Source organism: Gigantopelta aegis, chromosome 4, assembly GCF_016097555.1.
Source record: "Gigantopelta aegis isolate Gae_Host chromosome 4, Gae_host_genome, whole genome shotgun sequence".
Classification (NCBI taxonomy): domain Eukaryota; kingdom Metazoa; phylum Mollusca; class Gastropoda; order Neomphalida; family Peltospiridae; genus Gigantopelta; species Gigantopelta aegis.
Window position 1 is genome coordinate 46514199 of NC_054702.1, and position 72089 is coordinate 46586287.

The 72089-nt window shown below is 38.7% G+C and overlaps 2 protein-coding genes across 3 annotated transcripts; both read left to right on the forward strand.

Annotated features, from left to right (window-relative positions):
- Positions 1-3370: 3370 nt before the first annotated feature.
- Positions 3371-28695, forward strand: LOC121369857 (organic cation transporter protein-like). The gene is made up of 6 exons (XM_041494934.1): positions 3371-3513; positions 15572-15785; positions 21013-21116; positions 25024-25178; positions 26258-26426; positions 28692-28695. Exons 1-6 carry the CDS (start codon positions 3371-3373, stop codon positions 28693-28695), a joined length of 789 nt encoding a protein of 262 aa, XP_041350868.1.
- A 526-nt stretch (positions 28696-29221) lies between these two features.
- On the forward strand, positions 29222-41398 carry LOC121372332 (organic cation transporter protein-like). 2 transcript variants are annotated; one of them, XM_041498629.1, is made up of 5 exons: positions 29222-29515; positions 32623-32849; positions 34673-34854; positions 38034-38185; positions 40933-41398. In XM_041498629.1, the coding sequence occupies exons 1-5, from the start codon at positions 29247-29249 to the stop codon at positions 41033-41035; spliced, it is 933 nt and encodes a 310-aa protein (XP_041354563.1). In that variant the 5' UTR covers positions 29222-29246; the 3' UTR covers positions 41036-41398. The 2 variants fall into 2 exon arrangements, with proteins under 2 accessions (XP_041354563.1, XP_041354562.1); XM_041498628.1 differs by lacking the exon at positions 40933-41398 and adding an exon at positions 39130-39564.
- The last annotated feature ends 30691 nt before the right edge of the window (positions 41399-72089 follow it).

The window sequence follows — 72089 nt, forward strand, 5'->3', positions numbered from 1 at the left end:
AGTATAGTTGAACCAGTTTAAGTTGTGTAAGTATGAACACAGCTATAGTGTGGAACTTGGATCTACGACTTTAAAGGGAGATTCCTGAGTTGCTGCAATTTTTAAGATGTTATCGACTAATAGAGACTTTAACGATTGTAATTGCATATCAAATAATATTTTTCTGCATAAAAAAATTAGTGGTGTATATTAAACGTGTTTCTGATCGTTGTAATATTTGTATTAAGTTAAATTTCATTTTATTTCCTAAAATATGTTTTGAAAACAAAATCCAGTTTGGGCTTCTTACAAATATTAAGACGACCAGAAACACATTGACACTGATATTCTAAACAAGAAAATATATTTAATGCAGCAAACTCAGGAATGTCCCTTTAAGCAAAACCTTGTATGCAATGTGTAGTTTTACTGTTAAAAAAGCTGTGATAATGAAAAATATCTTACACTATCTTACAACTAGGACTGTTTGATAAAAAAAATATTGTATTCCAAAAAATGTGAGACGGTGCTCGTAAACAAACATACCATTCGTTTTCTTTCCTTTCTTAACAGGTGTGCTATTCCAGGTGTGTCTAACGACACCTACGCAATGCCTCAAGACAATGAGCAGGACTTGTGTGTATAGCTTTATCATATAGAGTTACAGATCAAGGTTGATTTACACTGATTGAGAGAGAGAGAGAGAGAGAGAGAGAGAGAGAGAGAGAGAGAGAGAGAGAGAGAGAGAGAGAGAGCGAGAGAGAGGGGGGGGGGGTGGGATATGATCATGGTGTATCGGGTGTATATTATAGCACGTATTGATATCCAAGATAATAAATCATGTCGGAGTGACAAATCGCGTCGCAGAATATGACATTCCTCACGACTTGTCGCCAAATGTTGCCCGATTTGTCACCCAGTGAGCACCTTGACGTTTCTTGTCTCCAATCCAGTCAGGAGATTTGTCAGTTAGTGTATCTATTGCTCCCATCACAGGAGAGAAAGAGAGTGAGAAAGAAAGTGTGTGTGTGTGTGAGAGAGAGAGAGAGAGACATACGGAGACAGAGATAGGATAGAGATAGATAGAGAGGGAGAGACATAGCGAGTGTGTGTGCGCGTGCGTGCGTGTGTTCGCGCGCGCGCGCGCGTGTGTGTGTGTGTGTTACAACACTACTTTATTACATCGTGGTTTTGGCACAACTAATAGATAAGAATGCATTTATGCATAAGCGCACCGGGGGGGGGGGGGGGGGGGGGTATGTATTTTTATCATTCTACCCGCAGTTGGTAGTAATGCTTAATAATGAAAACATATGAAACCGGTCTACTCTCCTACACAAATTGGAGACCGTTCGCCTATGTATGTATGATGTATATAAGTCGGTCACACAGTAACACATTTATTTCTGACACTGTAGAAGTGTACATTTTGGTGTTACCTCAACTAGCCGTGTCGCCATCAGCCCGAGTCTCTACACGTTTGCTCTGGAGAAAAGATAAGGACATGATACCATAAAGGAAGATGTTATATAATACTACTCAAAAGAATTTAAGGGTCAAAAATTTATAACCAAATAAGTTTCAGAGTGTATTAGATTGATGATGTAAACTATACAAATTTTTTATTTATTGTTCCATATTTACAAAAAAAAACAAATAAACGTCACTGTATACAAGAAAGTCACATGACATGCTGTCAAAGTTGAAGGTTGTCAAACATGGATTTGACACATTAGAACATTCGTTTAATAGTAAGTGAATCCACCCCTGGCGCGAATACACTCGACACATCGTTGCCTCATGCTGTTGATCAGACGTCTGAAGAACTCTTGGGGAATGGCCTGCCACTCTGCCATAAGAAGTTGACCCAGATCATGAAGGTTGGCCGGAGGGGCATGGTTATCCCGAACTCTCCTGCCTAATTCGTCCCAGGCGTGCTCTATTGGGGCCAAGTCAGGCGAATATGCTGGCCAATCCATCCTGGCGATACCTTGTTGTCTGTGAAAGTCCGTTACCACCCTGGCGCGGTGGGGTCTGGCATTGTCATCCTGCAGAACTGCCCCGCCGCCAATCTGCTGAAGGCCTGGGAGAACCAACGGCCGGATAATCTCATTCAGATAGCGGATTCCATTCAGATTGCCATCCACCACATAGAGGGGGGTCCTGTGGTGGATAAAGATTCCGCCCCACACCATGACGCTGCCACCACCGAACCGGTGACGTTGTCTAACGTTAACGTCAGCGAAGCGCTCCCCAGGACGTCTGTAGACACGAACCCGACCGTCGTTGAACTGGAGACTAAACCTGGACTCATCAGTGAACATCACTCGACCCCACTGAACACGTTGCCACCGCAGATGAAGCGTGCACCAGTGACGTCTGGCCGTTCTGTGACGTGGTAGGAGTGGTGGTCGAACAGCCTGGCGACGGCAGCGTTGATTATTGGCTCTCAGACGATTGCGTATGGTTTGATCAGACACTCGAGTTCCAGTCGCAGTCCGCAGATTGTCAGGTAATCGGCGTGCAGTGGTTGTGCGTTGACGTAGAGCCATATTGGTGATGTAGCGGTCCTCTCTATTTGTAGTGCTTCGGGGTCTTCCCGAATGTGGACGATTTCGAACAGAATTCGTTGCTTGGTACCGTTGCCACAGTCGGCCAACGACACTCTGACTGACACCAACTCTCAGAGCAACATTTCTTTGCGTATTGCCATCCTGAAGCCAAGCAATAGCCCTTCCTCGATCTTCGATAGTCCGTTGAAGTCGTACCATTGTCGAATTTGGAGTGTGCACCGTACACGAACGCAAGCTCCAATTATACGGAAATTCAGCATTGGGAACATGGAATACACGTGCAAAGCGTGCAAATGAGGCGCTTTGTGAAAAAGCAAGTTATGGGCACTTAGCAGACCTTTCGCTTTCGCCCTAATTTACGTGCAAATGTAAGCATGTTTTCGCCATTAGAACTAGTCGACAGTGTCAATGACAGTGGATTTTAATTCATTTATGGGTTGCTTAGACCCACTTTCGTCAAAATGGAACAATACCATGCGTGACATTATGGTCTAGCTAATATAACTGACATTCAGAAAATAATGTCGAAAATATCGTCTGACCCTTAAATTCTTTTGAGTAGTATATTTAACATCACAAAAACTCGTTTGACCAAACAACCTGAACCGCGGCTAGACAGCGGCCATCGGTAAACATCGCATTTGGCACGAAAACACGTAGGGTAAACTCCACCCATGGCAAGCTTACAAAAGCCTTTTCACTAATGAAGGCTATATAGCAAGAGACTTGCAACATCGATGAAAGTAGTTTAAAAATATAGTATTTATTTTTATTTTAGGGCAAACCACCTTTTTTTTCGTTTCGTTGTAAACATCGATATGAAATTTAACGATCTGTTTCAATATATCGGCGACTTTGGGACCTATCAGAAACGGATCTACTTCGTGGCTGCGTCCATCGCCATCGCCAATGCATTCCAACAGATGGTCGTGGTTTTCTCTCTCACAGAGCCAAAAGCACGGTATTATGATTTATTCTTGTACACATCATACAAGTGTTAGATTGCTGGAATGGCCTCGATGGCGTAGTTGTTAAAACTGGAAGGTACCGGCTGCCACCAAGCGGAGTTTTAACGGTTCAGCTCTGTCTGTCTGTCTGTCTCTCTATCTCTCTCTCTCTCTCTCTCTCTCTCTCTCTCTCTCTCTCTCTCTCTCTCTCTAACCATCTTTAACCATTAACAACTAACAATTAACCCCTGTCGTGGACCGATATAAAAAATAAGTCTATAAAATTTGCCATTTTAATTCTAAAAATGAAAATGGTAAAAAAAAAAAAAGGAAAAATGAAATCATTATATCAAATATAATAATATTAGATAAATAAATTTTAAATTGAATCCAAGGAGAAATTACTTTGTGTCAGGCCTAAATAAGAAAACAAATAGTAGCAGACATGTCCGTCGGGCAGCCAAAAAAAACAAACAATTAGACTGCAGCCCTTCGAACAGTTGGGGGAGGGGGGGGGGAGGGCGGGACGTAACCCAATGAAAACTCTTGATTGACGCGCGGTCGGTTTGGGATCGATCCCCGTCGGTGGGCCCATTGGGCTATTTCTCGTTCCAGACAGTGCACCATGACTAATACATCAAAGGCCGTGGTATGTGTTATCCTGTCTGTGGGAAAGTGCATTTACAACATCCCTTCCTGCATTAGGAAAAATGTAGCGGGTTTTCTCTCTAAGATAATATGTCAAAATTACCCAATGTTTGATATCCAGTAGCCGAAGATTAATAAATCAATGTAATTCTAGAAAATTTTGAAAAATATAGCCTTGTCGATTCATTTCGTGAACTTTATCCTAATTTAAATAAATATACTTGGACCAAAAAAAAATCCAGTTAAACAAGCTAGATTAGATTTTTTCCTTTTATCTGAAAATTTGATGCCACTCGTAAATAAAGTCTTGTTTGAAAGTCGCTACAGGTCTGACCATGCAGGTGTAGTTTTGCATTTAAAGGTAAGTCATTTTGAAAACATATTTTTCATGTGCAATGTTTTACAAACAATAAAATTATTCCAATATAAAATTAGATCCTTTGTGGATATATCTGTAACTGATTTAAATAGGGTTATCCAATTTGAGTTTTCTGAAAACAATCTTCGAACTCATACACATTTTAAAGCTATAAGAAAATTATCTATATTTATTAATGTGTTATTAATGTTCGTTTTATCTTTTCTGGTTTATTCTCCCAAATAAATTTTTAAAATAATGTATTGAGATGTTTTATTACATTTTCGTTTGGGTTTGGTAATACCATTAAAATGTGTTTTGACTTCGGTATTACTAAGGCTTTTAGAACCGTGACTCGCCCTAAAACAGTTAATTTTTTCACTGAGCATATTTTTATTAACTTTTGCATTTCCAATATTTTAGGGTCATAGTTGAATTCACCGATATGTTCTAACATGACTGGGAATTTAGTTCCAAGTAGTTTAAATGCAGTTGCACTCAGTCTAGTTTCCATCTAGAATGGTGAAAAACATCTTTAGAAAACCTTTTACTGCCTATCCAGATAGCGCTTGATTTTGAATAATTTATTTTTAAGCCTGAAGTATGAGCATAGTTATCTAGAACTCTTAGTGTACTATGAAGGGACCCTGGTGATCTATCAAGAATGAAACTGGTATCATCCGCATATTGGGATATTAAATATTCTTCTCCGTCTATAGTTATACCTTTAATTGATGTACAATTTCTGACAAGAATTGCTAGAATTTCAGCGCATATAATAAACATATATGGTGACAATGGGTCCCCTTGTCTGCATCCCCTTTCTAAATGAAATGGTTCAGACAAACACCCATTTTGCATTACCCGAGATAAAGAATTATTATATAAAGTTTTGATCCAATCTTTAATAGAAGTTTTAAAGTTAAATATGTCTAGTGCTTTATTTATAAAATACCATGATACTGAGTCGAATGCATTTTCAAAATCTTCTAGTAACAGCAAGCCCGGTATGTTATGTGTTTCAATGTAATACATAATGTCTTATATTTTCCTCAATATATCTTCCTTTAATGAAGCCAGTTTGGTCTTTGTTTATAATTTTATCTAGGCTTCATTCTGTTAGCTATACACCACGAAGTCATTTTATAAGTACAGTTTAACAAAGTTAAAGGTCTCCGATTTTAAGAAATTCCTTACGTTTATTTTCTTTGGGGATGCAAGTAATTATGCCTAATTTTTGGACATGAGACATTCATTTGACAGAATAGCTATAATTAATGGATCTAACTATAAAATATCCAATGTCAATCCAAAAACATTTGAAGAACTCTGCGGAAAAACCATCAGACCCAGGACTTTTGTCGTTTTTCATTCCCTTTAAAAAAAAAAAAAATACTTCAGACTATTTTATTTCTCCTTCTAATTCTTCTGCTTCTTTATCATTTAATTTATTAAATTGATAATTACCAATTTTTTTCATTAGATTATCATTATTTTGCCCAACAGGTGCAGAATAAAGCTTTTGGTAAAATGATTTGGTTTCTTTTAATATTTTTTGTTGGTCATCGATTACCTCTCCATTATCTAATCTTATAGTTGATATTAATTTACTAAAGTAATTTCTAGATTCTAAGTTACAAAAGAACTTTGATGGTTTTTCCCCTTCTTCTATCCATTTTGCCCTTGATCTGATATAGCTACCCTTCAATTTGTCTTTTCTTAGTTCTGTTAGTTCATATTTCTTTTTTTCAATCGCTTCTACGTCAATATTTTCACTTTCTTCTAATGTTTTAATTTCAGCACAAAGTGGTTTTTCTAATTCATTATTTTTTTTTCTTTTTGAACAAGGAAAAAGCTATTGTCTTGCCCCTTATTTCCATCAGTAATGTTTCTAAAACCAGCTGGTATTTCTTCTATTGGAATCTATTTTAAATTTTAATTATTATATACAGGTACAGCATATTGATGTTTGATATGTTCTATTAATTCTTTTATCGTTTTAACATACTCTTTATTTGTTAGAAGTGAATTGTTAAACTTCCACAGTCCAGTACCCTTGATCTGAACGATAACTATTCTCGATTATTACTTTCTTTACAGCAGGCATTAAATTATTTGCTATAAGAAAAAATCTAGTCTAGCTTGATTGAGCGGTGGGGTTTTTCGCCATGTGTATCTTCGTAGATTTGGATATAATTCTCTAAATGTTTTTTAAAAATCAAACAGTTCCATATTTTCAATGATATTTTTTGTTGTTATTGAGCTTTTGGGTGATTAGCATGTAAATAGTATTTTGTATCTAAATGTTGATTTAATACTAAATTAAAATCACCACATATAATATATTTATCATTGTCAAAATCTACAATGCCATCCAATATAAACTGAAAGAAATCGGGATTGTCTGAATTCAGACCATATAAATTTATTAATGTCTGTTCTATCGTCTCTCCCTTGTTTTCATCTTTCACTCCGAATATTCTCACACTGTTGTTTTTTCTCGTGTACTGTTCTAAATCATTATTTTTTTCACAGCAAGTTGGCTGGTAAAAATAGCTGATTGTCACGGGGATCCTATAATACCTGTAACTGAATAAAACACGATTATCCAAATATCTCTCCTAACTGTATATCTATTAGATCTCTCTGTGTCGGGCAGTGTATACCCGAGTAGCTCGGCTCTAGGTATAAACAGAGATAAGATCTTATATAAAGTATATATAATATAGCACGTTAGTTCACTAGAAAACACAACAAAACACAATACACTTTGGAATCTGTATTAACCTTAAGCTGGCAAATATATTTGCCGCAGTTAATTAGTTAACAACAACAATAATAATAACAACCCAGAACTAATCACTTAATTAGTTAATCACTAGGTTTCTAGTTTACACAATATTCTAATCACTTCACCGTGATACAACACACACACGTGTGATAATTGAGAAACGCTGCCAGAGGAACTTAATTAATAAAGGAATTACAACTCTATTCCTAACTGGTTAATTTTTAATTAACCCTTAACTACTCATTCAGTAACCTTGTAATACAGAATTAATACTGGTACCTATCACAATAAAGACAATAACCTACAGTTTACCTAGGTCCTCTAGGATGACTGGCTAAGCTTTAATAATTTTAGACAGTGAAGCCTACAATTTACTTCATCAGTTTACCGGAAACACTGTCTAAATAATATTGGTATAATACAGTATTAAAATATTTAAAGTCACATCAATCACATCAAGGTTATACAACAGAGCAGAAATAATATATTTACCACGTCCTGACTGAACTTATATTTCGTTCAGTGGACGACGTCCGTTTCCCCTGCAGCCTTCCTATGTTTCTCCTCGATATATCTAAAACCTAGCTATTTATTATAAAACCGAATATCGCCTGTGGGTGCAAGGCGGTACCGAATACCTACATGCTGACGCCACCCGCTTGGAAAACAAGGTCGTAAAACAGAACACGCGGAGGTATTACGTAACTACTGGCCACATGGCCTCCATACCTGGTCTGGGTGTGTATTAGAGGGTACGGTCGCGCGGAGGTATTACGTAACAAAGTGCCCACCTGGTCTTAAGTGCATATTGGGAACAGCTCGACCACTATCGCGCAGAGGTATTACGTAACCACGCTGCACATAGCCCTCTGAAACAATTAACATCGCCACAGGCGAAAACAAATAAAAGCATGTTCCGTCACACTGATCGACTGTCACCATCCACTTATATCACCCGCTGACGTAGTAGTGTTTCGTTCTCTTTTAATAGTTTGTCCTTTTCCACTTCAAGGGTGAAAACTTGCGATTCAGGTTTTTCTAGTCACTCGTTCATAATTCAAGATATCATTTTTTGTTGCCTCTAATTGTGTTTTTAAATCATCTTTTGAAATAAGTTTTTCATTTATGTCTTTAATTTGCACCATTATTGAATTCATATCCAATTGTGGGTTTTCCTTAGCAAATAACCTTATCGATGGCTGATCGTCGTTTTCTATATTTTATTCTTGGCATACCTTTTTGGCATCTTGTCGTGTCGGAGCTTTCGTTTGCGAAACTAAAACTTTATTATTAGCACTGGCACTCATTTCAAAACTGGAGTCGCTGGAAGAGGGGTGATTCCTTTTTGTTTGTTCCCGATGGGTACGATTCGACATTTAAAGCGTTTTGGGCAGCTAAAATAAAAATTGATCATATATTCTCGACTGCACATGATCTAGAAACAATAGCAAAGTACTTCATTTGAACACTTTTTCATTACGGCCTGGGTCTGGGCTTGGGTATGATGTCAAGATGGCTACCGCAACATTTTTACTCGCGCTATTGTTATTAGTGAATTTCCTTAAAACAAAATATCAATATCAAAAGTTTTGAAAAAGTGTCTTAAAAACAGTCACCAATACCTTACAAACACATTGTAAAAACAATCAATGCTGATCTGTGACTTGGTCCTGGTGTAAAAGAGTGTTTTAGCGGAGCTTTTTGTTCAACACTTGTCTTCATCCACATCACGTGATATTAACCCAGAATATCTTAGGAAATTCCACATCTGACACAAGAAGTTTGTTTTGTTTAACGACACCACTGGAGCACATTGATTAATTAATCATCAAACATTTGGTAATTCTGACATATAGTCTTAAAGAGGAAACCCGCTACATTTTTGCATTAGTAGCAAAGGATATTTTATATGCAACATATAACACGTAGTCATCAGAGGAAACCCGCTACATTTGTTTTTGTAATGCAGCAAGGGATCTTTTATATGCTCTTCCCACAAACAGGAACACATACCACGGCACTGGATGGAACGAGAGAAAAAAACAAAAACATTCAGCTGTATGGATCCATCGAGGTGGTTTGATCCTGCGCCGCAAGCACCTCAGGCGAGCATTCAACTGACTGAGCTAAATCCTGCCCCTAAATCATAGAAGGTCATCAAGTGTGTGTCATATAATTTTTTTTATACATCAAAAACATCTGTCAATATAAAAAAAAAAAAAAAAAAAAACTTAAACAAAACAAAAAATACAAGAATTTGAAAAAAAAAAAAAAAATTGTGACAAACGATCTATTAATATAAAAACAAAAACAACCACTAAACAAAACAAAAATAATAATAATTTGTGACAAAAGGTCTGTGACAGTCGACAATGTTGTTTTAGTAGATAATATTTCCTCCTTGTACAATGGCTGGAGTACTTACGCTGCCGCCAAGTGTCACGTTCTTATAACGGAAAGTACAATGCACACACATAAATATGTGTGAGGATCTATGGGTCAACGCGGAACTCCAGTAACATTTCAAAACTTGCCATAAGTCCTCCCAGGTGGGGGTGGGGCAAGCTGAGAGCGCATGACGAAATGTCTAGCTTCATTGCGATCTAGCAGCCGCAACCACAACAACTGGAAACACCCCACCCCCTCTCATTACCAAGTAGATTATCAAACTTAATCCCCTCCCAGCAGAAGCGACCACACTGACTTCGCTCAAAAGGGATAATCCCCACTTGAACTTGAGGGGGGGGGGGGGGGGGGGGGGCAACCTGGTCAAACGGGTATGTCCTAATAGAAGCCTCACTTGGCAATAACGATCAGCGCATCTGCGTCCAGGGACGTCGCTTCCAACGCACGCCCTGTGAACGGAAGCCAAGTAAATGTTTCCACGGTCAACATTGGTGACATAGTGCGGCTAAGTGTCGTCACCATAAAGAACTTCCCACCTGCCACAGGTGTGGACAAAAACATGAGAAAGATCCCGTAACTACCCATGTACCAGACCTGTACAATGCCCTAACTGCCTCAGCCGGCACATGGCACATGACATCAGGTACCACCACTACCAGAAAGCGCTCCGCAAACTAAACAAAACTAGTGAGCAACCAACCAAACCAACTAGCCAAAAAATAATTAATAACAAGCCAACTTCAACAGTCAATCCAAACTGCTCCTATGCAGAAAAACTTAAAACCAATGCTCTATCAGAAGTCAGCCAACTTAAATCAATTATTCAAACTCTCGTTCAGGAAATATCAACAATTAAATCTAACCTAGGTATTCAAAAAAATTAAAAATTAAATTAATAGCAAAATATTAAAACATTGGGACAGCGTCATGGGAGACACGTCTCCATACGCCCCCGCTAATAAATCAAACATAGGAAATAAGGGCCTTAGCGTTCTCTAGTGGAACATGGTGCCAAACTCATTCAACTAATTAGCACTAGCAACATCAAGCCAGATATAATTTGCCTACAAGAAACATGGCTAGGAATCCGCACTAAAGATAAAAATTAAAAAACTAAAGTATTTAAAATTCCAGGATATACTAGTTACTATAAAAATAGATATAATAGCAACAGAGGTGGAATAGCCACACTAATTAAAAATACTATACCTCATACTGAAATTAAATATGAATCTATTAATACCAACTTAGAAGTTCTAGGACTTACTATACAAAATGATAAAATACCTATTGACGTTATTAATGTTTATAGCCCGCCAGGAACAGCCCATAACCAACTAACACTAAGAGATTACAATAAACTTATAAATCCAAACAACAACCTAATTCTTATTGGAGATCTTAATTGTCACAGCACATTGTGGGGAGGTCTGCACTCCGACACACAGGGAGACATACTAGAAGAATTCATCAATGTGCACAACCTACTACCTAGTATGTCTCAGTACTACTTTTATCTATGATTATTTAGGCACCTCTGCCATCGACCTAGCTGTCACCTCTAGCATCATAGGTGCAAACGCCCAATGGGAAGCGCCGGAAGCTCTCAATAGCGACCACCTCCCCATCATAACCAGCTACAAATGTAATAATACTTATTCAGAAGAAGAAATATTTATACCTAAATTTAAATTTACTAAAGCCAACTGGGCTGGCTTCACCAGCGACTGTAATAAAATCAAGTTAGAAGATAACCTAAACATTGACGACGCCACTACAAAACTTACAAATAAAATAATAGAAATAAAAAAATCCCTAAAACCAAACCTTTCAATAAAAAATAAGCCAGTTAGCTGGTGGACAGACGAAGTTAAAACTAAATGCGGCATTAGGAACAGGATGCGTAAACTTTATAAAAAAAAACACCCCAGGTAAGCAAGACTATCATACGAAATATAAAATAGCTAAAAGTGAAGTAGGTAAACTTATTATTAATGCTAAACAAGCCAGCTGGTATAAAATTTGCGGAGAAATTAACAATAGAACACCCATTAGAGAAATGTGGAAAAAAGTTAAAGCTATCCAAGGACAACGCGTCCGTTCCACAGTCCTTCAAAAACATAAAACAGCAACCACTAATAAACAAAAGGCCGACCTTCTCAGTAAAACCTTCAGTAAAAACAGTAGCAACGAAATTTTCCTAAACAATTCTTTGAAAAACTTTTTAAAAACTAATTCATTTCCAACTAATGATACTAAAAGAGCAAATCATCCAGCCACAGATAACTTAGAATATAATCAACCAATAACCTTATTAGAAAAACCCTTCTTAAAGCTAAAAACAAAAGTACAGCCACCGGGCCTGATAAAATAAGTTAGAATAGGGACTTAGGACAATAGGAACAACCTTGACACCAAACTAGGGTTTACAAACAGACAGCACGCACAACCGCAACAGTACATAGGGTGCATTGACTAATGATAACAATGCACCCGCCCCCATTTAATGGCCCAGCACGTACTATAATAAGGAGCTGGACAAAAGAATACCGGCTTCGAGTACACAATTGCACTGCACCCAGGGAAAGCTGGAAAAAAGAATACCAGCCTACCCTATCCCACCCCCCAATAATCGCTGCTGGTGGTCTACTTGGTACTTGGTGAGACTGAAGAGGAGGACGTCGTTAACTGCAACAACAACAAGATTTGGAAAAAAAACCGGAACGACAGCGCCTTGCCTATCAGTGTTTACATAATTGGACAAGTCTCCCCTGGGTTGTCATGCAACGACCAGAAGCGGTCAGGCCCTTTTTATGGGTCCTATGGGCAACCTAGGGAGACACCACAGCAACACAGAGGTCTAATTAACGAGCTACTCTCGATTCACTAATGTCAACCTATACTAGCTCCGGAACTTTCTTTTTGACCGACCGTTCAAAATTGCGCCCAAATTCCTCAATCAAACTTGCGTACCTTTTCTCTTTTGGCATAATCCTTGCTCCATTCAAAATTCCATAGCACCATTACACTCCGCCTGCTACCGACCACGGTCGGGCTGCTGGTGCTCACTTACACCTGCCAGTGCAGGCGGTCCCTCCTCCCATCTCAGGTACCAGCTAGGGAGCGCAAACAGAGGCAATGCGTATGGTTTACAAAGCATGCATACTCTCCAGAATAGATTATGGAGCCCAAGCCTACAGTTGCGCCGCCCCCAGGTTGTTACATAAATTAGATGTCATTCAAAATCAAGCTCTTAGAATAATAGCTAAAGTTCCATCAAACACTAGTGGACAAAGCTTAGAAGTAGAGTTTAATATTATGCCACTGAAGTATCGCCGTAACCTTCAACATCTTAATTATCATATCAAAATTCATTCTCTTAAACTAGACCACCCAGTTCAGGAACTCACACCTATATTAGCTAAACCATGGCAGGCATTTAAAACTAATCGTAACCTTAATGACTCTTTCGCCACTATAGCTAGCAAAATAAAAATCGAAGTAGGAATAGATAACACACCAGTGGCACTATACAATGTCATTCAGCCAGTATATTGCCACACACCTTATCTAATAAAAAAAAAGCAACCGATACAACTCCATTTCCACTCTTTGAAAAACATCCTGTTCGAAGCCGCAGTTAATGAAAACTATCCCGAGCATATCCATATTTACACAGATGGCTCTAAAAATCCAGATAACGGTAGGATTGGCTTTGCAGTAGCAGAAGAAAAACTATCCAGACACTCTAAACTAGTTAAATATGCTAGGCTGTCAGATAACTTATAAGTATACACAGCAGAACTGATAGCCATACATGAAGCTCTCATTTGGATTAAAACTCAAAAACATACTAAAAGCGTCATCTCCTCTGATAGTATCAGCTCTATGCAGTCACTTTAAACAAATAAATTTACTAGACCAGACGTAATAGCAGCCATCCATAGTGTACTCAATGAAATAAACCAACTTAAACTTAATGTAGTCTTCGAATGGGTCCCAGCTCACGTAGGAATAATTGGCAATGAAGTAGCAGACTATGGAGCCAAAACAGCACTATCAATCACCAGCACTAACAGAATTAAAACACTTCCATTAGGCATCACTGAACTCATGTCCAAAGCTAGGAAACACTACATTACCAAATGGCAAGAAAGCTGGGATCAAACACCTAACACATGGCATTATAACATTAAACCAATAGTTAACTCTTTAAGACCTAAACATCTAACCTCTTATATAGATAAAACTATTACTAAACTTCGAATAGGGAAATCAATGCAACTTAATAGCTGTTCTTTCATAATAATCAATAAAAGTACTAATTGTGAGTGCGGCACTCCAGAAGATATGAAACATTATCTTCTGGACTGTACGCTGCACTACAATCACAGAAAAATAATGCTAGAATCACTAACTAAAGCCAACCCTGCCACTATAATTACCCCTAACTCAATACTTAACCCAGATAAACATCATAAACAAGAAGTTTTTAAAGCTATATTCCACTTATTTCAGTTCACCAAGCCTAAACTTTAGATGCTACCAACACCTCGCCCCACCAGCGTTCAAATGACACAGAGCAGCGACCCTACAATAATATGCACTCCAACTCGGTTGATTGCGGGCGGGATGGGGGACGGTAGCACTCTCAGTGGGCTCCTGACACCCTAAAATAAATTAGAAAAGTCTTCATAGCGCAAGACACAATAACCAATTTAAGAACTTGGCCCGGACGCTGTAGTCGACACCCCGCTCTAACGACCCTCCCGCGGAGTGGGGAAAAGATAAGAGTTCTGGGCTAATTAACTATTGCTTATAACACCGCCCGCCTGTACGTCTCTCGGATGGAGCAGCGACCCTAAGCACTCGACCTCAGTTATGTACTCCACCCCGGGGAATCAACGGTGAGGGGACTGCAAGTTATGACTAATTGACAAACGACTATACTTTATTATGGTATAAATATAAAATATAAATAGCTGTTATAATTTGTGTATATATATATATATATATATATATATATATATATATATATATATATATATATATATGTATATGTATATATATATATGTATATGTATATATATATATATATATATGTATATATATTATATATATATATATATATATATATATATATATATATATATATATATATATACTATATAATATATATATATATATATATATATATATATATATATATATATATATATATATAAATGCTTTTAATTCTTCTTTTTCTAGGAATCTTCCCTGCACGAGTCTACCCTGGGTTGTCATGCCACGACCAGAAGCGGTCAGGCTCTTTTTAAGGGCCCTATGGGCAATCTAGGGAGACATCCCAGCATCATATAGGTCTAATTAACGAGCTACTCTCGACTCACTAAAATCAAAACCTATGTTAACTCTTGACCTTTCTTTTTTGACCAACCGTTTCTCTTTGGCATTATACTTTGCTCCTTCAAAATTCCATAGCACCATTACACACCCCCCCCCCCCCTCCCCCGCCTGTTTCCGACCTAGGGTCGGGCTGCTGCTGCTCCCTTGCACTTGCCAGTGCAGATGGTCTCACCTCCTTCCCACCCCCACCTTTCCTGTCCTGGACGGAGGAGCCGGCCAAGACCGGCTCTTGTGCCCAGTACAGGCGTGCGCTACAACAGCTTGCTCTGAATGTGCACGTAAAGCCCTATGACCTGATCTGACCTGACCTGCTAATCGAAAAGAGTAGACCATGAAGTGGCAACAGCGGGTTTCCTATCTCATTATCTGTGTGGTCCTTAACCATATTATGTCCGACGTCATATAGCCGTACAAAATCAAATGTGTTGAATTCGTCGTGAAATAAAACATTTCCTTTCTTCAGATGTGCGGTGCCTGGCGTGCCTAACGACACCTACGCGAGTCAAGGCGAGTTTCAGGATGCGCTACTCAATGTGAGTATTCCCTGGGACACCGACAGCGATGGTCTTCCAGTGCGCTCCAAGTGTCAGCGTTACGGCGTCAACAGCACCGACGTCGTGCAATGCGATGTCTGGGTGTACGACAAGACAGTGTTTGAAGAAACAGCAACCTCAGAGGTATAATACAATATAAGACAATGTACTCACACCCACACACACACACACACACACCCACACACACACACACACAAACACCACCTACACCCTACACCCTACACACACACTGTGTATGAATATTCTAGTAAATACCGTGACAATTTTTATAACGAGAATAGGAAAAATATTACAGCCGCCACACTCACCTATGTTTCTTACATTGGGTAAAAAAAAATGTTTAACGACACCACTAGAGCGCATTGATTTGTCAATCATCGGCTTTTGGGTGTGTTAGAGAGGAAACTCACTACATTTTTTTCCATTAGTAGCAAGGGATATTTTATATGCACCATCCCATAGACGGGATAGCACATACCACGACCTTTGATATACCAGTCGTGGTGCATTGGCTGGAACGAGAAATAGCCCAATGGGTTCACCGACGGGGATCGATCCCAGATCTACCGCGCATCAAGAGAGCGTTTTACCACTAGGCTACGTCCCGTCCAACATTGGGTACTACTCTGAAGCTATCTTATTGTTTTAATATTTCTTCAAGTGTTCTCTAAATAAGGTTAGATCCTAGTTAGTCGTAATTAGTGCCGAAAACCTTAAATGTCAACAATCATAAGATGGTCAAGTACTGTGCTTAAAATGCCTAAATCTGACGTCACAGACCTTTTATTTGATCACTTTAAGTTCTCTTGTGATATTAAACTTGTATATTGTGTCCCTGTATATTATGTTTATGTATAATATCGCTGTGTTTGTGTACGTATGTTTGTATATGTATGTGTGTATGTGTATGTGTGTGTATGCGCGTGTGCGTAGTGTGTTGACAAATAATGTTTATCATCATCATCATTAAATTATTATTTATTGTCATAAATAATAACGTTATCATCTTTTTTGCTTCTTTGTTTGCATTTACCATATAGACCATGGGCCCAATATAACCCCCCTTGTAAAAATAATTTTGGACTATATCACTGCTTTTACTTTAAAGCTGGGTTACTGGTGGATGTATTCCACCAAAAAATAATAAATGTTTGGCATCTGACTAAGTATAGTGAGTCGATGAATTTGAAATGTCCTGAGTATTACAAACATAGTATATGAAAAAACTGCATGACAATGTTGAAGTTAACATGCATACATATTTTGGACAGGTTTAAGACCAAATTATGAATGCTATTCATGCTAAATTACATGTTCATAACAACAAACCACAAAGCAATGCAATATATGTGGTATGGATATAGTACCGGGGGTATACTCACCAGCAAAAGTTACACAGTTCCCGATATAAGTTATTCTCTATGTACATGTGTATATATACATACCGTACCTAAAACATTGTGATCCTTTTATTATTGTACTGTATTTAATATCTGAGAGCAGCATTACTTAAATATGGTGCAGTACATGCTGTCTAAACCATTTACATGGACATTTTGAACATTTTAATATTACACACAAGCCTTAAAACATAAAAAGTGAATTTACATACCATTCTAGGCAAGTCTGCATTACATATACAATTTATTTATTTCACAACAGTTCATCTTACAATAGCTAGGGGTTTTTTTTGTTGCTTTTTGTAATATTTTAGAATTGCAGTTCTATTTATATTATGCTTAACTTATGTTTTGGTGTATATAATTGATATCTACATAGAATATTGTCATCAGGCAAATATCTAGCACTATGAAAATCTAACTTTCATTCCCAATTCTCAATCATTTTATGTGACCCAAATATGATATATGTGAAGTTTACAATTTTCTATTTCTACATCCTTTCTTTTATTCTATAAAGTAGATGTTAATAACAATTACAAAACAATATAATATGAGGTATGAATAATTATATATATACTTCTCAAAATAAGTTACTAGTAAGCAGTGTATTAATTTCTATGTATACACATATTTAGGATTGCCTGAAGCTTTTATTATTAAAAAAACAAATTGACCTGGCTTTTTTCTATAACATATTGAGGCTTCATTATTCAAATGTGGTTCAATATATGGAGTTTATATACAATGTTCACAAATATATGAAGATGTCCCTCAATTCTTAGTACCAGCCAATTATAAGTACCTTTCCTCGGCATGTGTGTTAAACATTTACAATTCATCTATCTCACAGAAGCTTGTACTATTTTTAAAAACATATTTGTATTTAAATTGTGCTTAATTTCTGCTTTCAAATATAATGTCTATTATGTTCACAATATCTGTAATTTTTAATTTTTCCTCTGGGCCTTTGCTCTTGTTCCTCCCTCAATATGTCAACAGCTCTTGCATTATCAGATCACAAACCATCCAATTCAGCTTTAGTATTTCTTAGGACATTTCTCAGCCATTTCTATGTGGTTGAGGAATACCATGGACTTTGTGATATGACTAATATGAGACCATGGCAATTTGCTCTCTTCCTATTCGCTCTGTTGGTACAGCATATTTTCAGGGAATATCTAATGGATGGAAGGTTTGCAACTAATCCACAGTAGCATAATAATAGCATTCGTGGTTTGGCACTAAATTTCTCATGTGAAAGGGGTTCTTCCAAGTCACACTTGATCAAGGAATCTCTATAAAGGTCTTAAGAGACTGGAAGACCTTTGAAATGAAAAAAAGAAAACTCTGCCCTCAGCTTCTTGGGAAGAGGGTTCTATTTGTGAGACGAAGTACATGTTTCAAACGCAAACCATGTTTGGGGGTGTTGTAAAGTACACAAGAAGATGCAGAAACAAAGATTATACTTCAATGTCTGTACATTGCTGCCAGTTCACCATCCCAGATACGAAGTTTATACACTCAACTTGGCAACAAGAGGCATCTTATAGATGTGCACAGCATCATTAAGGATGCAGGGAAGACACCAACTAGCAATTCCAGCTGTGCTTGCCATTACTGGCTATGATACCAACAGTGCTTTTATGCAGAATGGAAAACTGGAGGTTTTGAATATTCTCAAGCAACACCAAGACTTCCTTGAAATGTTTTTAACTCATGAAGTTCAGCAAAAATTGACGTTCATATATTTAAGAAGCAGATCATTTCATATACCTTCTCTATGGGAGTGCAGGTGCGAATAACATACAAAAACATCATGACTTGAGAAATATCTGGAAATGTTTGTTGTCAAACCAAGGATGATAATATTGAACTACAGTAGAGTGTAAATCAGCCTTCTCCACTCTACATGTATGTATTCACTGAGAATGCTCTGACAATGCACATAAAGAAAAGAAATTGCCAAGTTGTCATTTGGTATCAGTCATGTCAGGCAGTCCAGGCCATTCCTCAACCAAATTGTCATATGGCTGAGAAATTTTAGAAGGAACACTAGAGATGAAATAGTGATAATATACTATGAGCGCTGATGGACATATTGATAGAGGAACCGGAGCAGAGTCTGGAGAAGGAGAATACCAGAAATTGTGAACATGACAGATATATTTTAATTGCATGAAAATGCAAAGGAATATGAAAGGAAGTCAAAACTTTCCTAGACAATATTTGATGTAGAAACTAATTATATACACCTGAGCATAAGATAAGCACAATGTAAATATAAAGGCAAATCTAAAAATATTACAAACACAGACTAGTATAAGATGAACTTTTGTGAGATAGATGACTTGTACATGTAATGCAAAAGAAATTATGGTAGGTACACAAAACTGGTGCTTTAAATTTTTAACACTGGTGTTTAGTAAAGAGGGACATATTCATAATATTGATGCACATACATGTATACTCAACAAAATTAATTAAGGGCTAGTAAACGTTCTAATATTATAATATAATTCTTTATTACTGTCATATTATTTTAGCATGTTTTGGTCATATATATGGCTTCTATACATTGTTTCAGTAAACTTTTACTGGTTATACACGCAAAAAATACTGGGTATTTCACATACTTATGAAAAATATTCAAATGAGCATTAGGCAAGTATTTGTTACACATTTGTTCAGAATGTTTTTTGTTATTGTGTTCCCTTAAAATTGTTATTTAAGTCATTAAGTTTAAGAACATGCCACAATTCTGACAACTTTCAACGGAAGAAGTTGTATTTTCCCCCATATTTAAAGAACAGTGCTAAAATATCTATTGGACTTTAATTAATGTTGTTGAGTATAGTATAGGCAGATATACTGAACCATATTTGAATAATGCTGCCTCAATATATTAAATACAGTGCAATTTTTAATAGTAAAAGGTTCAAGCAGCCCAAAATATGTGTAAATATAGAAAATAATGCATTTCAGGCATTGCTTAACTTTTGCCGATGAGTATATCATTATTCATACCACATATTGCATTGTTATTTGGTTTGTTACTATCAACATCTAGTATAGGATGAATATCATTCATTTTGGCCTTATATCTGTTAAAAAGTTATATGGATGACAACTTTATCACTATATTTAATTTTTCAATATAGTGTTTTGGGGACACAAAATGTGCAACGGTACCCCCATTCAAATGGCGATATTTTTTTAATCCACCAGCATTTTTGCTGCAGACAAGCAGATATTAAATTCATATATAATGAGGTATCTAAAAAATACTTGTCTCCAAAAATCCCTGGGGAGGGGGGGGGGGGGGGGGGGGGGTCGGTATCTGGCCCATGGACTAATAGTTTGACACCCAATAGCCGACGACGTATTTTTGTCGACGTGCTGGGGTGTCGTTAAAGGAACATTCCTGAGTTTGCTGCATTGTAAACATTTTCCTACTAATAAAATACTTCTACGATTAAAGTTACATATTAAATATATTTTCTTGTTTAGAATAACAGTGTCTGTATATTCAATGTGTTTCTGGTCGTGTTAATATTTGTAAGAAGCCCAAACTGGATTTTGTCTTCAAATAATTTCGTACGAAAAAATAATATTTTAGGAAATAAAATAAATTTAACCTAGTATAAATATTAAAACGATAAAAAAACCACGTTTAATATACAGCAGATTGAATATACAGCCACTAATATTTTATACAGAAAAATATATTTGATATGTCATTATAAACCTTAAAAAGTCTCACTCGATAACATCTTAAAAATTCAGCGAACTCAGGAATGTCCCTTTAAACATTCATTCATTCTTTTTTCCCTTATCCTTAGGGCTGGGAATGATTTTCGTCATCAGGACTTGTAACTCAGGTCTATATTTCATTTCTTACTGACATGTGGATTACAATACTGTTATTGATGTGGATTTTTCCAATTCAGTTCGATATGATCTGTAATGACAAGACGAGACAGTCGCACGCCAAGATGATGATGTTTGGCGGGATGATGATTGGGGCCATTGCTCTCGGCGCCGTTTCTGATCTGTGAGCTCTGCTGAGATTAAAATATAGCCTATAATAGTCCTTTTGCTTGAAAAGGGAACCGATGACATGGCATATAACTCTATCATTAATCATGTTAAATCTTATATTAAAGGGACATACCCTAGTTTTTAAACACGAAGACATATTTTTTAAAAACTATTTGAGCCGTTTTTGATTTCTGAAATCATACTTTAGTTATATTTTATTGTTTGGATTATCCGTTTCCGTACATTCGAAGTGTTTTTGGTAATCCTGGTGTTTTTAATATCACACCATGCATTTCTCATATTTTTAAAAACGTTTGAGATGTAACAGTAATGAAGTCGAGTTTTAGTCTATTTTTAGAGGGTATTTCACTATTTCAAAGTCACAGACTCTTGTTTCACTCAATTGAAACTTTATCCAAATGTGTTACAGGTAGTACTAAACCAAATAACTTCCGGCTGGGTCAAAGTTGGAGGTGCACCGAACTTTTGATAGAGAAGTGAACACCACAAGTCCTGTGATTGGTTATAAATGTGAGTGTGTTGGTTGTAAAAAATAATAGTTTCATCTGGGTAAAAAAAAATTGCAATTTTATTTCATCTAGTACCAATGTGTCGAGTAGCCTTGTGCTTGAAACATGTATGGGGTACCTGTAAAAAAAAGTACTCGAATTTTGTGCGAAACTAGGGTAGTCATAGACGCTACCCGTTATCTCAGAAACGAGCAGCTTGACCCCCATTTTTTTCTGATTCACTTTAAGTGTAAGGGGTGGTAGTATTTATATCCGTGGCGTTTATGTCGGTTGATACGTTGCAGGTAGGAGTTTTAGCCACATATGTTACTATTGTCGTCTATGGGATTTGATTTGGTAGTATACACCCTATATGTTTGTAGATTAACTAAACTTAGTATTAATTTTCATGAGCTGAAACTAGGGTCTGTCCCTTTAAAACAAATTACTGAGTTTTAAACCCATACCAACTAAAAAACAAACAACATGTTCTAACAATTTCTGTGTAAATAAAAAAGTTTCTTAACAAATTGCCATCAAATTATATAGATTAATCTCACTGTTAATACAGGGATGAAAAAAAAATGCCAGAACGGCCTTAGCTGCATTGCTTTCAAAGAAATCGATAATGCAGTACAAGGTAGGTCCGTGTGTTCTCCACGTTGGCTGTTCTATCAGTTGTTCTCATACCTGCATTGTAAAATAAGTTTTAGCCCATGCAATTTCATGATAATTTGTAAAAAAACAAACAAACAAAAACATTACTTACACTGAATTTTTTTTTAATTTTTTTTTTTGTGACTTGGTATGTGTTTAAAACTTAATAATATATTTTGATATGAATTTTAACTTTATTCATTATAGAGTTATATGCCAATTCAGTTCCCTTTCCACACAAACGGACTATAGAGTACCTCGCTCTACCTCACACATACATAGTGATTTTACAATCCACCTAGTGCATAAAGTATTGTTAATTTGACCCACATGATCAATTAATCGAATACACATTTCATGACCGAATAAAACCCAATTGCTCATACTGAGTTACTTTCCTTCTACTTCCGTGGTACTTCCTTTTAAATAAGAAGAAAATGTTTTATTCAACGTCGCACTCAACACATTTTATTTACGGTTATATGGCGTCAAGCATATGGTTAAGACCACACAGATATTGAGAGAGGAAACCCGCTGTCGCCACTTCATGGGCAACTCTTTTTGGTTAGCAGAAAGGGATCTTTTATATGCACCATCCCACAGACATGATGGTACATACCACGGCCTTTATTACACCAGTTGTGGAGCACTGACTGGAATGAGAAATAGCCCAATGGGTCCACCGACGGGGATCGATCTTAGACCGACCGCGCATCAAGCGAATATTTTACCACTTGGCTACGTCCCGCCTCTTCCTGGTAAATAAAGTTTATTTAACCATCAATTAAGAATTTTCTGAGTAAAGTTTCTGGCCCTGGTCAGAAATCGTGCTCGCAACAAGCGTGCTTGAACATTAAATTGATATAAGCACGTTAATTCCCTACACCTGATCTGACAGTCATTTATAGGCATACATACATACGTGGTATTTCAATAATTGATGAATGTGTCTACTGTCACATTCGTGTACCATTTGTTAGCCCGAGTACTCTACCGTTCATTTCATTTGAATTTGAACTTATTTTCGTGCTTATATCCAACAAGATTAAAGCACGCTGTCCTGGGCACACACCTCAGCTATCTGGGCTGTCTGTCCAGGACAGTGGTTAGTTGTTAGTTGGTTAGTGATTAGTGAGAGAGAAGAGGGTGTAGTCGCCTTACACCTACCCATTGAGCCCTTGAGAACTCACTCTGGGTTGGAGCCTGGCTGCGAACCCTGTACCTACCAGCCTGTAAGCCGATGGCTTAACCAATGCGCCACCGAGGCCGGTTCTCTACCGTTCGAACGCTAGTCGGACATTTGGACGGTTATGCTCGCTCCGTCTAGCCCTCGAAAGACAGAGAACTCGGGCTTACCATTTGTCAAAGGTTGGCAATGAAATATACGGTATATGTAATGCAGAAGAAATTGCGCATGCGGGTTTGATGAGTACTTATCTGAGAAAAGAAAACGTTGTCAGAATTACTGAGAAAAATATTTCAAAACAAAAGTTCAAAACATGAAGAAAAAAAACATCTTTACTACTCATCGTTTTATTATATAAAAAAGTATATTCAACGTGTTTCGTACTCTCTCAAAGCGATGCGATATTATACTACAAGACACGACACGAAACGTTATGGCACGGCATGACAAAGTACGGCACAGCATGACACGAAACGGCAAAGCATGACGTGACATGGCACAACAAATCCCAACTAAAACCTTCAGCAAAATTTTAAGAATACATAACGGGTGTTGTTTTTTAAATCACCATTAATACAGTAACCTGCTATAGTTATTAAAGGGACAGACCCTAGTTTTTAAACACTACAGCATATTGTTCACTATTAGAGACGTTTATGATCACTGAAATCAAACATTACTTATATTGTATTGCTTAGATTATCCATTTCCGTACAACCGAAGTATTTCTGGTCATCCTGGTGTTTCTAACACCACAAAATGCATTTTTTTTATAGTTTTAAAAACGCACGTGCGTCTAAGAAGTAACGGTTATGGAGTCGCGTTTTAGTCTATTTATAAGGGTATTTCAACGTCACAGACTCTTGTTTCACTCTGTTGTATCCAAATTTGTTACATGTTTGTAAATTAACCAAACATAGTGTCCATTTTCACGGTTTGAAACTAGTGTATGTGTGAAAAATATGCCTTAGTGTTTAAAAACTAGGGTCTGTCCCAATCTGATTAAAATTAGCTCTACTGGGTCTACCAATAGATCTAACAGCATTGCATGGACTCCCATGTCCATGTGACATTTCATCTATAAATAACAATTTAAATATGGACCAATTACACTTCTCCTTTTATAGCATTATTCGGGAGCGTATACGAATTCTAAAAATATCGGGCGAGACTATTTATGCAGTAGGCGAACTTGTTGGTCTATTTCAACATTGAAAAAACAGGAGGGAAAGTGCAAACAGATATTATGGCTGTACCATCACTGGGTTTTTTCCGTCTTGAAACGAATTTTATATAAAATTTTATATTGCAATTAGTTTCCGGCATACTAGTACTTCGTAATTCACCCGAATCATTTCGTATGCCCTCGGCATAATCCCGAATGTTTTCAAATTCTTTTCAAATCACTGGCATGATTTTGCAAGTAAGGTTTTGATTGGTCGAATGAAAGGTCAACTGGACATGAGCTTCAACGGGCTGCTGTTAGATCCACATGTTCTAGTGGAGCTAATTTTAATTAGATTGGGTCTATCCCTTTAAGAGAATGCTTCCAAATGTTCTCTTAACAGGTTTGGCAGAAAGAAAACGCTGTTTGGCGCGTTGATCTTCCATATTAGCTTTGCAATTGGATCGTCGTTTGCTCGAAGTTTCGAGGTTTTCGCTGCTCTTCGGTTCCTGCTTGGCATAGCGCACAGTGGAGTGTACCTCTCGACTTTCGTCATCGGTAAAACAATAATAGTAAAACCCCTCAAAACAACAACATAATTTTTTTAATATACAGTTTAGGCCCAAAACACACTGGATATTGGTCTGGGTCTGGCGAGTATGGAACTAATCTAAAATGAAACTCATTGAATCGAATGTGACAAAACATACCACGTCTGAGCTGACATGAACTACAGATCTGGCAACAGACGACATAGAACATGCACTGTATTTTCACACTGCCAGACTGGCACTCCACAATATTGAAGCCTTACTTTTTCATTTTTAAATAGCAGCAAAGATTAAGCAATGTAGAATAATCGTAATTATCATTAATGTTTATTTTAGAAAATATACACAAATATATGAACGCAGTCAATTGTATTCATAACACGTAACAGTTACAGACATTGACGTCAAAATACACCAGACGTGGCGTCTTTGCCACACTCACCAGACCCAGCTTTGGTGTAGGTTTTTTGGGCCTTATAATTTAATTTATTTTTGTTTGCATACCAGTTTGTTTATTTTTACCATCTGTTTACACGCACATCATCATCTCTTCGCACCTTCCTCTTTATAACCCAGGGGCGGGACGTGGCCCAGTGGTAAAGTGCTCGCCTAAAGCGCGGTCGATTTAGGATCGATTCCCGTCTCGTTCCACCCAGTGCACAACGACTGGTATATAAGAGGCCGTGGTATGTCGTATTCTGTCTGTGGGATGGTGCATATAAAAGATAGGTTTTTTTCTCTATCTCTCTCATTCTCTCACGCTCTCTTTCTTTCTCTCTCTTTCTCTCTGTTTCTGTGTGTGTGTGTGTGTGTGTGTGTGTGTGCCTGTCTGTGGGATGGTGCATATAAAAGATGGGGTTTTCTCTCTCTCTCTCTCTCTCTCTCTCTCTCTCATTTTCTCACGCTCTTTCTTTCTCTCTTTCTGTTTCTGTGTGTTCATGTGTGTGTGTCTGTACGTGTGTGTGTGTGTGTGTGTGTGTGTGTGTGTGTGTGTGAAGTTGGAAACACAGCTATCATAGACTCAAGCCCCATCATTAACAAGTAGAGACAAATCTGTATGCCAATAACTGTGCTCATTTTGGTCAGGAATGGAACTGGTTGGACCATCCAGGCGTGCATTGGCTGGTATTGGCATCAAGTTCTATTACATCTCGGGTATGATTATTCTCGGAGGTCTGGCCTACGCCATCAGAAACTGGCACTATCTTCATCTGGCGGTGTCGGTACCAAACATCCTCTTCCTGTCATTCTTCTGGTAAGTACGGTAGATATCTTCTCATGAACATCTGCCCTAAGTTCAGTCGGGGAACGCTTCGCTAACATTCGCTAACTATTCCATTGGTTCCCGACGTGGCCATTTGGTTTCAGTGGCCGATCCAGAAAATCCATTTAGAAGGGGGGAATGACATGAGGCGGAATGCCTAGGGAGGTTTGGAGGGCGTGAAAACTGTCTCAAAATGTAAAGTGGCATGGGCCCCTGCCCCCCCCCCCCCCCCCCCCACCCCACCCCCACGATCCGGCTATGAATTTACCGTGAAGCGCATAAACCAGTCTAGAGGACTGGTTTATGCGCTTTAAGTTAAACCAAATGGCCACGTCGGGAACCAATCAAATAGTTCGCGAACGTTTTGGGAAACGTTCGCTGGCTGAACTTGTGGCAGATATCATTACTGTTTTGACAGTGATTCATGAGTGCATGTCATCACAGCTGTACTTATTCCAATGAGGTCTGTCCTGTGCTAGTTTTGATGTAGTAAACAAGTCTGGGAGTGGCAGTCCTCTTTGTGGCGGTGCAAGAAGGATGAAATCTTCAGTAATGGATCTCCTCGGGAGTGGCTGTCCTCCTATAAATGAAGCACTAGATGGAGAGTCATGGAATCAACCGCTACTTTACCAAATACCCATTTGACTGCATTGTGAAGAGATACGGTCTTGATGACGTATTACGGTTTTGTCGTTCAGATTCATTAAAGAAGAATGTAGAAGAAAAACTAGGACATGTCTGAGGAACAAAAATTATATCTTTAGTAAAAACAAATATTCAAATTGTCAATCAAGAATGATATCACTATCAGAGCGTAGTTAGAGTTTTTAAATATGTACTTATTGCTTGGTATTAGTATGAGGACTGTACGTAAGATTTTAGAAATTAAATGTGAATTCCTAATTTGTAACTTGCAAGTATAATTTCGTATTGAAAATTCTTGTCAAAACAATAATTTTTAAAAAACTCTTCTTTTTTTAAAGTGCTGTCTTGGAGAGAAAAGTGTACTAAACTGAGTATTTATTGCGTTTATATATATATATAAATGGCTGTTTATGTAAGTTCCGCCTCATGGAAGTTCGTGCGACTATGCGTATGCGCGTGCGAATATATATTATGATATAAGATATTATAGAGGTGAAAACAACCGATTAAACAGTTTGTATTTATTTAGTTAGCAATCGTAGAAGCAAGGTCCACTTTACTAACATTATTTCAACCATACAACCTAAAATGTCCATAGATCTCACGAACTTCCAATGGTGGGTACAGAAAGAAAGAAAGAAATGTTTTATTTAACGACGCACCCAACACATTTTATTTACGGTTATATGGCGTCAGACATATGGTTAAGGACCACACAGATTTTGAGAGGAAACCCGCTGTCGCCACATAGGCTACTCTTTTACGACAGGCAGCAAGGGCTCTTTTATTTGCGCTTCCCACAGGCAGGATAGCAGAAACCATGGCCTTTGTTGAACCAGTTATGGATCACTGGTCGGTGCAAGTGGTTTACACCTACCCATTGAGCCTTGCGGAGCACTCACTCAGGGTTTGGAGTCGGTATCTGGATTAAAAACCCCATGCCTCGACTGGGATCCGAACCCAGTACCTACCAGCCTGTAGACCGATGGCTAACCACGACGCCATCGAGGCCGGTGGTGGGTACAGAATCATGATAAATAGTTTTGCCAGGACAGCCGCACCTGTCACGAAATGCTTCTCCATTGCGGTGATCATTAGCTAAAGTGTGAAAACCACACATACCCTCATTTCATTTCGTTTCAACTTATTTTCGTGCTTATATCCAATTAAGGTTCAAGCACGCTGTCCTGGGCACATACCTTAGCTATCTGGGCTGTCTGTCCGGGGCAGTGGGTTAGTTGTTAGTTGTTAGTGGTTAGTGAGAGAGAAGAGAATACAGTGGCCTTACACCTACCCACTGAGTCGTTAAAACTCGCTCAAAGTGGGAGCCGGTACCGGGCTACGAACCCTGTTCCCTATCAGCCTTATGTCCGATGGCATAACCACAATGTCACTGAGGCTACGGCTACAATTGGTTTCTTTAGCACAGGGCCTCATCGTAAGAGGTCCTCTCCAAAACATTAAGAAATAAATAAATGTTATAATGTTTTGTTGGGGTGTTTTTGTTGTTGTTATTTTTTTTGTTTTTTAAAAACGTTAATAGTTTATTACATATCTCCATCTTTGTTTACATGTTTTCAGTTTCATATTTATATGTAAATTTTTGTTCAGCTAATGTGTAGGGACTAGTGTGTGTGGAAGGGGGTGTAAAACTCCACATAGCTTACTCCCTGGGTCCATTGGTGTAGCAAGGGAGGTGTGGGGGTCATGCCTACCCCCAGTCACATCTTTGTTTCACTTCCACTTTAAATATCGGCCTGTCTTATCAGGGTCAGGTTTTGGGGAAGAGTCCCACTCCATCAAAGTTTGCTATACCAGGCCTGGTGCTTATAAAACGTTTAGAGTCTACAGTGGCGGATCCAGAAAATCCAGGGGGGGGGGGGGGGGGCAGTGACATGAGGTGGAATGCCAAGGGAACTTTGGGGGAGATTTGGAGGGGGATCGTAAAAAAAAATGAAAATTAATATATAATAAAATTATAACTATCGCAAAATTTAGGGGGGGGGGTGGGGCCCGGGGGGTAGGGGCCCGGAGCCTCTGGTCTAGACTCAAGACTCTAATAGCGTGCGACCCTAACGTCATGGCAACGCCTTACAAACTATGTGTGTGACGTCATTTGAGATTGAGTCTGGACTCTTTTAAACGTTTTATAAGCACGGGCATAGTATGTCAAAGAGTGGCTCTGAGTCTGTGTATTTAACTTTACGGAACCGATTTAGGATTCTTCCCGAATCTCCACGATGGTTGCTCCAGAAAGGACGGATCGAAGAGGCCGAGGCTATAATAAAGAAAGCAGCCAAAGTGAACAAGGTTGAACTACCAGACAGAATCTTTGACAGAGACAACTTGGAAAATTCCGAGCCGAAAAGCAAAGTTTGGGATCTTTTCACAAACAGGACCTTGTTTTGTAGAACTGTCATTATCTACATTAACTGGTAAGATGCAGTCCTAATAAATAAGTTATGGCCTAGATATGACCAGTGTGATATGTAATATATTACACAAAAATCATGTCCAACTGCCAATGCAGTATTACTTTTTATTTCTCTGTTTTAATATTCTTTTCGTAGTAGTCTATACCCATTATAATTTATAATCAGGGCTTCTAGAATTTTAATAAAAATTCACTAGCCATGGGATCAGTGATTTGAAACATTTACTTGCCACATTTAAAAATTCATTAGCCCTACTTTACGTAAATACAATTTTACTAACAGGAATAATCGGATATGTCGTCTAAAGAAGGAGATGGAGTTTAAAAAGTCCCTAGATTGGGGAGGGGGGGGGGGGGGGGGGGGGGGGGTAAGGATATTCGTATTTACAAAATACAGTTAAATACAGCATTTGGCAACTTCTTTGTTTTTCATTAGCCGTCGGGCATGCGATAGTAGTTATTTAATATCACTGACCATGGGGGTGGGGCTACCATAATCTAGAAGCCCTGTATAATACATCAATTAAATTCCTAATGATACGTCGGTCTCTCAAGTTACACGTAGCACTAATGGCGAATTATTCTACACTAAAGGCTTTGACCTTATTATACAGTGATGGGCGGGGCGTAGCCCAGTGGTAGAGCGCTCACCTGAAGCGCGGTCAGTCTGGGATCGATCCCCGCTAGTGCACCACGACTGCTGGCATATCAAAGACCGTGATATTATGTGGTATCCTCTGTATGGGATGGTGCTTATATAAGATCCTTCTACTAATGGAAAAATGTAGCGGGTTTCCTCTCTAACACTACGTCAAAACTTCAACTTTTATTAGGCAGTGTAAAATATATTTGACTTAGACAGCGTTGTAAACGTTAACTCACACATTACTTGCAATATCCTGTTTAAATTACCAATTTTGGTAATTCTAATATGTTTTTTGTCGTCATGGTGAAATGTTAAAGCATATTAAAGTGACAGCCCTAGTTTTTAAACACTACGACGTATTTCTCACTATTAAAGCCGTTTTTGATAATTTAAATTAGATGTACTTACATTTTATTATTTAGAATATTAATTTTCTACATCTGAAGTGGTTCTTGTCATCCAGATTTTTGCAATACCCCAAAATTTATTTTTTTATAATTCTAAAAACGTACGTTCGTCTGAGAAGTAATGGTTATCGAGCCAAGCTCTAGTTATTTTTCGAAGTATTTCTCTGTTTAAACATCACAGAGTTTAGCTTCTCTCTGTTTTAACCTTATCCAAATGTGAGTTACAAGTTTGTAGATTGACTAAACTTAGTGTCCATATAATTTTCACAGGTTGATTAACTTAGAGTCTGCGCTATTAACAAATGTGTACCTCGGAAAATACTAATAGTCAATTACCTTTGTGAAGATCGATGACCACGACGACGTATATATACTACTCAAAAGAATTTAAGGGTCAGACGATATTTTCGACATTATTTTCTGAATGTCAATTATATTAGCTAGACCATAATGTCACGCATGGTATTGTTCCATTTTGACGAAAGTGGGTCTAAGCAACCCATAAATTAATTAAAATCCACTGTCATTGACACTGTCGACTAGTTCTAATGGCGAAAACATGCTTACATTTGCACGTAAATTAGGGCGAAAGCGAAAGGTCTGCTAAGTGCCCATAACTTGCTTTTTCACAAAGCGCTTCATTTGCACGCTTTGCATATGTATTCCATGTTCCCAATGTTGAATTTCCGTATAATTGGAGCTTGCGTTCGTGTACGGTGCACACTCCAAATTCGACAATGGTACGACGTCAACTGACTATCGAAGATCGAGGAAGGGCTGTTGCTTGGCTTCAGGATGGCAATACGCAAAGAAATGTTGCTCTGAGACTTGGTGTCAGTCAGAGTGTCGTTGGCCGACTGTGGCAACGGTACCAAGCAACGAATTCTGTTCGAAATCGTCCACGTTCGGGAAGACCCCGAAGCACTACAAATAGAGAGGACCGCTACATCACCAATATGGCTCTACGTCAACGCACAACCACTGCACGCCGATTACGTGACAATCTGCGGACTGCGACTGGAACTCGAGTGTCTGATCAAACCATACGCAATCGTCTGAGAGCCAATAATCTACGCTGCCGTCGCCAGGCTGTTCGACCACCACTCCTACCACGTCACAGAACGACCAGACGTCACTGGTGCACGCTTCATCTGCGGTGGCAACGTGTTCAGTGGGTCGAGTGATGTTCACTGATGAGTCCAGGTTTAGTCTCCAGTTCAATGACGGTCGGGTTCGTGTCTACAGACGTCCTGGGGAGCGCTTCGCTGACGTTAACGTTAGACAACGTCACCGGTTCGGTGGTGGCAGCGTCATGGTGTGGGGCGGCATCTTTATCCACCACAGGACCCCCCTCTATGTGGTGGATGGCAATCTGAATGGAATCCGCTATCTGAATGAGATTATCCGGCCGTTGGTTCTCCCAGGCCTTCAGCAGATTGGCGGCGGGGCAGTTCTGCAGGATGACAATGCCAGACCCCACCGCGCCAGGGTGGTAACGGACTTTCTCAGACAACAAGGTATCGCCAGGATGGATTGGCCAGCATATTCGCCTGACTTGGCCCCAATAGAGCACGCCTGGGACGAATTAGGCAGGAGAGTTCGGGATAACCATGCCCCTCCGGCCATCCTTCGTGATCTGGGTCAACTTCTTATGGCAGAGTGGCAGGCCATTCCCCAAGAGTTCTTCAGACGTCTGATCAACAGCATGAGGCAACGATGTGTCGAGTGTATTCGCGCCAGGGGTGGATTCACACACTATTAAACGAATGTTCTAATGTGTAAAATCCATATTTGACAACCTTCAACTTTGACAGCATGTCATGTGACTTTCTTGTATACAGTGACATTTATTTGTGGTTTTTTGTAAATATGGAACAATAAATTAAATTTTTGGTGTAGTTTACATTATCAATCTAATACACTCTGAAACTTATTTGGTTATAAATTTTTGACCCTTAAATTCTTTTGAGTAGTAATATAACAAACTAGTTGAGGGGGGAGAAAAAAAAAAGAAAAAAAAAGAAAGAAGAGATAACTATGTTGTTTTGTTTTTAGGATGGTCACGAGCATGATGTACTATGGCTTGACCCTGAACGTCAGCAACCTCAGTGGCGACATCTACCTCAACTTCCAAGTGGCCAATGCGGTGGAATTCCTCGGTTACATCATTATAATTATCATACTGAGTCGAGTCGGCCGTAAGAAGGTCCACTGCACCTGTATGGTTATAGGTGGCCTCGCCTGTGTCTTCACTATATTTCCCGTTTTGTACGCAGGGTCAGGTTTGTATCTGGAGACCATTTGTAACTCTTCCAGCCATAGGCGTACGGGCTCCCATTGTTGTAGGTGGTGGGGGAGGAGAGGGTGGGGGTCGGGGGCAAGCTGATTTTCCCCCGAATTAATCGAAAATGCCCGACTCTGGATAACAATATTTATTCATATTAGCAATACGCTAAACGGGTATATAGTGTTGGAAAAGGAATCACTGCGCATTTTGACATGGATTACAACTAATATTGTGGGTAGAATGATGAAAATACATGGTGAAAAGGTTTCAGGCAAGCTCATTTTGTCCGATTATCTGCCCAGCTCCGGTAAGATGCCCCCCACCCACCTGTCTCGTACGCTTATGCATCCAACAAGCATGATTTATAATCACATGTCAGGCATCGTACCCAGTATAGTTCTCGGTGATATTGGACAGAAGAAAAACACTTAACTATAAGGCAACCTTTCACTCGTTTTGCCTTACACCAGTATTGACCCTAGTTCATATCTGGCACCTATATTCCAGTCAGCGCAGCCCTTTTAAATTCTTTTCTCCAAAAGCTTGGATCAGGGCCCAATTTCACAAAACATTGTAAGCCTAGTTTTGCACGTAAACGTAAATCTACGACTAAACCGCAATCCTTATTACTACTGTAGTACAACAAACATAGTAAGAAGAACACATATTTCACTTTCTTTTGTCCTTAAAATGCTCCATCTTTCTGTAATGATGTACGTTTCTACATGAACTAGATGCCAAACACTTGTAAATGTATGCCTGGTATAACTGCTAGTGGCAGACGTAAATTTACGTGTTTTGTGAAATTGGCCGCAGGCCTATTACGCCAATTTCCAGAGCAAAGTGTTCCCGTTACCACGCCCTTTCGATGTTTGATTTTATTCATGGTTGCGAATATGGACTTTCATCCTAGTTCGTTTTAAAACTAATGGTGAGTGTTAAAACCGATGACCCTAGTTACAGGCACGGTGGAGCGGAGGGAGTTTGGGGGGGGGGGGGGAGGCTGGGTAATTCATCCCCTCTCCCAATAATTCTAAATTAAAAAATGCTATTGGTAGTAAATCTAAGGCAGAGATGAATTTGACTTGTAGAGTGCAGGAATTTGGATTTCAGGACATCTAATTTTCAAAACTGTTACGGGGGAGCATATCCCCGAACTCCGTAAAGAATTTGTTTGGCACTCTCGATATCAGTCAGCCCCGCCAGTGTCTGCTTGCTTCCGTCTTACCGTTAAGTTACACATTACTAACAACCGTAGCAGATATTTTTTTTGGTGGGGGGGGCAAGGAAAAATCACCAGTATTGAGGATTTGAGGGGGCGTGGCTTATTAATATGCACGATATATCATTAATATGCAAATGTATGCACAACGACAGGTCACACATGAAGTAGAACGGTAGGCGGACTTTATGTACCAGATTTACTTCTTGCTTACATTATCAGTCTTAGCAAATACAATGCGTTGTTGATCGCCCTTGTATTTGTAGTACCTGAAATGTATTTTATTTTTTTTTTTGTGACGGATAAAAGGTACATACCTCAGGAATTATAATATATTCTGTTGATGCATACAAGTTATTTACTTTAATTCTGCGGATGGTGGTTTTTGAAATGGAAAACCCCTACGTTTGTGGAACACCCTCAGTTAGTTCATACCTTGTTTCAAATCTAAACTACTACTATTTTTACAAGTTTATTATATAATACATGTACGTGCGTGCGTTCACGCGCGCGCGTGTGTGTGTGTGTGTGTGTGCGTGTGTGAGTTTGTGTGTGTGCTATTTCATTCACTTACCCAATACATGATTTACTTACAGATAAAGGCACTATTGTCTTGGTTCTGGCAATGATTGGAAAGATGTGCGTGTCTGCGGCATTCACCATCATTTACATATTCTCTGCGGAACTGTTCCCGACCATCGTTAGGAACTCTGCGATTGGATGGGGCTCTGTGTTTGCTCGAGTGGGTGGGATAATCTCACCGTACATCGCTGACTTGGTATGATAGTGATAAGTTTACATTTAATAATGTATTTTCTTTAGGCATTAGGCTTTGCTGGTGCATTAAGCGTCACTGGTGTTGTGGATAAGCCATTAGACTTTAGGCTGGTAAGTACTGGGTTCGCATCCCCATACCGGCTTAATTTTGAGATGTAATGTCACCACACCGATGTATCGCTCACCAACCATAAACTGACCTACCTCTCTGATCAGACATGTAGTTGGAGTGTGTGCCCAGGACAGCGTGCCTGAATCGTAATTGGGTAAGAACCACGAAAAGGAAGTTGAAATAATAAAAAAGCATGAACAAACAAGACGGTATATAATGAAATAAAGTCAGACAGTCAACATTACAAACAAAGCAACAACTCAATAGGTCAGTCCACTTTATAACATCTCGTAAACTTAGAGATGTAACATGTTGGGGGGAAATATTTCGGGCTGGTGGCGCGTTTATCAATAAACAAAGAAGTGTTTTATTTAACGACGCACACAACACATTTTATTTACGGTTATATGGCGTCTGACATATGGTTAAGGACCACACATATATTGAGAGAGGAAACCCGCTGTCGCCACTTCATGGGCTACTCTTTTCGATTAGCACAAGGGATCCTCTATATGCACCATCCCACAGACAGGGTAGTACATACCACGGCTGGAACGAGAAATAGCCCAATGGGCCCACCGACGGGGATCGATCCCAAACCGACCGCGCATCGAGCGAGCGCTTTACCACTGGTCAACGTCCCGCCCCTCGTTTATTGATAAATACTATTTGATATTCACACCAGAAAACCAGCCTCGTTAGCCAGATGGGTATGTCATAGACTTTAAGGCTTATAGGTGCCGAATTGTTCCACCAATAACATCTAACCATTAATGTTTGTCCTGGACGGACAGCCCAGATAACCGAAGCGTGGGACCACAACAACGTGCTACACTCCGTTTCCGTCAATTCATTCAACTTATCGTTCGTGCTTATATCCAATTAAGGTTCAAACACGCTGTCCTGAACACACACCCCCCCCCCCCCCCCGGCTATCTGGACTGGAGAGAGAGAGAGAGAGAGAGAGAGAGAGAGAGAGAGAAGAGAGGATGGAGAGAAGAGGGTGTAGTGGTCTTACACCAGGCTGTCCAGCACACCCTTATTAAAAAGTAAGACAAAAGAAGGAATGAAAATATAGAACAAGTAGGAAAAAAGTAGGAAAACAGAAGGAAAAAAGAAGGAAAAAAGTAGAACAAGTAGGAAAACAGAAGGAAAAAAGTAGGAAAACAGAAGGAAAAAGTTGGACAAAAGTAGGATTGAAACAGTACGTAGCGACATTATTCATGCTCATACTGGGAAAACCTATGTTAAATCCAAAAAGTGGTATTATTGAAAAAACACTAAAACAAATTATGTGGTTCTCAGTTTGTACCTGTATTTTCTGTTCTTTCCAAAATAATATGAATCTTATGTAACAGTCACATTATACAGTTATTTCAAATTATTGTATACTGTATTAATCAATATACATATTTACATGCATAATATTGTTAATGCACAGTAAAACAAATTAACATGATTAATTTAAGTTTTCAATAATGTATTATGGATTTTGAAGTGATACATATTATACATTGTACGTTATAATCATGTTAATCATTGGAAAAAATTAATTGTTAGCTTTCAGGGTGTAATTTTAATTGGTTGAGATTATATGGTGCCACAAATTGGGAGATATATCTTACTGCCAAAAAACAAAAATACTATAACCGCTGACTTTTATACTAACACAAGGAATATGTACATTTTAACATCAATTCACAGCATTTTCAAACAAAAGAGTAGGAAAAACTAGGTATTTTGAGGAAAAAGTAGGAAAAATAGAACAAAGACCAAAAAAAAGTAGGAAAAGTAGGATCGCTGGACAGCATGTTACACCTATCCATGAAGTCATTAAAACTCGCTCTGGGTGGGAGCCATGTACCTACTAACCTTATGTCCGATGGCTTAACCACGACACCACCGAGGCCGGTTGTTTCCGTCAATAGGGAACTTGTGCAATGGCAGGTAACTCTACAATGAATAGTGCCAAAACTCATACTAAACATACTAGGATTTAAAAAACACACGCACAAGTTTCTTGACAAAAATGTTACCCTCCAAAAAAAATCAATAAACAAACCTTTTGTTTTTACAAATGACCATCAAACTGTATAAATAAAATATCATTTTTGATACAAGGATGAAGCCAAATCCTGAAACAGCTACGGTAAAGTTTTTAGCATTATTCATGACAGAATCGCAAGCCAATATCTTGATTCTCTTTTAAAGGGACTGTCCTGAGTTTGCAGCCATTGTAAGGTGTTTGCAATAACAGAGCCTCAGTGGCGACTACTAAATACATTTTCTTGTTTACAATACCAGTTTCTGTATATCGAATGCGTTTGCAGTCGTATACTAATGTTTGTAGCACTCAGGTTTTACTTTAATTCGTGATATATATTATTGGGAGGTAAAATCCGGGTTGGGCTACTACAAGCATTAGGACAACAACAAACACCTTGTAAATACAGACACTGATATTTTAAATGAGAAAATGTATTTAATTTGTATGTTACGTCTTCAAAAAAGGCTCTACTGGTCGGAAACATTTTACAATGGTTGTCATTTCGGGATTGTCCCTTTAACGTAAAGGGACCGTAGAGACCCGTAACTGGATAACTGCGATCTGTCTAGAGATCTATAGGTGCTTGTCCACTTGTGAATCGCGAATGTTTTTACCAGGTATAAAATAAATGGAACAGGGTAAACCAGAGGCGGATTTAAGGGGGGGGGGGGGCGCAGTGGCCCGCCCCCATACATTTTGCGATAGTTATAATTTTATTATATATTAATTAAAAAAAATTTACGATGCCCCTCCAGACCTTCCCAAAAGTTCCCTTGGCATTCCACCTCATGTCACTGCCCCCCCCCCCCAATGGATTTTCTGGTCACCCCCCCCCCCCCCCCCTCTGCTCCGTCGTGTCTGCGCATGTCAAGAACCGCAGCGGTCAACACACGTTGTACAGTATGTCCACACATGTCCTAATTTAGTATGTCTATAAAACCTGCGAGTCTATGCGAGTGGAATCGCGGCCTAAGGCGAGACTGGAAGAAAAGTGTGTGATTTTGTTTTTTCTTTTGTTCAGGGTAAGCTTACAGAAGGCAAGTTCGCCACCGCTCTTCCCTTGTTGGTGTTTGGGTCAGCCGCCGTGATTGCCGGAGTGTTGTCACTATGGTTACCAGAGACACTTAACAGATCCATTCCGGATTCCATAGAGGATGCGAAGAATTTTGGACAGTAAGTTTAAAAATATAGCCTATTAAAGAGAAACTATTTCAACCATTACATTACTATTTTTTTCTTATATTAGAATACCTTCAAAACTGTACACATGTATGTATCCAGCTGGTCTCTGGCTCGTGATTACACTGGTCCTATATTGCATTGAAATTTGTATGGCGTTAAACATAACTCGACGTTGTACGGCGTGCAAAAGCGAACCATTATGTATTGTCTCAAATTTAACTTTTTGAGTTTTTATATTAGTTATCACTATATTCGTGTACTTTACCTTTGTTTTGATGGGGCAGGATGTAACTCAGTGGTACAGCGCTCGCTTGAGGCGCAATCGATATAGGATCGATCCCCGTCAGTGGGCCCATTGCATGGGCCTAGCTTGGGATTTTCAGGTGGTACGCAGACTTTTTCGGCGATGGAATAAAACGCTATTGGCTGTGCGTTTAAATCATATATTTTAATTTTAAAAACATATTTGTAATCTCAGGTGGTACGCGGGTGCGTACCTGCGTATATGGAAGCTAGGCCCCTGCATTCGGCTGTTTCGTTCCAGCCAGTGCTCCACAACTGGTGTAACAAAGGCCGTGGTATGTATTATTCTGTCTGTGGGATGGTGCATATAAAAGACCCCTTGCTGAAAATCGAAAAGTAGCCCATGAAGTGGCGACAACAGGTTTCCTCTCAATATCTGTGTGGTCCTTAACCATATGTCTGACGCCATATAACCGTAAATAAAATGTGTTGAGTGCGTCGTTAAATAAAACATTTCCTCCCTTTGTTTTTATACTCAGTAGCCAATCGCGATGTACGTTTTGTGCTGGCGTGTTATTAAACATTCTATCATTTATTTTAGACGTTTATTGGTGGATGCTTAAACAAGGTTTCGAAGTATCGCGAAACGAGCGTTCATTTTCCAGACAATTCTGTCAATATTTCACTTTCAGAAATGCCGAAGCCAAGAAATCAAGCGTGGACCTTCCCGAAAAGCACAACAAACAACTCGATGGAGTAGTGAATGAAAACTTTGTTACAGATACCAAACTGTAACCGGAACTGTACTGAACAACGTATCACCGGAAATACGGAACCGGATGTTTATCTTATTTAATAGATTATAATATATGTATATTTAGTCTTTATAATCTGCATCATTAGGTATGATATTTTAGAGTCTAGAATGAAGACGTAGCGATCTTAAATATTCAATTCAAATAGTTAGAAGCTATTATAGTGTACCTTTGTACCGCAAAGGAATGTATATTGTTTCTATCCTCTTTTTTTTGTACAAAAGACTTTAGCAAATACCCATTATAATTACCTCAAATATGTCCAATTAGTTATCAACTTTAGCCATGCTTCTTTAATATATTACATGTGTATCAAGGAAATAAATTACTTGGTAATGAGATGATGTGTCGTATTATTTATATTTTGTAACAAAACGTTTGTTTAAAGTTTGTTTTGTTCAACGACACCACTAGAGCATATTGATTTATTAATCATTGGCCATTGGATGTCAAACATTTGGTAATTTTGACAAATAGTTTTAGAGAGGAAACCCGCTACATGTTTTCCATTAGTGGCAAGGGATCTTTTATATGAACCATCCACACACAGGATAGCACATACCACGCTTTTGATATACCACTTGTGGTGCACTGGCTTGAACGAGAAATAGCCCAATTGGCCTACCGATGGCTACAGATTTTCAAAGTTATCTTAATTCTACCGTCGTAATCTATGACTTCATTAAAACGTATGCTATAGCCTACAATGGCTTACCGATAGGATAACACATACCACTGTCTTTGATATACTAGTCGTGATGCACGGACTGGAACGAGACATAGCCAAATGGGCCCATCGATGGGGATCAATCCTAGACCGACCACGCATAAGGAAAGCGCTGTAACAAGTGGCTACGTCCCGCCCCAAACTCGTAATATAACCCTGGATTTAATTACTGATATCACCTTAAGCTATGTTGTACGGCGTCCAAAAGCGAACCATTATGTATTGTCTCAAATTTAACTTTTTGAGTTTTTATATTAGTTATAAATATATTCGTGTTTTTTACCTTTGTTTTGATGGAGTGGGATGTAACTCAGTGGTACAGCGCTCGCTTGAGGTGCAATCGATATAGGATCGATCCGCGTCAGTGGGCCCATTGCATGGGCCTAGCTTGAGATTTTCAGGTGGTACGCAGATTTTTTCGGCGATGGAATAAAACGCTATTGGCTGTGCGTTTAAATCATATATTTTAATTTTTAAAAAATATTTGTAATCTCAGGTGGTACGCAGGTGCGTACCTGCGTATATGGAAGCTAGGCCCCTGCATTCGGCTGTTTCGTTCCAGCCAGTGCTCCACAACTGGTGTAACAAAGGCCGTGGTATGTATTATTCTGTCTGTGGGATGGTGCATATAAAAGACCCCTTGCTGAACATCGAAAAGTAGCCCATGAAGTGGCGACAACAGGTTTCCTCTCAATATCTGTGTAGTCCTTAACCATATGTCTGACGCCATATAACCGTAAATAAAATGTGTTGAGTGCGTCGTTAAATATAACATTTCCTCCCTTTGTTTTTATACTCAGTAGCCAATCGCGATGTACGTTTTGTGCTGGCGTGTTATTAAACATTCTATCATTTATTTTAGACGTCTATTGGTGGCTGCTTAAACAAGGTTTCGAAGTATCGCGAAACGAGCGTTCATTTTCCAGACAATTCTGTCAATATTTCACTTTCAGAAATTCCGAAGCCAAGAAATCAAGCGTGGACCTTCCCGAAAAGCACAACAAACAAATCGATGGAGTAGTGAATGAAAACTTTGTTACAGATACCAAACTGTAACCGGAACTGTACTGAACAACGTATCACCGGAAATACGGAACCGGATGTTTATCTTATTTAATAGATTATAATATATATGTATATTTAGTCTTTATAATCTGCATCATTAGGTATGATATTTTAGAGTCTAGAATGAAGACGTAGCGATCTTAAATATTCAATTCAAATAGTTAGAAGCTATTATAGTGTAACTTTGTACCGCAAAGGAATGTATATTGTTTCTATCCTTTTTTTTTTGTACAAAAGACTTTAGCAAATACCCATTATAATTACCTCAAATATGTCCAATTAGTTATCAACTTTAGCCATGCTTCTTTAATATATTACATGTGTATCAAGGAAATAAATTACTTGGTAATGAGATGATGTGTCGTATTATTTATATTTTGTAACAAAACGTTTGTTTAAAGTTTGTTTTGTTCAACGACACCACTAGAGCATATTGATTTATTAATCATTGGCCATTGGATGTCAAACATTTGGTAATTTTGACAAATAGTTTTAGAGAGGAAACCCGCTACATGTTTTCCATTAGTGGCAAGGGATCTTTTATATGAACCATCCACACACAGGATAGCACATACCACGCTTTTGATATACCACTTGTGGTGCACTGGCTTGAACGAGAAATAGCCCAATTGGCCTACCGATGGCTACAGATTTTCAAAGTTATCTTAATTCTACCGTCGTAATCTATGACTTCATTAAAACGTATGCTATAGCCTACAATGGCTTACCGATAGGATAACACATACCACTGTCTTTGATATACTAGTCGTGATGCACGGACTGGAACGAGACATAGCCAAATGGGCCCATCGATGGGGATCAATCCTAGACCGACCACGCATAAGGAAAGCGCTGTAACAAGTGGCTACGTCCCGCCCCAAACTCGTAATATAACCCTGGATTTAATTACTGATATCACCTTTAAGCTATGTTGTACGGCGTCCAAAAGCGAACCATTATGTATTGTCTCAAATTTAACTTTTTGAGTTTTTATATTAGTTATAAATATATTCGTGTTTTTTACCTTTGTTTTGATGGGGTGGGATGTAACTCAGTGGTACAGCGCTCGCTTGAGGTGCAATCGATATAGGATCGATCCGCGTCAGTGGGCCCATTGCATGGGCCTAGCTTGGGATTTTCAGGTGGTACGCAGATTTTTTCGGCGATGGAATAAAACGCTATTGGCTGTGCGTTTAAATCATATATTTTAATTTTTAAAAAATATTTGTAATCTCAGGTGGTACGCAGGTGCGTACCTGCGTATATGGAAGCTAGGCCCCTGCATTCGGCTGTTTCGTTCCAGCCAGTGCTCCACAACTGGTGTAACAAAGGCCGTGGTATGTATTATTCTGTCTGTGGGATGGTGCATATAAAAGACCCCTTGCTGAACATCGAAAAGTAGCCCATGAAGTGGCGACAACAGGTTTCCTCTCAATATCTGTGTAGTCCTTAACCATATGTCTGACGCCATATAACCGTAAATAAAATGTGTTGAGTGCGTCGTTAAATATAACATTTCCTCCCTTTGTTTTTATACTCAGTAGCCAATCGCGATGTACGTTTTGTGCTGGCGTGTTATTAAACATTCTATCATTTATTTTAGACGTCTATTGGTGGCTGCTTAAACAAGGTTTCGAAGTATCGCGAAACGAGCGTTCATTTTCCAGACAATTCTGGCAATATTTCACTTTCAGAAATTCCGAAGCTAAGAAATCAAGCGTGGACCTTCCCGAAAAGCACAACAAACAAATCGATGGAGTAGTGAATGAAAACTTTGTTACAGATACCAAACTGTAACCGGAACTGTACTGAACAACGTATCACCGGAAATACGGAACCGGATGTTTATCTTATTTAATAGATTATAATATATGTATATTTAGTCTTTATAATCTGCATCATTAGGTATGATATTTTAGAGTCTAGAATGAAGACGTAGCGATCTTAAATATTCAATTCAAATAGTTAGAAGCTATTATAGTGTAATTTTGTACCGCAAAGGAATGTATATTTGTTCTATCTTTCTTTTTTTTTGGTACAAAAGACTTTAGCAAATACCCATTATAATTACCTCAAATATGTCCAATTAGTTATCAACTTTAGCCATGCTTCTTTAATATATTACATGTGTATCAAGGAAATAAATTACTTGGTAATGAGATGATGTGTCGTGCTATTTATATTTTGTAACAAAACGTTTGTTTAAAGTTTGTTTTGTTCAACGACACCACTAGAGCATATTGATTTATTAATCATTGGCCATTGGATGTCAAACATTTGGTAATTTTGACAAATAGTTTTAGAGAGGAAACCCGCTACATGTTTTCCATTAGTAGCAAGGGATCTTTTATATGAACCATCCCACACACAGCATAGCACATACCACGGCTTTTGATATACCACTTGTGGTGCACTGGCTTGAACGAGAAATAGCCCAATTGGCCTACCGATGGCTACAGATTTTCAAAGTTATCTTAATTTTACCGTCGTAATCTATGACTTCACTAAAACGTATGCAAAAGCCTACAATTGCTTTACGATAGGATAACACATACCACTGTCTTTGACATACTAGTCGTGATGCACTGACTGGAACGAGACATAGTCAAATGGGCCCAAACTCGTAATATAACCCTGGATTTAATGACTGATATCACCTTTAAGCTATGTCTCCATGTGTCTGTATGGTCGAACGTGTGCGTATCTGAAAATTCTCTCTATGTATTTAAATTGTGGTGTCTCTATGTGTACGTATGCGCATGCGTGAACGTCTGCGTAAAAACTAACGTACTCACAGAATTGGTACATGTAGCAAATTTTTCTCTACGCTCACGCAGTACAGACACACAAATTCCATAACATTACGTCATCGGTGAATTTCCCGCTAAATTTGTGTGCGCTACTTTTCGTGATTTCAATCTTTTCAACATTAAAACCATTAAAGTGTCAGAAAAAAGCCTTGAACGGCTGTTGGAAATAGTGAGAAACAATATTTGCATATACAATCCTAGAGATCCAGAACTTTTCCCCTACTCATGTTTCGATGGCTACTTACTCAATTTACACGTTTTTATGCCTTTTTAAAAAAAAATTACACATTCTTCTAAGCACACATGGAGACAGTCATTACGCAAACGCGTACGCACACGTTCGCGCATACGCGCACATGGAGACATAGCTTAAATAATCTTAACATAAGCGTGCGAGACCGGGGCCAGATGTGGCGAAGCAAATCCTTAAATTCCCACAAAAACGATAGGGATAATTCGTGGAAAATATGCTAACTTGAGACGTTTTTACTATGTATTTTCATCATTCTACCCGCAAAATTAGTTGTACTCCATGTAAAAATGCGTAGTGATACGTTTGCCAATTTTTTTTTTTAATCCCACACCAGCCTGCCCACCCCTCTTCCTTACAAAAATGGGAGCCCGTGGATGGGGCGTTACGTAAGAACTCTCTATCAAATGATAAAAATTATATATTTACTGTCAGAATTGTGGCGTTCGTTCATTTGTTTTTTTTCAATACAATTACAGTGTTAGAAGGTTTTGGCGTGGATTAAGTACTACTTTGCTTTATGTTTTAGCCAGCCCATATTATGGTTTATTCCTAAGGCACTCTGAATTGGTTGTTTTGATGGACAAACACCTTTACTTGAATTGAAGTTTTTAAAGAGTGTTAATTGCGTCTTGCAGCGAAATATTCTGAATGTCGAATGTTGTTCTGTCGCGTAACTGGAAGGAAGGAAATGTTTTATTTAACGACGCACTCAACACATTTTATTTACTGTTATATGGCGTCAGATCGCGTAACTGATGACTGATGATAATTTTAAATAAATAAATACAAAAAACTAAATGTTTCTTTGTTATTCGGGATATGCTGCAAACAATGTCTTTAATCAGACCATTTTTAAAATGAATGAAATTTTCAGTCATTTTGCAAAGTGACTGAAAAATAATGTCATTTGACAGATTGACTGAAAATAGTTTGATAAAATAAGCGAAGTAATTTGTATTTTTAAATGTTTTATTGACATCGAATGCCAATAATTATGATACATGTAAGTACATTCACTATTACAATTTTTGAGTTCACTTTAATAACAGGGCGGTATTAAATCAAATACGTTTGATTTGGAACGTTCTTTTCCCATTTCTCGTTCCAGCCAATGCACCGCAACTGGTATATCCAAGGCCGTGGTATGTGCTATTCTGCCTATGGGATGGTGCGCATATATAAGATCCCTTGCTACAAAAGAAAAAATATAGCGGGTTAATTCAAAATGACCAGTGACATGAGGAGTAATACCAAGGGGACTTTGGGGGAGTTTTGGAAGCATAAACAACGATTTAATAGTTGCTTAGCACTTTTTTCAACGAGAAAAAAACCCATACACTTCATACCCTACACAAAATCGAGCTCTACCCACTAAGCATATTATTGTCATTATGTTACCATAACAAATGACGTCACACAATTGTTACCTGCCTCGAAGAGAACTTTGCTTCACCACAGCATACACAACGATATAAGAATAGTGAAGTACTGGTAGGGATGGGAATAAAACAATCGACATCGTATTCTACAGGACTTCGCATTATACCTACAGTACGCGAACCAACCATAATTGCGTCTAGACGGCGACTCCGACCAAGCTAGACGGCGTCTAGACTAGTTGGGAGAAAAATTGAAAAATATGTTAGACGGTTGATCGGCGGTCACTGCGAACGTGCACGAGCTACTTGATTTGAGCCTCTGACCTTTTTCTTGTTGTCAGTTGCCGCTATGTTGTGGTTACACTACCTTATTAATTAAAAAAACAAAATTATATATTTATTTCACGTGGGTTTTTTTTTTAGGCATTCGCACTACACTGAAAATAATAACTAAATAATACTGACCATTAACCCTTATAAATCGTTTAAAGGGAAACGATTACAATAAGCAAACAATAAAAAGGAGTGTATGGAGAAGGGAGAGTTCTTCGGTTTACTAACAAAAGTGAAATCGAGGGGAAAAGGGCGAAAAGAAAGAATAAGCTTGGGTTTGCGTATGTGATATTTGGCACAGCAGGAAAGTTCTTTTCATTTGTGAGGGGAAGTCGAATCTGTTTTTACGTTTACTGTATTTAAAAAAGTAAAATAAATAATAATTAAAACAGAAAGTGAAAACAATAAAATAAAAATGTTTTTAAAAGGATGGTGGTGGGGGGTGGGGATACTGCGAGTTAGATGGGAAATTAAAAAATATATAAATATTTAAAAATAATACTGTTTGCTTTTGCCTACGTGACAATTGTCATGGGCAGCTATGGATGCTGTCTTATTTGTCTGAGGGGAGCACGTCCGTAGGAACAATATCTGGGGGAGGGTGATTTCAGCGTCCATAGTGTGGAGACGGGACACAAAGTAATTTTCGTCCTCGAGTACAAGCGGGGCGGGCTGTAACACACACACACACACACACACACACACACACACACAATGGTCCACCTCATTTCCCACAGGCCTGTGATGTCGAATCTGTTCGCCGGTGTTATAATTTTTTATTTATTTTTTTTGGCCAATAAAATATGGCATTACATATATGCTATTTGATCCACGCTAAGTCTATTAGTATGTTTCATGATACTTTTCCCATGTGCTGCCACAAGTTTTGGGGCAAGTAGTATATTGTAGTATTTACTTATTTTGTGTGTCTTCGTTAAATTTGTCAAGCAGAGTCAAGTCTGCTTTGAACTTGCCCCATGTCCATGTTGGTGTCCCCTACAGTGATTTTAAATTTCATATTTAAAGAAGAACCAAAAGGCACATGGGTACAGGTTTTATCTGTAGCTGTTGTTGTTGCAGATATATTCTCTCTAGCACCCATTTACCTTTTCATCCACCAACTACACCAATATTGCTTGTAAACGTGTACCGTCGATTTGACCAACGATCACAACGATCGCGGGTTACATGTCGTTTACGAACTTTGTTAAATAAATGTGTGTTGGCGTGATTTCCAAAAGGAACATGGGTACAGGTTTTATCTGGAACTGTTGTTGTTGCAGATGTATTCTCTCTAACACCCATTTACCTTTTCCTCCATTAATTGTACCAATATTACCTGTAAACGTGTACCGCCGATTTGACCAATGATCACAACGAACGCGGGTTACATGTCGTTTACGAGCTTTGTTAAATAAATGTGTGTAGGAGTGATTTCCAAAAAGAACTTCGGTACAGGGGCTCTTGTATTACAGTTATATGTATATTTTCTTTTTCTAGGACTGTCGTTGTTGATATCTCTCTCTCTACTGTTATTTGTTTTTTGTGTATGTAAACATTTTTTTTCAATGTTAATCCATACAATTTGATTTGGGGAAAATATTCTGGGTTTTTTTTTATTACTATTATTTTTTTTTTTTTTTTTTTTTTTTTTTTATGTCAAATATATTTATATGCTAATTTTATCCATTCAATTTGATTTGGGAAAACACCCCATAATGAAATATGCCTTTTTTCCACCAGTAGCCATACATGCACACTAGTATGTGTTTATAACGCCAACTTTACAAACGATCGCCGGTCTGTGATGCTTAGTTACATAAATGTGTTTACGTGATTTGCAAAAGGAACCTAGGTTACAGGTTTTATCTGGTGCTGTTTATTTTGTATGTGTATTCTCCACTAGTTGTACCGATATCATTATACATGTATGTTTACCGCCGATTTGACCAACGATCACGAGTCGTTTCGTCTGCGAGCTGCTTTGTTAATATATAAATGTATATATAATATAGGTTGTATCTAGTGCTGTTATTGTTGCGGACCCGGTATAGTCCCCCTGTTAATTTGATCCATACAATTTTATTTTGGGAAAACTTCTTAAGATTTATTTCATCCACGCTAAATCTTTTACTGGTTTATAATATTTTGATTTATTTTCTTCTTCTTTTCAGGCGTTACAATAAGTACAAAAACTAAATAATAAAAGACTACGAAGAAGAATCTGGTATATTTTGGGTAAAATTCCATGTCAGTCCCATTTTTATCCAACGTTATATTACTATCAATGGAATAAATGTTAATATCCTAAAGGTACCGACATAATAGTCCTCATTCTCCCAATTTCCCAGTTACTCTGTTCAAAAGGCCGGAAATGTGACATTTTAACACCTGAAATTCAAACTTTTCTCAGGGCAGCATGTTCAGACCGTGAAATACATTTATTTTCATCTCCCAGGCCAATGAACCGACACCATGCCCCCCCCCCCACCCACTCCACCCCTTTCAAATACACCTCGCGGTCATTGTTATAGGCTATATTCCTCCCCCACCCCACCCCCCAAAAAATCAAAATATCTCTACTTCAATTTTATTATTTATAAATATGCCCCCCCCCCCCACCCCCCACCCCCATGTTAGTACATACCCATGCCTTAGTAGCTGGAACGAGACATAATCCCACTGGCGGGGATCGACCACGATTCTAGACTTAAATGAATGCATCCGAGCAAGGCACAAGACAACTTCATCCTTCCTGCACCAGCAGTAAGAGGACTGCCACTATTCCAAGATTGGATTGGCAAAATGAAGCTTGTTCGTGACCGCACAGTCCTTGCAATATCAAAGCAACAGATAAAAAAATAAAAATAACAACAAACAAACCAAAAAACAACAACAAACAAACAAATAAAAAAAAACCAAAAACCCGTATTCGAAATCCAGTTGACAAACTTGTTTTTATGTCATAGTCTGCATCTGCACATGTGTGCAGGTGTTCATGCGTATTGCATCGCAACCATGTGTACGTACATGTGTTCTTACCATCTCTCCATACAGACCACCAAGGCAAGTACAAAGCTATACAGCCAAGAGCCATAAAACCATATTGCGTAATGTGTATTCAGTTCAAAGAGCGTGCATGTTCATGTAAAGTACGTAATTCTACAGTATTGTTCTGCTGGCTAACGCTTGGAGAGGAAAGGGAAATGCGATGGACTGAAATATGCAATACATTTAGTCTAATTCAGTCAAACAAGTGTACACTAGATTAAAAGTTGGGCACAAATTTAGAGGGTCACCAAAAATAAAAATGCAGACAGTGGTCTCAAATTTTGTTCGTTAATAAGAACCAAAATTGTTCTGAATGTACAATTTAAATATGACTTCACTTGACTGAAATTTTAAACGGAGTGCTTTCATAATCAGGTTAGGTCAGGTCATAGGGTTTAACGTGCTCATTCAGAGCAAGCTGTTTTAGCGCACGCCTGTCGTGGGCACAGGTGCCGGCCTCAGCTGGCTCCTCCGTCCAGGACAGGAAAGGGTTGGGGTGGGTGGGAGAGGGACTGTCTGCACTGGCAGGTGTAAGAGAGTAGCACGTCCAATCGGTAGCAGGTGGAGGTGGTCTTGGTGCTATGGCATTTGGAATATCCCGTAGAGTTAAGCCAAATTGATTGTAGGAAATTTGACGCATTTTCGAACGGTCCGCCTAAATAGAAATGGGGAGCTATATATATTTTTGAACTTAGTATGCCGAGAGTAGCTCGTTACTGGGACCTAGTTGGTGTTGAGATGTCTCCCAAGGTTGCCGATAGTGGCCCTTAAAAGAGCCTGATCTGTTCAGAAAAGGAAATATTCACTTGGTTTCACACACACACACACACACACACACACACACACACACACACACACACACACACACCGATTGCCACATTCAGTAAAAATTGTAGGCATTAGGACAAATATTGTTAAAATTGCAACTGATTCAAAATTGTAAGTACAAAAATGCTAAATAAATTTAACAATAAAAGTGTACACAATATTTCAACTCAATATCTTGAGGCATCGGTTGAGTGCTCGCTTGCGGTGCTTGGGTCGTAAGATCGAACTACATCGGTGTATCCATTCACCTGATTGGGTTTTTTCTCGTTCCAACTAGTGCACCACATCTGGTCAAAGGCTGTCATATGTGTTTTCCTGTCTGTGGGAAAGAGCACAAAAAAAGATCCCTTGCTGGATTATAAAAAACATGTAGCGGGGTTTCCTCTGATGACAACGTGGTGTTTGACATCCAATAGCATATGATCAATGTATTCTAGTGGTGTCATTAAACAATATACTTTAACTTCTAACAATATAAAGTACAGATAAATGTTCATAAAAGGTAAATTTTTAAAGAACACCACAGTAAAAACTAGTAATATAAACAAATATTATGTACCGGCTTCGATGGCGTCGTGGTTAGGCCATCGGTCTACAGGCTGGTAGGTACTGGGTTCGGATCCCAGTCAAGGCATGGGATTTTTAATCCAGATACCGACTCCAAACCCTGAGTGAGTGCTCCGCAAGGCTCAATGGGTAGGTGTAAACCACTTGCACCGACCAGTGATCCGTAACTGGTTCAACAAAGGCCATCGTGTGTGCTATCCTGTCTGTGGGAAGCGCAAATAAAAGATCCCTTACTGCCTATCGTAAAAAAGAGTAGCCTATGTGGCGCCAGCGGGTTTCCTCTAAAAAAAAAAAAAAAAGTGTCAGAATGACCATATGTTTGACGTCCAATAGCCGATAAGATAAAACAATCAATGTGCTCTAGTGGCGTCGTTAAATAAAACAAACAAACTTTATAAATATTATGTTGTAACACGAAAATAACTGCGATTTGGCTTAGATGATAAAACGTTCTCAATTTCATGTCGGCTTTTTCTTTGACCTACAAGCCCAAATCAAAACTAAAACAATGTCTATTTCTCAAGCAGCTCGTGCGTCTTGTATCAGGAACAGTTCTAACAGATTGTCTGGGTCACCATAATGGATTAAGTACTAGCCAGTGCGCTGTTCGACGATTAGTCTTCGCAATAATTATTATCTTTTGGATATAAATTAATACTAAGTACATTTTTAGGGGTGATTTTAAAAAGTCAATGCAATAATTTGAATAAACAAAATCATGGGCTCCGTTTGTTTTGATGTATGAGTATGGTCTAATCGTGTGTGTGTGTGTGTGTGTGTGTGTGTGTGTGTATGTATGATCAGATGACGTCACACTGTTGCAGCATGCCACCTTCATTGTATGTGACAATCGGTTGAATCGACCGTTGCCAAGTATGCAAATCGGGCCAGTTGTTCAAAAAATTAATCACTGTGTAACCATTAGTTAAGAGATAAGAGAAATTATTAAAACCAAATATTAAATGACTTCAAAGACGATCAAAATGCCAAAGGATAAACTAGGAGCAGTATTGTACTTGGAGTAAGGTGAGGAAAGTTCTTTACTTATATCGTTATTTATATGTTTACATGTTTATAGTAGAAAATTAGAAAGTATTAGAAAACATTTTTGTGTTAAGGTGAAAAACAAAATAAGTAATTTCGATATAAAATTTTGAAAGGAGGTCTAAAAGTTTAAAGTCCAATCTATGTGTCCTGAAAAAGGTTGACGCCTACGGCGAGCTGATGAGGGGTCCGGTGGTCAAGTTCGGGACTTCGTGCTTCCTGTCCATAATAGCTGGTATGACCTGGTGGTAGCCGGCGCCGAAGATAGCCTTGATGATCCTGTGGATGGTCTGGCTATCCATCTCTCGTAGCAGGATCGCTTGTCGGTAGCAGTCTCGGCGCCGGTGGGTCACAACGAGTCCCGAGTGGCCCTCCTTGGTCCGGAGATAGTGTAGTTCGTACTCGGTACCATCCTGCAGTGGTCTCCAGGCCTGGTTGAGGAACTTCCCCATCAGCTTGCCGGGGTCGGTGGTGTCCCCCTGCACGCAATGCCGGAACGCTGGCTTGATCTTCTTGACTTGAAGCTTCCATGCGTCTTCCGGCTGTGGACATGATGGATGTTACCGCGCCTGCCAACAATAAACAAACCAGCACGGACGGGAATGAAGCTACCGCGTCCGCCGTGACAGCTGTCAAAAAAACGAATCAGCAGGCCACGGCGAGCCGACTCTCTACCCGTCCAAAAAACTACTTACCCTCAAGAGCAACAATGCTAAAAAGACTAACTAGCCAGAAAAACAAAACACCAACCAAAAACGAAAAAAACGCCATCAACTTCCTAAAAATAAATCAACCCAAAACGGCTAAACCAACAATAAAACCTAAAACCAACAAACCAGCTGGAGTAACCACCAAAAAAATAGATAATAATCCTACCACCCATGCCACCAAAGCCATACCTTCTCTACTATCAATCTCTTTCTCCAAGGCCACGCCCCCACCGTCGCTCACCCCTGCCTCTGCCACCATTACCATCCAAAAATCCACTTCTACCCCCCCCCCCCCCCCCCCCCTCCGATACCACCACCTATCCTGCTCTCACTGCCACCCCTATCACCAACTCCCAAAAAACCACCTCTAAGCCCCTCCCTTCCACCACCACCATCGACTCTACCCCCACTTCCACCCCAACCCAAATCCCTAAAAATACCAATTCAAACACCCAAACTACCACCCCTACCACCCCGCCAAACCACTGCACCCCCACCCCTCCCCCCCCCCCCCCCAACCCAACCCGAACTACCTACATGTCAGTCAAACAAAACCAATGATAAATGGCTAGTAAAACTCCACCCACTCCCACCCCAAGAAACTACCAAGCAAGCCCTCCAAGCCGGAAACCCACAAATAAAGATAGACGAAGTAAATACCTGGACTAATGGTTACCTGCTAATAACAACAGCAGTAACAAACAGCAACAAAATATACATTCTCGGCCGCCGTTATCTTCTCCAACCTTATGAAATTAAACCTTCCAAATGCCACCACTGTCAACAATGGGGCCATGGAGCCAACAAATGCCGGCATCACAGAGAGCTCCCAACATGCTACAGATGTGGACAGAAACACCCAAGAAGCTCCCTAAACTCGCCGTGCACCAGGCCCATACAATGTCCAAACTGCCTAAGCCGGCACATGGCCCACGACAACCAGTGCCACCACTATCAGAAAGCACTAAGGCAACTAAACAATAGAAAAAACCTAGCAACCCAACAAAGTCAAACTTTCTCACAGTCTAAACCAATAGCAGCAAACATAACCTACGCCGATGTAGTCAAAACTAAAGAACAAAACCAGGTTAGCGAACTTAAAACCATAATAGAAAAACTAGTGGTAGAAATGTCAGAAATTAAAAACCTAAAAAAACAAAATTAAATCTAAAATAACCAAAATCTAAACTTAACTACGGGACGGAATATGGGAGACAAGTCTCCCCCCCCCCCCCCACCCACCCACCCACCCCACATATAACAACAACCAAGGGGAAAAGGGCCTTAGCGTTCTCCAATGGAACGCTAAAGGCCTCCACTCAATGGGACATGGTGCCGAACTCATTCAACTTATTAGCACCAATAACATCAAGCCAGATATTATATGCATACAAGAAACTTGGCTAGGAAATGGCTCTTTAAAAAAAAATAATAATAATAAAATAACAACTAAAAAATTCAAAATCCCAGGCTACACAACCTACTACAAAAACAGGGAAAATAGCACTAGAGGTGGAATAGCCACACTCATTAAGAGTACCATACCTCGTAGCGAAATTAAATACGAAGCGTTAAATGCCAACCTGGAAGTCCTAGGACTTACTGTATTAAATAATAAGATGCCTATAGACGTCATCAATGTATATAGCCCACCGGGAACAGCCCATAAACAGCTAACTATAAACGATTACAATAAACTTATAAAACCAAATAATAACCTAATCCTAGTAGGAGACTTCAACAGCCATAACCCACTGTGGGGAGGTCAGCACTCCGACACACAAGGAGACATACTGGAAGAATTCATTAACATAAACAACCTAGTATGTCTCAACGATGGCAGCACCACCTACTACCACGACCAACTGTCAACCTCATCTGCCATCGATCTTACTATAACCTCTAATAATATAGGGGCAAATGCCCAATGGGAGGTACTAGATACTCTAAACAGCGACCACCTACCCATCTTAACCAACTATAAAAGTAATGTAGAATATACCGAACAAGAAAAATTCATACCGAAATTCAAATTTAGTAAAGCCAACTGGGCAGGCTTTACAGGCGAATGCAGCAAAATTAAACTAGAAGCTAATATAGATATTGACGAAGCTACCACTAAAATCACCAACAAAATAATTAAAATAGCGGAAAATAATATACCCAAAACCAAACAACCTAAAAAAAAATACACCTGTCAGTTAGTGGACGGACGAAATTAAAACAAAATGCGGCTTCAAAAACAGGATGCGAAAACTCTTTAAAAAAACAGGTAAACCAGAATACCACACCAAATATAAAATAGCAAAAAATTAAATAGGCAAACTAATTATTGAAGCTAAACAGACCAGCTGGCAGACATTCTGCGGGGAAATTAATAACAGAACATCTATTAGAGAAATGTGGAAAAAAGTTCAAGCTATACAAGGACAACGCACGATCGCTACAGTCCTCCAAAAAAATAAAATAGTTACCACAAATAAACAAAAAGCCGATCTCCTAAGTAAAACATTTAGTAAAAATAGCAGTAATGAAAACTTCCCTAAACAATTTTTTGATAAACTTAAGAAAGATAACACCTTACCAACAAATGATACTATGATGGATAAACAACCTAACACGGATAATCTAGAATTTAATAAACCACTAACATTAATAGAACTAAAAGCGGCCATTAAAGCCAAAAAAAGCACCGCCACAGGGCCGGATCAAATCAGCTATACTCTACTAAAACATATGCCAGATGTAACCCTAGAGGTAGTGTTATCGCTCTATAACAGAATCTGGGAGGAGGGCCAAATGCCCACGGCATGGAAGCATGCAGAGTTTTTCAGCCTCCCAAAGGCGGGAAAGGACCACTCCCTCCCGGGGAGTTATAGACCGATAACACTCACATCGCACATGTGCAAAACGCTAAAAACCATTATTAATAAAAGACTAAACAACTACCTACTAGAGAATAAACTAATTACAAACGTACAAAGTGGATTTAGATCTAAACACTCAACAATAGATCAAATAGTCAGACTCCAAAATAGCATAAACGATGCCTTCCGCAAATCCAACAAAGTTCTAGCAATCTTTATAGATATTGAAAAAGCATTCGATATGGTATGGCGCCAAGGCCTACTCAATAAACTAAAAACTAACGGTATTAAAGGCAATATGTTCAACTTCATTAATAACTTTATTCACAACTGATCAATATCAGTCAGAGTAAATGGACACTACTCGCATAAAACCGAAATAATAAATGGTATCCCACAAGGCTCGGTCCTATCACCAACTTTATTTAACATATTTATTAACGACATAAACAAAGCACTTAATGCTAAAAGCAAAATTAAATCAACCACTCCGTTAAATACAGCACTGTTCGCCGACGACTGTGCCATTTGGCGCACAGGCAAAGTGATCAAAAATCTATTTAGCCTAATGCAAAATGATATGAATAAACTAAATAAGTGGGCCCAGGACTGGGGCATTAAACTATCAGAAACCAAAACAGTCTGTACACTATTTAATAAAGTCAACTCAGCAGATAACCTCTAAATAAACTCAAATAATAAACCAATCCCAAGAGTCAAAACATTTAAATTCCTAGGGGTCACATTCGACTCAAAACTAACCTTCAGTGACCATATAAACAATATTGTCAGACAATCTAAAAATACTCTAAACCTACTAAGAGCAATCTCAGGCACCAGTTGGGGGGCGCAAACGGAAGCAATGCTTATGGTTTACAAAGCATGTATACTCTCCAGGATAGACTATGGAGCCCAAGCTTACAGCTGCGCCGACCCAAAACTTCTGCAAAAACTAGACGTTATCCAAAACCAAGCACTTAGAACAATAGCTAAAGTTCCACCCAATACCAAAGCCTAGAAGTAGAATTTAATGTCATGCCACTTAAATACCGCCGCATAATTCAACATCTCAACTACCACCTTAAAATCCATTCGCTTAAGTTAGATCACCCAGTTCAGGAACTTACTCCTATAATAACTAAACCAGGACTAGAATTTAAAAACAATTAAAAACTCAATGATTCATTTTCCACTAGGGCTAGTAAACTAGAAATAGAGGTAGGAATTGATAATATACCAGTGGCTCTATATCATATCAATCAGCCTATGGAATGCAACACTCCATATCTAATTAAAAAAGCCACAGACGAAACACCCTTTCCACCATTTAAAAAAGTCCTGTTTGAAGCCGCAGCCAACGAAAATTACCCCGAGCACATCCATATCTACACGGATGGCTAAAAAAAACCCCAGATAATGGTAGGGTTGGCTTCGCAATGTCGAAGAAAAGATATCTAAACACTCCAAACTTGTTAAATACGCCAGGCTGTCAGACAATCTATCAGTCTACACAGCAGAACTGACAGCCATCTACGAGGCACTAATCTGGATTAAAAATAAACGATACCCTAAAAGTGTTATTTTCTCAGATAGTCTTAGCTCCATCCAATCTCTCCAAACTAACAAATCTACCAGGCCAGACATCTTATCAGCTATCCACAATAAACTCCACGAACTAAACCAACTTAACCTAACAGTAGTATTCGAATGGGTCCCAGCTCATGTAGGGATAATTGGCAACGAAGTAGCTGACTATGGAGCCAAAACTGCACTCTCAATCACCAGTACAATTACTGCACTACCACTAGGAATAACAGAGTTAATGTCAAAAGCAAAAAAAACACTACATAAATCAATGCCAAGCAAACTGGGACCTTACAAATAATACATGGCACTATAACATCAAGCCACTAGTCAACTCAATAAGACCTAAACACCAAAACACTTATGTGGATAAACTAATCACTAAATTACGTCTAGGTAAATCTTCACAACTCAACAGCTGCTCCTTTACCAAACTAAACCCAGAATGTGAGTGGCACCCGGGAAGATATGAAACACTATCTCCTGGATTGCACGCTACATACCACTCAGAGAAAACTATTGATAGAATCAATAACCGAAGCCAACCATAATAAACAAATCACGCCTAACGTCCTACTAAACCCGGATAAATATCTAAAACATAAAACCTTCAAAGCAGTCTATCTATTCGTCCAGTCCACCAAACCAAAGCTATAAATAGACCAACAACAGGAACTCATAACCTTTCACTAGTACGCCCCTAAGAAGGAACTGCAACCAATTCGAACTCTACTAGATGCTTTCCAACCTGGGGGCCAAAGGTGAACAGGTAAAAATAAGACCTACTATAGTGCTAATAAAGTATTTATAGGGATTACTCAAAACCACCCACTTGTAAGCCCCTACATAAGAGCTGCAACCACTATTGAACTCGGACCCGATGCACTCTAATGCAGGTGGCCAAAGGTGGGTTGGTAGCGAATATCCTAAAAATAACATTGAATAACCAAACAAGTCAACCAGGATAGGAACTCTAATTACCACTTTCTCTTTTTACAGCACGCTCATTCATCCAAACCAGCTAACCATGATCCAGGAAAAACCACATGTATATATCGCAGTTATTTTACCTAACTAAACTGGGTGTGTCGTTTGAATGTGTGACTGTGGCAAGATTGTTCATTAATAATAAATTAACTATGCAAGCAATAGGCTTTTTAACCAATACATACACTATAAGGGCTTGCCCTTTAAATTAGATACCTAGATTAGTCTAATTCCCCCCCCCCCCCCCCCCCGTCATTGTGTTAAATGCTACACAAAGATGGAGGGGGAGGGGTGGTCGTGAAGACCGTTGGAATCATTAGAGTAGGGACGTAAGACAATAAGTACAACCTTAACACCAACCTAGGACTACATACAGACTACACGCTCACCGCAACAGTACACAGGATGCATTGACTAATGATAACAATGCATCCGCCCCCCATTTAATGGCCCAGCACGTGCTCTAATAAGGAACCGGACAAAAGAATACCGGTTCCGAGTACACAATTGCAATGCACCCGGGGGAGGCCGAACAAAAAAATATCAGCCTCCCCCAACCAATCCCCAAATACTTGCTGCTGGAAACTTGTACTTGGTGTCACTAAGGAGGAAGCGGAGGACCATGCCAACATCAGCACGTCGACCACCCCGGAACAAAACGCCTTGCCTACCAGTGTGTACACAATTGCACGAGTCTCCTCTAGGTTGTCATGCCACGACCAGAAGAGGTCAGGTCCTTATAAGGACCCTACGGACAACCTAGGGAGACAACCAGCATCACGAAGGTCTATAATTAACGAGGTACTCTCGACCCACTAACGAGCTATTCTCGATTCAAAACCTATACTAGCTCGCACATTTACCTTTCGACCGACCGTTCAAAATTGCGCCAAATTTCCTCAACAAAAATACGCACCTTTTCTCTTTGGCATTAACAGCTCCATTCAAATTCCATAGCACCACCACCACCCCTCCCGCCTGCTACCGATTCAATCGGGCTGCTGGTGCTCCCTTGCACCTTGCCAGCGTAGGCGGTCCCTCCTCCCCCCCCCCCCCCCCCCCCCACCTTTCCTGTCATGGACGGAGGAGCCGGCCAAGGCCGGCTCTTGTGCCCACTACAGGCGTGCGCAACAACAGCTTGTTCTGAATGTGCACGTAAAACCCTATGACCTGGCCTGACCTGACTTCAAAGAATAATTGAAAAATATATTAAAATTTGACTTAGAACAGCATAATAAAAAATATATTAGGTAGGCCCCTGCGAAGCTTCGTATATTCGATTCGATTCGAAATCGTCGCGAAGCTTCGATTCGATTCGATTCGATTTGTGTGTATTCGGAATTTCGAATATTGCAGTGTACGGACAACAGACCTCTTTCACATTCCCATTGCGCATGTGCGCGAAGTGTACCGTCCCTTGCCGAATTGGACGGTATCAAGGCTATATACAAATTGGGGGGCATGATCGACAGTTATCATGAGCGTCGTGAGTAGCTTCGTAGGAGCTGTGAATCTCTAGCGACTAACGTACATATTTCGTATAAGATGTTAAAATGGCTGCGAAAAACGGTCTACTTAAAGTTTACATCGGAATTGTTTAAGACCAAAAGCAGGAAACATTAACTTAGACGAAGTCTCTGGAGCTGCCTGTCAAGGGTATTTTAACAGCGCAAAATTAAAAGATTCATACAATAAAATTAACTTTAGTGGAATGTGTTTGCTACTTTTGACAATTAGAATTATAGTTAATTATTCACGCGGATTTACCACAATCTGATTAAAATTAGCTCTACTGGTCTCACCAGTAGATCTAACAGCATTGCATGGACTCCCATGTCCAGGTGACATTTCATCTATAAATAACAATTTAAATATCGACCAATTACACTTCACCTTTTATAACGTTATTCGGGAGCATACACATTCTAAAAATATCGGTCGAGACTATTTATGCAATAGGCGAACTTGTTGGTCTATTTCAACATTGAAAAAACGGGGAAAAAGTGCAGTAATAAATCTGGATTGTATACTAGCATAAACAGATTTTATGTCTATACCATCACGTTTTTTGTTTGTTTTTTCGTCTTGAAACGAATTTTATATAAAATTTTATATTAAAATTAGTTTGCGGCATACTTCGTAATTCACCCGAATCATTTCGTATACTCTCGGCATAATCTCGAATGTTTTAAAATTCTTTTCAAGTCAATGGCATGATTTTGCAAGTAAGGTTTTGATTGGTCGAATGAAAGGTCAACTGGACATGAGCTCCAACGCGCTGCTGTTAGATCCACATGTAATAGTGGAGCTAATTTTAATTAGATTGGGATTTACCAGTGATGTTTAATTCTCCACATTTATCAGTATTTAAAATATAATAAAATATGCCTCTCCTTCCCCCTAAACACCCCCCCCCCCCCCACCAACAAAATCCCTAACTCACATAGACCTTGATCACAGTTCCATTTTCCCCTTATCGTTTTATTAAAGGGACATTCCTGAGTTTGCTGCAAGTTTTAACATAGACTTTTTAACGAGTGTAATTACATATCAAATATATTTTTCTGCATATAAAATATTAGTGGATGTATATTAAATGTGTTTCTGATCGTTCTAATATTTGTACTAGGTTCCTAAAACGTATTTTTTCGTACGTACGTAATTATTTAAAGACGAAATCCAGTTTGGGCTTTTTACAAATATTAAGACGATCAGAAACACATTGAATATACAGACACTGATATTCTAAACAAGAAAATATATTTAATATGAAAGTTTAATCGTAGAAATATTTTGTTAGAAACATCTTACAATGCAGCAAACTCGGGAATGTCCCTTTAAAAAAAGACAGTCGTACAACTACTAATCAGTGTTACATGTCTGTCCACGAATTATTTATTTATTTATTTATTTATTTACTGATTTATTTATCTTATTTTATTTATTATTTTATTTTCACTATCATTTATATCAGATACATACAACTTCACTTGAAATAATAGCTGATATTTACGAAGTTTTAAAACATATATGAGCTGTCAAACCTATAACTTAGCATGACGTTAGAAACCGAGTAAACGCGGCTGTTTGCGTTGTTTGTTTTGGAGAATTTAGAAGATGACATCTTCTTCTTTACATGAAGATCAGCTTGAAGGAAACATATATCTGTATGTACAATAGTGTTTGGTTACTACTTTGTATTTTGTACCGGAGAACATTGGTCGAGATCGTTAGCGATACCATCAGTACTTTGATACACATTTACAAGCATAAGGAGAAGTCCTATATATATCAATATGGTATGCAAGTATCACACGATTTTATAACGTACCTGATTATACATAACAAAGTTCAGCAACTTTTCCAAAGTGGTAGACCCATGCAACCCGATACGATCCTAATTTGATCTTTGGTCTAACTTATGAATATTGTATATAACTTTAGGCCCGTAACCAGCATGATTAATGATTAGCGGGGTGGGGGGATCGAAACGGAACTCATCAAACGCGAGCGACGATGGCGCGGAGCCGTAGACGGGGGGGGGGGGGGGATGTTTCCCCAGGTATATATATAACCCCTTGCCAAACAATGAGATGACGCCGGTTACACTCGAGAATAATACACGAACTTTTGTTGCGAAATATACGTTTGGTATGCATGTAAAATGGACTGGTCACAGAGCCACGACAAGAAACCGTTTGTTTTCAGTCGTACCAATGTATTTATAATAAATGATACATGGCATACTTCTCACATCCCAGAAACAGGATAGCATACACGACGTCCTTTGATGGATCCTTGGTTGGGACGATAAATAATCAAACGGGCCCACTGAGGAGGATCGAACCTTCAGCAAATGGAACCTCAGACAGACGTTCTTGCTACGTTATCCCGGTCATTTGGGGACAAGGACATTTATATGTAAAATCCAAAGAAAAAAAATTCATTTGAGCGGAACTCGCAATCCTGCGTGGGGGGGGGGGGGATTGCCTGATACCCCGATCCCCCCCCCCCCCCCCCCCCCCCCCGGCTACGGGCCTGACATGGTACTTAATATGTTTGCTTCAAACATTCAAACGAAGTATCTTATGACTGGTACCTTATGACTGCGCATAATAAACCCTCATGAGTTTATAATAAAGAGACCATCCTGAGTTTGTAGCTATATTATCAAGCTGTCGGCTAGTCTAATATGTTATAGGCTAAATAAAACTTACATCTTCCTTAGGTTACATAATCGTGCTTCGAATTTAAATAGCTGTATATGCAATACAGTTACATTTCTGACCATTCTCAGGTCGGTAGCAACCGAGACGTCGGGGGGGGGGGGGGACGTCGGAGGGGGGGGGGGGGGGGGGGGGGGGGGGACTATAGCCCCACTTTTATAAACCAGGTTTAAAATATGGCTTTTGTCCCCCCCCCCCCCCTTACAGATTGTGCTCCCTCCCCTTCCCCAACTCCAGATATCGTTCCTACGGGCCTGATTCTAATGTTTTATATACCATAGCTCAAATTTCATATGTATCGTTTAATTTTATTCCAAATACCGAACAAAATTTTAAATAACTTGGTAAAAAGAAATCCCGACAAGAATCCTGAATGTAATCTGTATAATGCTTTATAAATATTTAAATCATGTTAAATACAATAAATATCTGCATACATACACGCGCGCACACATTAAAGGGACACACTCTAGTTACGTTTATTTGTTAACCATTACGGCGTTGTTTTTCGCTATTAAACCCCATTTTTCACAAATAAAATTGCACTTTACTTACATTTTATTATTTAGAATACACATTTCCATTCACCTGAAGTGCTTTTTGATAATCCTGATGTTTGTAAAACCACGAAATGGATTTTTTGAATTTTTTTACAAAACGTGTTGTCGAGAAAAAACCGTTAAGCAAGCGAGGTCCAATCTATTTTTAGAGGGGATATTTCCATTTCAATGTCACAGACGTTGGTATATCACATGACCGTTATCATTTTGGTTCGGTTTGTTTTCTTGTGCACGGTTCGCGCAATCAACATCCGATTTGTTGTTGTTCATTTGTGAGATTTTTCTTCACAGTTCGTGAACATTTTCAGTAACAATAAAGTTCAGACAAGTAAGTGTCTCAATACAAAACGTTACAAACCCTTAACACCAATAATTTTGCTGGAGAGGGGATACAACCAGGACAGAACAGTTGGAACATGTCCAGGAGACGTGAAACGAACGCACCCCAAGTCTGTGAAATTTGTCGTGACGTAGGCATTGTTGTGCTTCTACCGGTGACATCAGAATACTAACTTTCAAAATTATTTCAAGCAATTGGGACATGGGGATTCCCATGGTATTTATCGATATAAAACCTGCTTTTTCACTCCATTTGATAAAAACGTGATCTAAGTGTGTTACAGGTTTGTAGATTAACCAAATTATAATTTATTTTCGCTGGATGGAACTAGGGTGTGCGGCTTTAATATTATTTCAGCCTATATCCGATATTTATTGCGTACGAATCCGAACCGATGGTTTGTCAGGTGTTAACAACCAAATATTTTTTATTTCGTGATAAGCAATAATTCACAAATGTCTCCAATAAGTCTTGTTGGATGTCGACAGTTCCCTACTGATAGAATAGTTAATCATGGAGATATTCACATTCCTATTGCGTGGCCTTCCCATTGTCTATGCCCCCCCCCCCCCCCCCCCCCGCAACTTGTCCACAGGTCTATTTTTGCGAGATCTCGCGTGAGTTTGCGGTTTGCGTCCTCAAGTTACCCCGCAACGGGCACATGCGCAGTGGAATGTGAAAGAGGTCTATTGGAAAATGAGGGACAAACTATATGGCCAACTGTTAACATTAATAAACAATAAACAAAGTGGAAGACAAAGCAGGGTCACGTGAAGTCTTTCCCACTCCTGGCTACAGTCGCGAGAGACACACTCGGCATTCAAGCTACTAACTTCTCTTCAGAAAGGGTGAATTCCACAGGCACAACCGTTATAACCGCCAAACGACACTCTCTGTCTCGCCAACATGCAGAGACACTCATATGGGGATATAAAAACGCTGATCTTATCCTATCCACACTGAATCGATAATTAAGTCGGTCAATAAACATTGCTTGACTTGAATTTTTAGGATTCTGTTTTTGTATGTACGAAGAATATCCACTGGTATTTAGTTTTGATCTCCGATTGGTGATGAGAGTTAATTTTCACTTGAATTATTTTGTGATCTAATTAAAAGCCAATAAATGATCACTTCCAAGATATTATCTCGTGTTAGTTCAACTGTTCAACCTATGTACACATTAGTGAAGCAAATAGTCACGAGATCCTACATTTACAATTCTGTAAACGTATTTTAGGCGTGAAAAGGAGCACTACTAATATGATGGTCTATTTTGAACTAGGTAGATCACCTTTGTACATAAGTAGGAACATCCGTATGGTTAAATATTGGATAAATTTGTTGAATACATATAACTGTATTTTGAAAGAGTGTTATAACACCCTATATGACGAGTGCATAAGAAAACCACGTTCTGTTAACTGGGTTAGTCAAATAAGTAAAGTTGTTTTATTTAACGACGCCGCTAGAGCACATTGATTTTTTATCTTATCATCGGCTATTGGACGTCAAACATATGGTCATTCTGACACTGTTTTTAGAGGAAACCCGCTGTCGCCACATAGGCTACTCTTTTACGACAGGCAGCAAGGGATATTTTATTTGCGCTTCCCACAGGCAGGATAGCACAAACCATGGCCTTTGTTGAACCAGTTATGGATCACTGGTCGGTGCAAGTGGTTTACACCTACCCATTAAGCCTTGCGGAGCACTCACTCAGGGTTTGGAGTCGGTATCTGGATTAAAAATCCCATGCCTCGACTGGGATCCGAACCCAGTACCTACCAGCCTGTAGACCGATGGCCTGCCACAACGCCACCGAGGCCGGTAGAGTGAAATAAGAGACCTGCCTCTCACTAATGGTTTTGGTCACATATGGTATAATCAAAATGTTGAAAATCGCAATACATTTATATCACTATTCAAACAGAGAATGACTGATCAATTTATCCAATCTATGTATGCTGTATTCAACAATTCTCCAAAATGTCTGTTATACAAATTCGTTGTTAATAATTATTGCTTACAACCTTATCTTCAGAAACCTATTGCGTTGAAATACAAACATATTTTAAGTAAATACAGATTATCTTCCCATAATCTCTTTATAGAAACGGGCAGATACCACAATATTGACAGGAATAATAGAATTTGTCGTCTATGCAATATGAATGTTGTAGAAGACGAATATCACTTTGTTCTAGTGTGTCCTTTTTTCAGTAACATAAGAGATAAATATATTAAACCTTTTTATTACAATAAACCATCAACATTTAAATTAACGCAACTACTGTCCAGCGACAATTCAAAACAGCTAATTAAATTGTGTAAGTATTTGAAAACTGCTACCACGCATTGAACAGACAACATTGATACATGACATATGTTATTATTGTATATTATTGCTATGCATGCATTACCCATTTACTATAGAATTTTATCGGTTGTAACCCGATGCTACATACCATTCCCCGCAGTGTGCACATTATATTATTTTATATATAAATATGTATGTATGCCTACAAAATGTATATTTTTTGGCAAAAATTAAATGTGTGTTTACAATTAGTACTGGTTTTCTATTTAGGGCGCTTTATTATTTAAACTTCAACCTTGTGTAATCATGTTAATCACCGTACGTACTCCCAGTGCAGTGGATATTTATATTGTCTTTCTAATTTCCTTCACTGAGCTGAATATTCCTTCGTGAATTGCATCTGATACACTTGATTATTCTCCAAGGTATTCGAGATTCGAAATTCGATTCGATTCGAACATTTTCGAATATTCGATTCGAACGGAAAATTGAGATTCGCAGGGCCCTAATATTAGGCTAACCCAGCAGTGGCGTAGGAAGCTGCCAAAAGGGCGGGAGGAGCACACACACCTATATATATATATATATATATATATATATATATATATATATATATTTATCATATATATATTTATCATATATATATATATATATTTATCATATAATATCTTACATTTTCAGTGCAATCAAAGTATGTGATATTTTTCAGATCACATACTTTAAGAATTTGATAACTTTGCTAATTAGATGTAAATTAGTCGAGGTCTCGGCACTAGGTTTATTGACATTTAAGCAAACGTACTTGGGTGACACTCCATGATTGACGTATGCATTCATAGTCATCAAATAGAAACATTTCAATGGCAATTTGACACTGAAAGCTGTCCAGCGTTCAGAAAACGAAACACGTTAGGCATAACTTTATTTTGATGTAAGGACATCCAAAATGACGTCATTCGAGTATGACGTCATTTCCATTCACAAATACACCGCGCCACATATTCTTACGTCATTTGAATATCTACTAATGGCGGAACGGAATTAAGGTTGCGTGTACAGTTTACAAAAACACGTTGTATTAAGCTTGAGCTTATATGATAAAGAGATTATTACCCTCGTGTATTTCGGTATTGTCAATATCGTATATTAGGAATAAAAAGAATGTATTATGCTCGACAGAGGCTCGCATAATACAATTTTTATTCCTAATATATATGATATTGACGATACCGAAAAACACTGGTAATAACCTCCCTCCCTCTCTCTCTCTCTCTCTCTCTCTCTCTCTCTCTCTCTCTCTCTCTCTCTCTCTCTCTCTCTCTCTCTCTCTCTCTCTCTCTCTCTCTCTCTCTCTCTCTCTCTCTCTCTCTCTATATATATATATATATATGCATATGCATATGCATATGCATGGATCATCAAAGGGGAGAAACAGAAACTTGGATTCTGTTCCAAGTTTCGTGCAGGGCCGTATTATCCACAAGGCTGACTACGCTGAAGCCTAGGAGCCCGTCAATTTTAATTTATTTCTTCTTTTTTGTTTTTAATTAATTTAATTATTTATTTTTCTTCTTCTTCTTCTTCTTTTTTTTTTTTTTTTTTTTTGCTGAGACACTGTAATGGGGTGAAAGATTGAAGTACCGGAAGGGGCTCGAAGTACCTTTTAAAACCTTGTGGCCCGACCATGGTTCGTGTAATTCACTACAATACCGTTCGCTGGTATAATGCATTCTAAACAAAATAATATGCTGATGGACACTGCTTGTGGTTCTATCGAATACTAAATGTAATTCCAGTGAATTGCTGCAAGTTGTACTTTCCAGGAAAAAGTTTCTATTTTCAGTTAAGTTTCCCATAAATTAATCACAGACAATTTCCAATAGAGTCATAGGGTTTTACCTGCACATTCAGAACAAGATGTAGTGCACGCCTGTTATGGGCGCAGGTGCCTCGGCCCAGGAAAGGAAAATGGTTGTGGTGGGTGGAAGAGGGGGCAATTTTGATGCTATTGCATTTTGAATATTCCGTTAGAGAAAAATTGCACAAGTTCTTGAAGGAAAAAAAAAAGACACCTCTAGAGCACATTGATTATTAATCATCGGCTATTGGATGTCAAACATTTGGTAATTCTGACTCGAAGTCAATAAAGGAAACCTGCGACATTTTCTTAATGCAGCAAGGGATCTTTCATATGCACTTTCCCACAGACAAGAACGCACATACCACGGCCTTTGACCAGTTGTGGTGCACTGGTTGGAACGAGAAAAACCTCAGTTGAACGGATCCATTGAGGTGGTTCGATCCTGCGACGCAAGCACCTCAAGCGAGCGCTCAATTGACTGAGCTAAATCCCGCCCCTTCTTGAAGGAATTTTAGCGCATTTTAGAACGGTTCACCTCGGGGTGAGGGTAGAAATAGAACCTGTAACTCACTTTGGTTAAAAAGAAAAGAAAAAAAGTCCCCTCCTCCGATTACATGCCATATAAATGATGTTTAGACTTTCTTGTCTCTTTTTTTGTTAATTCAAGATGTCTGTGGGTGCATTCTGGGATATTTAATTTCATTATTGAGGTGGGGTTAAATTCTTTAACCATTAAATGCGTTTTTGGTTAATATATCTTGATAATTTTATTTTATTCTACAAATGCATAGTATATGTCAGACACTACTATAACGGTCTTTCTTCTTTGTCTTCTTATTATTTGGCTTTGAACTTACTGTATTAAATACCTGAAAAAGAGAAAGAAATCTAAAGACAGTCCAAATATCATAAATTAAAAACAAAGTAAATTATGTGTGGATGAAACCAATCTTCATCATCTCATTTATTTTTTACTTTATTGATTGATTGATTGACCGATTTTTCTAGGAAGATAGGACAATTTACTGACATCATTGCTGATAGATCGCAACAATAAATAACATCCAGGCGCGAATATAAGTAGGTTTTTTTTTTTAGTTTATTAAGGGGATAGGGGCAATCTAAATCCGTGCCTAGACTTTATAAAAGCAGAGTATACATCTAAAATTTCAGTTGCTATATGTAGTACCGTAGCGTCATCTTCCATGTATATATTTACCTTCGGGTGTTGATTTTTTATTATTACTTTTTTTTCTTTTTTTTTTTTCTTTTTTTTACCAAAGATCCAGTTTTTTTTCTATCAAATTTAGATAACGTTATTCTTATCGAGTCTTACCCATTGTTGGTCCCAGCACGGGGAATTCACACCTCTACCCCCCCCCCCCCCCCCCCTCCCCGCCCCATTAAAAAGCCCGCGTACGGGCCTAATATACTAGTACTTTCTTTATGTGATAGAACCAACTGGCCTAGTTGTGCCCCATCGCCACCCAATGACACCTATTTCCCCCCACCTTTTACAATTACCGGCCATCCCATATAACACGTGGAAAAGAGAGAATTAACACTCGTGCACGGTGTGGTGATTTGCTCCTTTGAATGTCTATATTCGAGACGTCTGGTGTCTGTGTATTCGAGACGTCTGGTGTAAAAGAGAAATATTTTGCATAGTTCGGATTGTGGTTAGGTTGTGGGGAGCATGATTGTATATAATAATTATTAATTTTGCTTTTCAAGCCTGTAACACATTTTGGTAAACAAGTTCCTTGTTCGATGATGGGGACCTAGAGACTATGCCTGCACAGTTTTAATTCAGTATGTGAGTAGATGAATTCTAGGATATTTGATTTCATTATTCATAAATACAGTCTGATAAAATGGCTACAACGCGTCGTTTTAGACTGGTTTGAGGGTTAAATTACATGTTACCTAATATATCTTTTGATAATTATATTTTATTTTATAAATTGAAATACACAAATATACTAGATACTAAGTTATAAAGGTCTTATTTCATCTGCCTTATTATTTTATTTTTGAACTTACTGTATTAAACTCCTTGAGGGGGGGTGGGGGTGGGTGGGGGTGTGGGTGCGGGTCCAGAAAGTGAAAATATAAAACAAATATAGCGTGGATGAATCCAATCTTCAGACTGCTGTTGTTTCTCTACTCCCGCTGCACTGTGAATTTTGTGTGCTTAAAAACAAAATTTTAATAAAAATGTTGTTGTTTTTTTTGTGGTTTTTTTAATCGTCACACTATTATAAATACTAAACAAAGTCAAAACTGATATATTTGAAGAAAAAGACCCTAATAAAAATACAATAAAAGTAAATAAAATTGGCTTGTGTCCCCTCCCCCACTAGAGACTGAGCCCCCTCTATTTGAGATTATGCTCCAAACCCCCACACCCGGATATTGTTACCACGTGCCTGCGTACACAAGTTCCTATCGAAAATCACTCCCAACGCATTTGTATATTAACAAAGCAGTTCGCAGACGAAACGACTAACGATGATTTGTCAAATCGGCGGTAAACACAAATGTATAATGATATTGGTACAAATAGTGAAGAAAATGTAAATGGGGCCCAGAGGGAATATATCCACAATAAAAACAGCCTCAAATAAAACCTGTATTTGCAACTTGCAGACCCGCGATCGTTTGGGCCGTTGGTAAATTCAGCCGCAAAAATAATGATATTGCAGGCGCGTGTGCACAGGGGTGTGCTTCAGGGCCTACCCTCCTCCCCCTTCCCGAATTTTCTTTTTAAAAAAAAAGTTTTTTTGCGAAGCATGACCCGACATTCCCTAAAAACATCTCTCACCAGTCTTAGACACCCGTACTCAATTTTCTGCACATGCGCCTTTGTACGTTGTTTTGTAACCCCCATCCCCCATAAACGTAGCTCGCCAGTCTAGACCCCCCCCCCCCCCCCTTCTAACATTATTTCATACGCGCCTGCATTGGCAAAAACAGAAAAAGAAAAAAAGAAACGAATTTAACAAAACACCCTAAATAATAATACATGTAAGAATAATACAAATAAAATGAAGTTTTTGTTAGCCGCTTGTTACAGACTTCACGTAGGCAAGCCACATGCACATTTATTTGTCGATTTCACTTCTTTTCTCACGTGACTCAGTTTCACAATTTATTTATTTTAAAAAATTGGTGTTTCACTTTTATGACTTGAAGCTGTTAATAACAATGTGCATGTAAACATGGTCAATATAATAATAATGAACAGTTCTATGCGTTGGATGAAGTGCAAATGTAATTCTTGTTGAAACAAAAAAAATTCTATGACCGCCGAAACCGCCGAACCGATCGCCGATATTGGCACTTTGGTTGGTTCGCGTACTGTACTAATCCTAGTGCTTCCATTAGGTTACAATAAGAAATGACGTCACACAATTGTTCCTTGCTTCGAAGTGGAGTTTAGATCCCCACAGCATAAACAACGAGAATAAATCCAGCATAAACAATGATATAAATGAATGAATGAATGTATAACGACACCCCAGCACGAAAAATACATCGGCTATTGAGTGTCAAACTATGGTAAATGGAAAGAACTAAAGTGATAAATAACGATATAAGAATAGTGAAGTACTGGTAGGGATGGGAATAAAACAATCGACATCTTATCATACAGGACTTCGCATTATACCTACTAATCCCAGTGCTTCCATTAGGTTACAATAAGAAATGACGTCACACAATTGTTACCTGCCTGGAAGAGAACTTTGCTTCACCACAGCATAAACAACGATATAAATGAATGAATGAATGTATAACGACACCCCCAGCACGAAAAATACATCGGCTATTGAGTGTCAAACTATGGTAAATGGAAAGAACTAAAGTGATAAACAGCGATATAAGAATAGTGAAGTACTGGTAGGGATGGAAATAAAACAAGGGACATCGTATCCTACACGACTTCGCGTTATACCTACTGAGCTCAATACTTCCATTAGGTTACAATAAGAAATGACGTCACACAATTGTAAGAGGCTTGGGAGCGAAGTTTGGATCCCCACAGCAAAAACAACGATATAAGAATGGTTTGGTACTAGTTAGGACTAGAATAAAACTATCCACTACATATCCTACACGACATCGCGTTCTTTCTACCATGCTCAATATTGCCATTATGTTGCAATGACAAAATACGTCACACAATCGTTAACCTTTGGGAAGCGAATTTGGTTCACCACAGCTACACAACGATCTAAGTGTTGTAAGACACTGATTGCAACGGGAATAAAACTGTCGACATCATATCTCACAACACATGGCGCTCTGCCCACTAAGCACAATATAGGCATTATGTAACAATGGGAAATGACGTCACACTATTGTTAGACTGTTGGAAGGGAAGCTGGGCTCCCCACAGCATAAACAACGATTTAATAGTTGGCTGGCACATTGTTCGACGAGAACAAACCCATACACTTCATACCCTACACGAAATCGAGCTCTACCCATTAAGCATATTATTGTCATTATGTTACCATAACAAATGACGTCACACAATTGTTATCTGCCTGGAAGAGAACTTTGCTTCACCACAGCATAAACAACGATATAAATGAATGAATCAATGTTTAAGGACACCCCAGCACGAAAAATACATCGGCTATTGAGTGTCAAACTATGGTAAATGGAAAGAACTAAAGTGATAAACAACGATATACCAATAGTGAAGTACTGGTAGGGATGGGAATAAAACAATCGACATCGTATCCTACAGGACTTCGCATTATACCTACTAATCCCAGTGCTTCCATTAGGTTACAATAAGAAATGACGTCACACAACTGTTCCTTGCTTCGATGCGAAGTTTAGATCCTCACAGTATAAACAACGAGAATAAATCCACCGGCTTCATATCATAAACGATATGGAGCTATACCCACTAAGCTCAACAGTGTCATTATGTTAAAATAACAAATGACGTCACCCAACTGTTAGACAGTTGGAAGGGAAGTGTGGTTCAACACAGTAAAACAACGATCTAAGAGTTGTTGGGCACTGGTTGAAACGAGAATAAAACCACAGACATTGTATTCTACACTTCTTCACATTATAAACCTACTAATCTCAATATTGTCATTATGTTACAATGACAAATGACGTCAAACGTTACCCGCTTGGAAGCGAATTTTGCTTCACCACATCATAAACAACGATCTAAGAGTTGTTAGACACTGATTGCGACGGGAATAAAACCGTCGACATCATATCTCACAACACATCGCGCTCTACCGACTAAACACAATACTGGCATTATGTAACAATGGGAAATGACGCCACACTATT

Excerpts from the sequence above, each read along its gene's own strand:
- LOC121369857 (XM_041494934.1), top strand. The coding sequence starts at position 3,371 with ATGAAATTTAACGATCTGTTTCAATATATCGGCGACTTTGGGACCTAT. Across the intron at positions 3,514-15,571 it reads CTCACAGAGCCAAAAGCACG|ATGTGCGGTGCCTGGCGTGC; the intron begins GTATTATGATTT and ends TCCTTTCTTCAG. Across the intron at positions 21,117-25,023 it reads CTCGGCGCCGTTTCTGATCT|GTTTGGCAGAAAGAAAACGC; the intron begins GTGAGCTCTGCT and ends TTCTCTTAACAG.
- LOC121372332 (XM_041498629.1), top strand. The coding sequence starts at position 29,247 with ATGTCAAAGAGTGGCTCTGAGTCTGTGTATTTAACTTTACGGAACCGA. Across the intron at positions 34,855-38,033 it reads CACCGTACATCGCTGACTTG|GGTAAGCTTACAGAAGGCAA; the intron begins GTATGATAGTGA and ends TCTTTTGTTCAG. Across the intron at positions 38,186-40,932 it reads GATGCGAAGAATTTTGGACA|AAATTCCGAAGCCAAGAAAT; the intron begins GTAAGTTTAAAA and ends TTTCACTTTCAG.